The sequence below is a fragment of the Carex rostrata genome, chromosome 9 (assembly GCF_964058835.1).
Source record: "Carex rostrata chromosome 9, lpCarRost1.2, whole genome shotgun sequence".
NCBI lineage: Eukaryota > Viridiplantae > Streptophyta > Magnoliopsida > Poales > Cyperaceae > Carex > Carex rostrata.
In genome coordinates this window covers 13236426-13294416 of record NC_135926.1, presented here as the reverse complement: position 1 = coordinate 13294416, position 57991 = coordinate 13236426, and the positions used below count along the sequence as shown (strand labels likewise).

General features: G+C 34.9%; 5 protein-coding genes across 9 annotated transcripts; 2 read left to right on the top strand and 3 right to left on the bottom strand.

Annotated features, from left to right (window-relative positions):
* Window positions 1-4325: 4325 nt before the first annotated feature.
* Window positions 4326-24028, top strand: LOC144559597 (spatacsin carboxy-terminus protein). Of its 4 annotated transcripts, none has more exons than XR_013513186.1 (26): window positions 4326-4551; window positions 4641-4846; window positions 4969-6558; window positions 7074-7149; window positions 7921-8043; window positions 8350-8420; window positions 8523-8626; window positions 9241-9633; window positions 10292-10477; window positions 11306-12184; window positions 12602-12956; window positions 13045-13187; window positions 13411-13590; window positions 14115-14312; window positions 14689-15168; window positions 15604-15663; window positions 16479-16780; window positions 17128-17524; window positions 17888-18343; window positions 18597-18835; window positions 18928-19600; window positions 20029-20283; window positions 20813-20979; window positions 21356-21697; window positions 22455-22927; window positions 23405-23953. XR_013513186.1 is itself a non-coding variant. In XM_078308664.1 (26 exons), exons 2-26 carry the CDS (start codon window positions 4663-4665, stop codon window positions 23688-23690), a joined length of 8625 nt encoding a protein of 2874 aa, XP_078164790.1. In that variant the 5' UTR covers window positions 4326-4551; window positions 4641-4662; the 3' UTR covers window positions 23691-24028. The 4 variants fall into 4 exon arrangements, 3 of the variants coding, with proteins under 3 accessions (XP_078164790.1, XP_078164791.1, XP_078164792.1); XM_078308664.1 differs by having other exon boundaries at window positions 20800-20979; window positions 23405-24028; XM_078308665.1 differs by having other exon boundaries at window positions 4410-4551; window positions 4981-6558; window positions 20800-20979; window positions 23405-24028.
* A 1965-nt stretch (window positions 24029-25993) lies between these two features.
* LOC144559605 (putative choline kinase 2) lies at window positions 25994-30193 on the top strand. Its single transcript, XM_078308675.1, has 7 exons — window positions 25994-26439; window positions 28127-28248; window positions 28502-28697; window positions 29304-29421; window positions 29577-29624; window positions 29719-29819; window positions 29905-30193. The coding sequence occupies exons 1-7, from the start codon at window positions 26083-26085 to the stop codon at window positions 29998-30000; spliced, it is 1038 nt and encodes a 345-aa protein (XP_078164801.1). The 5' UTR covers window positions 25994-26082; the 3' UTR covers window positions 30001-30193.
* A 3786-nt stretch (window positions 30194-33979) lies between these two features.
* Window positions 33980-38697, bottom strand: LOC144559596 (DNAse I-like superfamily protein). Of its 2 annotated transcripts, none has more exons than XM_078308662.1 (11): window positions 38455-38697; window positions 38251-38356; window positions 38081-38146; window positions 37618-37705; window positions 37436-37540; window positions 36465-37227; window positions 36062-36246; window positions 35666-35774; window positions 35384-35526; window positions 34486-34720; window positions 33980-34242 (listed from the first exon to the last, which is right to left on the bottom strand). In XM_078308662.1, exons 1-11 carry the CDS (start codon window positions 38482-38484, stop codon window positions 34219-34221), a joined length of 1854 nt encoding a protein of 617 aa, XP_078164788.1. In that variant the 5' UTR covers window positions 38485-38697; the 3' UTR covers window positions 33980-34218. The 2 variants fall into 2 exon arrangements, with proteins under 2 accessions (XP_078164788.1, XP_078164789.1); XM_078308663.1 differs by having other exon boundaries at window positions 34165-34258.
* A 5100-nt stretch (window positions 38698-43797) lies between these two features.
* On the bottom strand, window positions 43798-44583 carry LOC144559977 (serine/threonine-protein phosphatase 7 long form homolog). The gene has a single exon (XM_078309142.1). It carries the CDS (start codon window positions 44581-44583, stop codon window positions 43798-43800), a length of 786 nt encoding a protein of 261 aa, XP_078165268.1.
* Window positions 44584-55876: 11293 nt separating this feature from the next.
* NF-YC13 (nuclear factor Y, subunit C13) lies at window positions 55877-56759 on the bottom strand. The gene has a single exon (XM_078308839.1). It carries the CDS (start codon window positions 56500-56502, stop codon window positions 55999-56001), a length of 504 nt encoding a protein of 167 aa, XP_078164965.1. The 5' UTR covers window positions 56503-56759; the 3' UTR covers window positions 55877-55998.
* Window positions 56760-57991: the final 1232 nt, after the last annotated feature.

Here is a 57991-nt window from a genome sequence, read left to right as displayed (position 1 = left end):
ATTAGTATCCCGTTTAAGTTTAAACAACTTGAATTGATTAGGAGCAAGGATCGATGATACCAAATTATGTACATGAATAACCTTAAGGTTGAGATTAGAAATGACCAAATCTAATTCTTAGTCCGAAACCACAAAAAACAAATGTTGAATTGAGGTGAAGAACTTAATCGTGAAGCCTTAATTGGGACTCCTAGAATTGAACTAAATATCGTATGAAGAACTTAATTGTGAAGTATTGGTATTTAGGGATAAACTAGGCTAACCTATGTTTATGGTTTAGATAGCTAGGGTGAAGAACTTAATCATGAAATCCGAATTGTCTAGACACGTCATTAATTCATGAAAGTGATCATTTTTTATATTTAAGACTTAGAAACCTAGTCAAAGCAAATATGAATTTAGAAACCAATTAAGTATGGATTTAACCAAGTGATTGTATGCTAATAGCCCCTAGACTTCTCTCTCTTGAATTACAAAACTCGTTTTATTTGTTTGTTTAAATTGCTTTGTTTACTTTTAGACTCTCAATCGGATATTGAACCTACAAAATCAATTTGAAAACAATTCCCCCATTTACTTTTATTGCACCTTATAAAATTAATTAATTTAGTAAAAAGTAATATTTTCCATTTTCTTTGGATCGATACCTATTTTAATACAATGATAAGCTGTATGCTTACAACCGACCTATCATTGTGTACTAAGGTTTTTATAAATTTAAAAGTGAAAAATGTATCAAATTGATCTAGAATTCTTATACCCAAAATAAACAACACAAGGATCAGTTCCAGTGGTGGTGATATAGGGGTGAAAACGGGTTGGATATTATCCGACCGAATTCGGATTCGTATTTGAATTTTTCGAATTCGGATAGTCAGATATGGATAATTTGCGGATACGAATACGGATACATATATGATTTATCTAGATACGGATATGATTTATCTGGATACGGATACAAATTCGGTTTTAATTTCGGAAGAGAATACGGAGACGGATTTGGATAATTATCCGAATCTGGATACGTTGATTTTTCGGATATCCGAATTTTTCATTTTTCGGATAATCGGATAATTTTTCGGACAATTTTTTGGATATCCGAATTTTTGAATTTTTTGGATAATTTTTCGGATATTCGGATACAGGCGGGGTCTGCCTGTAATAGAAATAGAGAGAGGAGAATTAAGAGGTGGGATTTGTGTGGCCATCCCTGAGTGAGAAGTCCTGTCATGAGACCCCATCGTCATTCAAACAACATCTTGAATTTTTATTTCTCTCATTAAGTTAAATCTTAGGTTTAAAAATCCATAATAAATTTTCAAAAATACTAATAATCATTTTTTTAATTATTTTCTCATTTAATTAATTGAGTTTTGATGTAATTTATTGTTTATGATGGGTAATTTTATTTTTATTAAATAACACATTGGTTAATTAGTTTTGTTCTGATTTCAAATGTGGATACTTGTTGTTTTACAATTAAAAATTTTAATTCACTCCACTGATGTTATACAATCTTGTTGTAATATATATATATCCGAATTAGAAATTCGATTTATATCCGTATTCGTATTTGTATTCGACTAATATTCGATTCGTATTCGTATCCGATTAATATCCGATCCGTATTCGTATCCGTATCCGGAAAATAAAAAAGGATACGAATATGATTTTATACTTTTATCACTATCCGATCCGTATTCGATCCGTTTTCACCCCTGTGGTGATACCACTTTTACTGAAGACTCTGACTTTGATAGTAGCTTCAGCTCCTCTATGCAGGCTTTTGCAATTCCTTAATTTGTAGGGGTTATACTGCTTATATTTCATGTTTTGGGAACGTTATGCTTTTGTTTTAGAACTGTGTTGTTATGCTTGTATGGTTTGTTGGTTGTATCGGTTGTTTTGTTGTTTTTAGTTGTGATTTTAGGTATTGCTCAATACTATATATTAGGTAAACTATGTTTCGATGCTTGGTATATAATGAATAATGTATGGATTTTCATTTTAATGAAAATCGGTGCATTATTCCACTTTTTTAGGAAAAAAACAAAAACGAAAAACGAAAAACAAAAAACAAAAGAGAAATAAATGATGGATGAAAGAGCATGTAAAGTAAAGATTTCTGAAAACACAGGAAAGTAATTAAAAGCACCGCTGAATAATTGAGTTCTGTGATGGTCAGAGAATGTCATTGGTGCTACAGCTACAGCTACAGCTACTTCATAGTCTGATATATATGTATAGTAATTAATTTTCTAATCTGTTTTTTTCTCAGACGTGTCATAAACTTATTACTGAGAAAAACATCCGGTGATCCGGGCGTATGCTGCTCTACTGGTACATATTTATTTAATTATACTTGTCTGTTGTGCTTGTCTGGTCTGGTGTGTAACGTGTGTTATTGTCTTAACATTTAACATTTCTTTTTTGTTAGCTCGGGTAAAAAATAGTAAAGTGAAAGAATTAAATTTGTGTCTCGTTCTCGTAGTGAGAGAATTAGATAAATTGAAAAGGCGTTGGTCAATAAATCTAGGTCCCCTCTCAACTCCCAAGTCCCAACCCATCAACCTATGAACTGATTCGTACGGTTGTACGGCCCAATGCCCACTGTATTTAACAAATAATATCCCATGTTGATGCATGTCCGAGTCCGACTACTGTGATATATATCTAACCCAGTGCTAGGTGCAAAAAAAGAAAAAAGTTCGTAGCTTGTAAATTAATTGAGTTTAATTTGAAAAAAAGTTTGGTTCGAAACGAATCAAATCAGTTCAATTCTGAAACAAATCAAATTCAGTTTGATTTGAAATTATTCCGAATCGAACTCAAATTGAGTCTAACTCGGTTCGAAACTCTTCTTTTTAGTTCTAAATTCTGCTTTAATTTCGAACATGTTTAGTTCAAAACTGGTTCGAATCGCATCGAATTAAACTCAAACTCTTCTTTTTAGTTCGAAAACCTACTTCAATTTCGAATCAGTTCAATTCAAAATTAGTTCGAACTCGAACTCTCAAACTGAATTAAGATGTACGGCCCAATGCCCACTGTAAATTCAGGTAATCAGGCCTATGCTTCAAAATCTACACCATGGTTGGGATTTGGGACTTTGAGAGTTGGCAGTGGTAATTATATATATGAGGAGGGATCGGATGACATCTTTTTTTGGTGATATCGGATGACACTGTATATTTTCAAAGTTCAAACAATCGATTCAAACCGTTCAACTTGATAGATATGTTAAAATGTGCTTGCAGATTAAATTTTACATTTTTCTGAATTTTTTTACTATTTATTAAGATGGGTACAAAAATTCAACGGTCTGAATACAGCGATTTTGTTAAATACTTAATGAATAGTAAAAAAAATTCTAAAATTAGTCTTCAATCATATTCTAGCTATTTCAGAGTGCATCCAAACGTATCATTTACTGAAATACAAATGTGGATACATACCACTTGCTATGAATTATGTACATGCATTAATTATGTCTCATGAAACATAGTTTAGCAACAAGATATTACTAATGTTAAAACTAAATCATAAACATATTAACCTGAAATACACAAGTGCGAATAACTCATAAGATAACGAAAATCACTAATGTTCATTATTAAAGTTAATTTTTATGCAACATCAAACAAAGGTTATGATAGTTTTGTATAAGTATTTCTTCAGTTGTGAATTTTGATAACGAGGAGGGTTCTAATATTCATGTCTTTTATATCTTATCATGTCTTATATATATATATATTTAAAAAAAAATTCAAACCGTAACTGCTCAAGATATCCATACTAAGATTTGCTTGTAGATGAAATGTTATAATTTTTAGATTTTTTTTACTTTTTTTTTAAGATAAGTTATGAAATTATTGTTTGTGGTTGACTGTTCAACTACATTGATTTTGTACATATCTAAAAAAATAGTAAATTTTTTTTAACATCAGCTAATCAGCGCTGTTAAAGACATTTGTTTAGATCGATTAATTAGTCAACGTTGGCAATAACTAAACCATTACATGTTTTTTCAATTAATCAGCCGATTATTTATGGTTATGACCGATTATTTCCGATATATTAATTGACTGTATCCTATCCGTCCGATAACCACATACCGTTATTTATAACACTGCAAGTAATTATTCATTTAGAAATAATATCACAAAACCATAACTCATAATCCATTTAGCAGTAGTCAGGTAGCCAACTCATTTACCATCGGGTCCCACCCGACAGAGTCAGCGTCGTTTTCTTCTTTCCAGTAACGATCAAGGAAACATTTACCCCCAAATCAATCACATCCATTGCCTTTGAAGAATCCGTAAAAAAAAAAAAAAAAAAAAAAAAATCTGAAAAACAGTCGGTGAAAAAACTAGAACCAGCTAGAACGAGAAGGAAGAATTGGCGTAACTCGGCTGGATACGGTGGATCGGAGGAATCAGCCAGCCGGTGCTTCATCCCGCCCCGAGCCCCCCCCATTCAAGCGTTGCAAAATCACCCAATAATTGGATCCTGATACCATCAATGGACTACTGATTTCTTCACTTTAAGGTCCTACTTAGACTTACTAGATTGTACAGTTTCGTTTTATCAACAATTTTCTCTTTGATGTCCCTTAAGTTATATTCTTCTTCTTGTAGGGGTACTGCAGCTTTTGTAAATATGTCTATTTCTTCTGAGGGTGAGGGGGAAGATGGTCCAGTTGTTCTCCAGTTGAAAAAATGGCAGGACTCCACATTTCAGTTCGACCTATCAGAGTTCCATGAAGGGTTTATATCACCCAGTAGACGAATGCTTCTCTTACTTTCTAATAAATATGAAGCCACTTTGCTCTCTTTTAGTTCTGGTAATTCTTTCTGTCATTGTTAATTTGTTCATTTCTTTAATACCCATGCACCCTTCCAAACAATAAACCATATGGCCCCTTTTGCACTGTGATTATAATCTCATCATATTTTTTTAATTTAGGAACTCTATCAGAAAGCATATCAGGATCAGACTCAACAGATTTTTCAGTCACCAAATCAAAATTTGAATCCCATTCTGTTATTTCTTGTGTGAAATCAATATCCTGGGGGTGTTTCTGCGAGTCTTCTGGCCAATTGGAGGACTTCATTTTTAATGAATTGCTCATAATGTCTGGCAAGAGGGGCATCTTTGTCCATCTTTTTCGCGTCCCTGACAAAGTAAAATTGACTGACCCAACACCTATAATTGCTGAGTTGAATGGTAAATGGGTTGAGTGGGGCCCACCTCAAGAGATGGACAGTGATAGCAAGAATCGGTTCAGAACTTATTTTACTGAAGTTGAATCGGGTGTTATAGAAAATGGCAAGTACATGACCAAGTTCCCTCTGAATATAGCAGTCCCAAGTTCAGCAATGGCATTATCTTTTGATCTTTATGGTAACATTTTGGAATATTTAAACTGGCGAGGATTTTCATGCCGCTCCAGTTATGGGTGCTCTAGAGTTTTCTCCAGCTCTTGTAATCAGTTGATTGGTCTGATTCTGGACTTGGAGAAAACTGGAGTTGAAGACAGTGAAGATATGGGTGATCCATGCAAGCTTTTGCTGGTTGTTGTGAGGATTCACCAATGGGGTCTTGAGTGGGTATTTTGTGAAGACTTGAACAAGTCTTTTTTTGAGGAACCCGGTTCCACTACAGAGTGGGTTGACTTCCAATTGTCAGAGAATGTTCTATTTTGCCTTAGTGTGTCAGGTTTAGTCGCTCTATGGGACTTAAATACTGGTAATCTGTTAGTCTGGTCTGATATACTAACAAGTGAGATTATTGCAAAAAGGAGTTTCAAGAGGTTTTTGAGAGCCTCAGGCTCTGTGCTACTTGGAGTTATTGATGAACTTGGGGTTATTTATTTAGCTTCCCTTGATGAAATCATATCTGACAAGGCATTGGTTGGCTCCACTTCAGATCTCTATCTTGACCCACTAATTGCTTGGCGAGTTGCAGGTCATGAGATAGGTGCCCTAGCCTTAGGTTCTATTATGTCCAAAGATCAAGAAATGCGCCCTTTAGAGGCCATGAGACCGTGGAAAAAGAGAAAACAAAATTACAGAAGTGGTGAAATGTACCCCAGTGGTTTTGACACTTGGTCAAATTCTGGATCGAAAATAGTTAAAGGCTTCAACCTGTTACGTAGAGTATTCCTTCCTCCTTACCAAGCAAGAGACGAAATGTTTGCTTGTCTTTCTCCCTTTGGAATTTTGAGGCTAGTTGTAAATCGAGAATCAACTAAGGGAAAAGGTGCAAAAGTTGTTCATACAGAGCTGCATGTGGGTCCATTACAGAATAAAGAAACATACTCTGACAGGGATTCCATTGGGTGTTTCTTCAAGGGTTGTTTATATTTGATTACTAAGGATGGTGTATCTGTTGTACTGCCCTCGATTTCGGTTCCGGACCAATTTGAGAATTCAGTTACGTTAGAAGTTGCATCTGAATCCAGGGGAAATTTGAGGCCGTGGCAGATAGAGGTTTTGGATCGAGTGCATTTGTATGAAGGCTCGGTGGAGGCTGACCGCCTTTGCTTAGAGAACGGTGAATTTCTTTATACTATTTATGGTGTCGTAATATAGGATTGCCATACTGGTAGTACGGCACACAATAACCCTCAATCACCTAAATGATGATCGTCTAACATCAATTATCAAACCAAGACACAAGTAAGGCTCAATATTGTCTTAGTTATCAATTAGTCCTTCAATTATACCATAAACGACCTGTTTTAGCCTTAATAAATGGAAAATCAACATTCCAACTGGTCCAACTGGTATGCTGACATACTGTATTGAAATGATTGGTAGAGTCGAAAATGGTTACCATTCTGATTATTGCCCTCTTAACCCTCATTCATACCAATAAAGAGTAAAATTAGCATTTATTTACCCAATTGAAACCTATACATTGTCTGTAGTTGCATATTCCTTCAGTTAAGCCTCAATAAAATGGGCATGCGGGTAGTTTGAGACCCATTTGTCAGCCCCTACCTGTGATAAAATCCTGTGTTGCATTTATTTTATTAACTATTCTATGGCGTGGATAATGAATGGCAGGATGGGATTTGAGAGTTTCTAGGATGCGACAAATGCAACTTGCATTGCATTACTCCAAGTTTGATGAGATAGAACAGTAAGTAAATTAAGCATATCCAGTAAATTCTATCTCCATTTCTTTATGTTTGTTTTTCTTGTATTTTCTTTTTGGTTTACCTTGGCTTTTTTGTGTTGAAACCATAATCATAAGCAAATATAAATATACTCTTGAAATAATAGCTGATATAAGCTAAAGCATTGTTGTTGACGAAATTGATATTTTTCTAAATAAATAGGAAATTCTTCCATTGAAATGTCTACTTGAATCGGAAGAAATAAGCTTTTCTGGATTTATCAAATGATACACAGTTCAATATGGTTAGAGTCTTATACGGTCCTTTCTGGGTTTATGTTTGCAAACTTTTCAGTATTTCTTCTCTTTCAACTATCACCCAACATTGTTGCCAATTGTTTGCAAATGACATCCAACCACTTGACTAGTGTGATGGAACATCATTTTACTTCAGATGTCAAGAAATTTGCCCACCCAAGTGAGCTTTTTTTCCCCTTAAGCCCAAGATGAACTAAATGAGAGCAAACTTATTTCATGTTGATTTCAAACTTGAAAGAAGTCAATTGCGAAGCGATCCTACTGGGTACATGAATTTTCATAATAATACCAAATGTGTTGAGTGTAAGTTGTCAAACATAACAAATTCTGGATTTTGTTCGTAAATATGGTAAAACGTTTGGTATAGTATGCAAGGTATCTAGTTATTTACTGTTTTATCATGGCAAAGTTGTTATCATGACAAATTTGTAATTCTATGTTTTCTTGTGTCTTCTATGTTTTTCCTGTGCTGAGTAGATCATTAAGTAAGTTGGTGGATGTTGATCTAGCAGAAGAAGGTGTCTTACGACTGCTTTTTGCATCCGTTTATCCGATATTTGTTAGGGTTGCAAGTGAAAATGAGATTGTCTTTGCAACCAGGTATACATTTTCTCTAATAGCCATTTGTGTTCTGTAAATAAGGAAAACATACTTTTATGTTCTACTGTATTCCTCAAAATTTCAAACTGGCCTGCTATGTTCTTTCACCAGGGTGGTTTGCATTTTGTGATGAGTTTTTTTTTTTCATGTTTCCCTGTCAGTGAACACAGACACAAAACATACATATTGGCAGCAATAAGATGGTTAGGCTATAGTACCTGAGGGATACTTTTGTCCATAAATTATCTTGAGACTTCTTGTTTGATAAAAAACTTCTTATTGTTTAATTCCTCAAAATATATGCAGGTTGATAAGTCTGGCTGCTAGCTTTGCTACCAAAATGATTCGCAAATATGCATTACTTGATCAGAACATGAGTAAGATTTAATAACCCTTCATTTGTTTTCACTATATCTTGAAAGCAATATTATAGATGGGTATCTTATTCCTTTTTCCTTTTCTGTACTGTGCATATCCAGATGATAGCTATTCAGGAAGGCTTTGTGAAATGGCATATTTTTTGGAAGTTATTCGAGATCTTCAGAGCCGGGTATCAGCTAAATGCAAAAAGCTTGTGGACAAGGTTTGTTTTTGTTGCAATATGAATAGAAGAATATTTTATCAACAAAGAAGATGATCTTTTACATTATTAAGCTGGCTGGTGGGGCTAGACATGAAAATTGGAGGGGGAAAAGATAGTTGTGTAATCTGGGGCTAAAAATTGAAATCACTTGGATGTAGGAAACAAAGAACTCCAAGTTTAAACAAAAAGAAAAACTAGAATGTTGGAAAGCATCTAAAAGATAATTGGCAAACAAATCTACCATCAATAGCTCACAGAATAATAAATTTATACGCTTCAACATGTACCTCAACCTTGTCTACAATGTTGTAGATCTCATTTAGTATCAATTATAGATTGCCGGTTCCTACAGGCTTTCCAAATATTGTAGGCAACCTGGCTGTTATTAACAGATGCTGGATCCTGATAACTTGTACAACCAATACATTGTCCAAAGTAAATCAGGAAATTACGAACTAATATAATCATAAAGAAAATCAAAGATGATAGTATGCAATCACTTGATGAAAAGTAGTTGGTATTATCAGCTATGTTAATTATTGGCTCCGAATGCAGTGCTATTTGTGATCAAACTTTTTGATACTCACATTTGGTGCTAATATGTGCATATTCAGGAGGTAGATGATACCAATTCGAGAGATCCTGGAACTGAGACTCTACCAGATGCATCGAATGATGATGAATTTTATTCTTCCAATAATAACCTGGCATTGACGCTGGCTGAACCTTCAACTGAATTGGTGGAGCAGGCTGGAATAAGACAACTGTTTATTCCAGAGAATGTCAAGGATATGATAGCAAGATGGGAATTGAGTAACCTTGACCTGAAGAGTGTTGTCAAAGATGCTTTGAAATCTGGCCGGCTTCCTCTGGCAGTGCATCAGCTGAGGCTTCTACATCAGAAGGAGGATGACACAGCTGTGTCTTCTTCAGATGAGAAGTCACATAATGCATTCAATGAAGTTCGTGAAATTGGGATCTCTATTGCATATGATCTGTTTGTGCAGGTAGCAAGTTGATTTCTTCTTTGGTTTCCATCCATACCTTTTGCCATCCTTGGTTTTTAAAACTTTTCAAGGCTTATATAATATTTTTTATTGATGCTATATACAACTATACATGCCTTGAAGGTTAACTGAGATTAAGTTGTTGTTAAGAGAAATCTGTGGGGGTCCATGGGTTAAACGTATCACCTGCTAGTACTGCTAGTTTGGCAGTCACTTGCCCCATGGTTTAACCTGACTGACCAACTTTGTAGTGTTTCACTCAGATGGCTTCTAATATTACTTTCTACCTGAGTTCAAAGTATGTTCATGAAATATGTCCCTGCAATAATTATAAAACTGTTGGGCTAGCTTGTTATGATTAGAACCTCTGCATGAACCTCAATTAAACTAGGGGAAGAAAAGGGAAAAAAAAGAAAGAGAAACCACAATTAAACTAGGAGGAAAAGGGGGAAATAAAGTTTTTAAAGTGGGAAATTGAAAAAGTCATCAAATTGAGATAAACAAAATGATTATCTTCAGATCCCTATACAAGATTCAACTAGACTAGAAAAGCAAGGAAGAGGCAAAAACAACAAAAAAATTGAAATCGTGATGATAGATAATTATTTGACTGAATTTCTTTTAATTGGTTTGTGCATGCTTATGAAATGTTTGATAGGGGGAAACTGACTTAGCTGTGGCAACTCTTGAGAAGTTGGGAGAAGATATTGAGTTGGTATTGAGACAACTATTGTTCGGTACTGTCAGGAGGTCACTTAGGGTACGTATTATAGACCAAATGAAAAGGCGTGGTTTTCTAAGGTTGGATGAAACAAGAATTTTGGAGAGGATATTGCTTATTGAGGTTAGTTTCAATTCTGACATTTCTTTGTTTCTCCTTTCTTGTTTCCTTCTTTCTTTTGTTTTATCTTTTGTGCGCATGTTCACATATATGTGCTTGTGGCGAGGGGAAGATAAGCAGGTGTACATTAGTATGATATCTTTAATGGTATCTACTATGCAGCTTAAAACAAATAAAAGATGCCCACATATGTCAGCCATATAGTTTGCATCAAGTACAAGCTATACCTCAAAAGTGTCTCATAAACAGTAAATCCTAAATGCTGTTAGAATGATAAATGAAATTTTTTTGTGAGCATGAGACGAGGGTCAAAGCCCTTCAACTCACCCCAGTGCAGGCACTGGGTTTCAAACATGCCACCTCAGGCGATGTCTTAGCCATTAGGCTAGACATGGTTTACTAAAAAAAAGCTTGCAACTACCTGCTTGGAATTGTTGTTAAGATAAAAAATGTCATCTGGAGATTCTGCATCAGTTTAACATGCTCTACTTATTGGGTTGGACTTCGAATTTTAGATCAAATAATTGGTTTAATCGGCGGCCTTTTACAATAGTGAGGTCTATGAATGATATATCTCCTTGTATTTAGATTATAATATAGTGTTTTTCAATAGTGAGGGCCCATGGAATTTTACCATTTTCACAACAGTGACTGGAATAACTATCTAACAATAAAATTTGGTAACTTATCAGACATGATATCCCCAAGTACTGAGCATACTACAGATGATGATCTGCATAGTAATACTTGCTACTTGCTAGTATTTAACATTTTTAATTATTACACATTAGTATTTATGACTGATCTCACTTTTTATCTTCTGATTGTAAGAGGTTATATCCAAGAAGCAGCTTCTGGGTCACATATCAGAGAAGTCAGAGAGATTTGTCAGAACATACATCATTGGCGCTTTATGTGAATGATTCCCCGATTTTTTGTGGTGAGGTTGACGGAGCCATCCTTGGTGTTTGGGCAGATATTTCGACTTACACAGAACTTCCTGAACCTTTCGAGAGTACCACTCCTGGTGGTTACTGGGCTTGTGCGGCTGCATGGTCTGATGCGTGGGACCAGAGAACAATTGATCGTGTGGTACTTGACCAACATTATCAGATGGAAATTCAAGTTCCATGGGAGTCCCAATTTGAGTACCATGTAGCCCATAACAACTTACAAGAGATCCTCGATCTCTTGGATACTATACCAATCCATCTACAGTCAGAAGGCATTCTGATGGTGAACCTGAGAAATATATCCGCAACTCAAAATCAAGGTTTATACATATGTGCTGGAGAAGAGATAGAGCCATCTTACATTGATGTCCCTGGCGTTATAATTTTGAGACATCCTTATTTTAAAAATGGTACATTATGGCTAAGAACCCTAATCGAGAAGGAGCTTGCAAAGAGGAACATTTTTCTAAGAGACCACTGGGAGGATACAGGTGAGATCGTAACGGTCTTAGCCCGTGCTGGGTTGATGTTCAATATTTCTGAGGCTTCTGATATGAACAATGCATCTGATGAGAAATCTCTTCAGATACAAGAGGTGGAAGATCCGCCAGACACAAAGCTTTCAGATGAAGGGTTTCATAAGCTTGTTATTCATTTTTGTGTACAAAATGAGTTGCCTTATCTCCTTGACTATTATCTTGACCATCATAATTTGGTCGGAGATCATAATTCCTTGCATGTGCTCTTGGATGCAGCGGTTAGCTTCTTGCTTCCTCTTTGTTTACTGATTCTATATTTGGTGTTTTTTGAATTTATCAATGATTTCTCATCCCACTAGGTACTTGACATAGCTAGTTATTCTTGAATATGCTTTCTGTGCAACTAATTGCTAAGCCTCATTTAATGTACCGAGTTCAACTAAACAATACACAAGCATAAAAAAAATGTTTGAACCGATGTTCAACTGGTACAGAGACATGGAGACCTGGCATGTATCCGATCGAATGGCTTGGTGATATCCACCTGTACCAAATTATCGTTTTCTAGTACAAATGTTAGTGGCATCAATTGGACCAAAATTTGAAAACATTTACCTTGAAAATCCTAAAAGCTTATCTTCAAAATTCTAAATTGTCTCCCTTGAACCATATTTATTTTTCGGTTAATTTATCAGGGGGATTGCCAGTGGGCAAAATGGTTGCTTTTTTCAAGGCTTAGGGGGTATGAGTATGAGGCATCCCTTTCAAATGCATGCTGGAAACTGTCTCGTAATCTGGGCTCTGGTGGAAGTGGTGGTAATTTTCTGGAAATTGAGGAGAAGATTAATATAATAGATGACCTGATAGCTGAAGGTGTAGGAGAAATAGCTGCCTTGGCAACTCTAATGTATGCTACATTTCCAATCGAAAATTGTCTGTCTTTGGAAACTTTGGATAGACCTAGTCTACGAGAATATCCTACAATGTTGAAGAGCCTCATCTCTGCTTGCTCTGATAGAGATTATTCTCGACCTACCGATGCAAATAAGGGTAAGCATTTTATCATTTGGTTCGTTCTTGAGTTGGATTGATTTTATAGGAACTCTGATCATTTTATATTTCTGTTTTATTGGTACAGTGTTAGGAAACAGGGTGTTATCAGAGTACTTTAATTGGAGATATGGTGTATTTTACTCTACTGGGGGTGATGCATCATTGTTGCAAATTCTTCAAGCGGCCTTCCCAAAACCTGTCAGGAGGCTAGTTCAGCTTTTTGTGCAGGTCTGTGTTATCTGTGTGTGTGTTCAAATTTGAAGTACAAGATGTACTTTTTAACTACTTTGATATAAATATGCAAAAGTACTTCAACATGATGCCTCCCTCATCTAAACAAGAATGCTACTGTGCTAAATTGGCAGTATGCGTCTGGTGTTAACCATGTTAAGCTTAACCTTGCATTAATTGAATGTATATTTCTTGCTGATGCATCTGTGACATCCATCAGGGTCCTTTCAGCTTGCAAGTCATGGAATTTGAAAAAGAAACATTGAACATGTCTGATGAATTCCTAGTGCGCTGTCTACGGCACTCTATTCTGAAAATAGCCGGGGATAACAAAACCGATCCCATTGTCTTGGAAGCATCAGTTCAGAAAAGCATTGAAAAGGAATTATTCTCAGCTGAGGTTATTTTTAATTTCTAAAGTAGACAAACACTTGATAGTCGCTTTTGTGCTATTTTTCTGTGAAACAAGCTGAATAAATCCAAAATAATTCTTAAATTCAATTGGGACTAGTTTTTGTCCCATGTCTTGTTCAGAAGTTCTTTGGAACAAAGCAGAGTTTGGTATATGTATTTTATTCTTCTAGGGTGAATTAGCCCTATGCCAGGCATTGAATCAGCTATTTCTAGAAGGATAATGGCAATTTAATTAAGCTTCCTCATGGGTTGATATTTATGTTCCCTATGGTTTAGCTAAATTTATCCCGAGAAATGGTTTAGCTAGAAATAAACTAGTACTCGTTCTCAAAGTTATTTCTGTTCATACTGAAGGGGGAAGTAAGGCCTATGTCAATCCTTAATTTGATGGTAACGTCTATGTCAACCCTTAATTCCCATCAAATTCTCAGACTGAAAACTGCTCAAAATGTCATATCTTATATGTATCACCAAATTTCTGTATGTTTGTTTTCTTTTGATCTTTCTCAGGAAAAAGGATTTAAGGTGGAGCAAGACTTGAATCGGGGCAGAGTTTTAGCCGTTTTCAGTTCACTCATTGGAAAAAGAGCTCTAGAGCTGAGATCAACAGATCAACGCCTAGATCAGTCAGTAAAGCCAAATGTTGTTTTTGACACACAAAAGTTTCTTCGACCTCTGAACCAGAGTGAGAGATCAGTTCTTCAATGGGTATGTACCAGTTCACACCTAATTGAACACATATCATGCCTACAATGTTAAAGTTTGGTTTTTTGGGGATTAACAAGACTGCTGACTTGCTGAGTTAAATAGTTGTCAGCGGAGTCCTTTTAAGTATGGCATGTATCTACAGCTAACTAAAATTGAGTATGGTGACTCAACATATTGGGTTGACCTCATCAGACCTGTTAGGTTAACTGAATCATATCTTATCTTGATTATGTTTTGAAGTGAAAAAGTACTGACTGATCATACCCAACCTGTTTGGATCCATTGCCATCCAGTGAAGAAATACTAGGTGGATTGAATACTGTAAGCTTAAAACTTAAAATTCAATAGTCCATCATCCTTTTCCATTGTATTTCAGGTGGTTCCACTTGCTATTAGAAGTTTTGATGACTCATCAGTGGTCACCTCCTGTGGCTTCTTTTTTGAGCTATGTGGCATATCCTTTGAAATGCTTCGCCTCGATATCAATGCCCTGAGGCGCATCTCTTCAAAATATGGTCGAGCTGACAAAACCCTAGCCCTTAACCTAGCTAAGGAACTAGCTGAAGAATACATCAAGTATGACTACCTTGAAATCAACAGCCAAAACCAAAAGATGCCACCTTCAAAGACTTTGGTTAACATTCTCCACTATCTTGAAGAGGCGAGCTTGCCAGTAATAGAAGAAGAGGATAATTGTGGGACTTGGCTTAAAACCGGAACTGGTGATGCATCTCATCTGAGGTCAAAACAAAGCGAAGCGAGCAGGTATTGGAGTTTGGTAATAGACTTCTGTCAAGTGCATCACCTTCCCATAAGCACTAAGTATCTTGCTTTGCTTGCGAGCAACAATGATTGGGTATGTCTTCTTTTTGTCTTTTTAAGGGTTAATTTGAAAGATTACTTGCTACTAGCACCTTGCAGTTCTCATTTTTCATCCAGTATTACACATTTTAAGTTTTTATACAGATAACACCTATCTTTCAGTTCAATAAAGCATGAAGGATATATAGTTTTATTTTGACAATCATACCCTCATAATGATTTGTCTTTCTGCCTTATTGAAGCACAAAAAAACCACAATAATATCAAATGCTGTATTTTAGTTTTTCTATCTGTTAGGATGGTTTTGTGTTATCTTTAAATATCTATGAAGGTGGGTTGATTGATGAAATACTTAGAATTGTTGGCTGTTGTTAGCAAAATAGTAGATTATTGGGTGTATTGTGCATGCAGTACTCTTACTAGGTTATTAGGGTGGAGGCATGTTATTAATGATTGTACTTTCTTACAGGTTGGTTTTCTTATGGAAGCTCAGCTTGGCGGCTTTTCAGCAGATGTTGTCAGTCAAGTGGTAATGCCTAATTTTTGATTGATAACTAGACATCGTAGTGTGACAGACAATTTATCTCATGGTGCATTTGGATCGTGGAAGGAATAGAGCAAGAATAGAGCTATTTAGACTAGTGCGAGAAAGTGTTAATCTAAATAGTGTGTGGAGAGTGCTCATCTTGTGCTATTGAGAATAGTACAAACATTGTTTGGGCTGCATACTAGAAATAGCGCATTGATCTTGTGACAACAAGACTATTCCAAAGAAAAACCGGGTTAGTGGAATAGCGCTAACCCAGCACTATTCTAAGCTCTCGGTTGAGCATTTGGATTGTAGCTATTTCCAACGAAAGACTGGGTTAGTGGAGTAGCATTAACCCAGCACTATTCTAAGCTCTTGGTTGAGCATTTGGATAGCCTGAAAAAGATTCTCTAAGTTGGAGGATGAACCTGCTTGGTACAAAGGAGCAGGGCTGAACCAGCTGTTTGGTCGTACCCTAGCTTTGATAACCTAAAAGAATTAGCATTGGTAAAATGTCTGGTACTAGCTGGTCTGTAAAAGGGTTGAATTGACTGTAGGTGCATATATGGTATCATTTCACGTCTACAATGCCTGATCCCAAACTGGTGAACGGTCTGTACATTGATGAACTGACTGTAGGTACATGCTTGTAGGTGCATATAGGGCCTACAGTGCCTAGTAACTAGCCAGTCTATACAGGGATGAACTGAACGTACTGTATAGACTGTAGGTAAATGACGTTAGTGTACATGTAGATTTTTATCTTTGATCTCTTTTGTCTCTCTGTTGTATTATTTCTGTTCTTCTACTTTTAGGCTACTAAGGAATTAAAAGATGCAAGGCTAAGGGCCCATGTACTAACAGTCCTTCGTAGCATGAAATCTGCACCAAAAAAATCAGATGATGAAGGATATCTTTCAGCTAACGAAGAGAGCAATACACCGGCAGAACTTTTTATGGTTGTCACACAGTGTGAGAAGCAGAAGTTCCCTGGAGAAGCACTACTAAGAAAGGCAAGGCTGATGCGCTGGCCATTTTTGGCTATAGTTGCCTCGTGCTTCAATGACATATCCACTCTCTCATGCGCAGCTTTCTGGCTCGAGATTACTGGTTCTAGGTAAGAATAATAAATAAATAGTAGAATTTGTTTGTTTTTGCCCCTGAATAGTAAAAAATCCATGCATACCCCTGAATTATCTCTTATACTCATTATAGCCAGGAGTATGTTGTGTATAGTCTTCATTTTAAGTCTATGTTAAGAAATGAGGGAAAATGTGGAGGGCTCAATTGCAAAATGGAAGGGTTTGACTGTAACATCTCCACTATATTCTTTTAATATTCCATTTCATTATCCCCTTTGCCTCAAGAGACTTGAACCACTGTATGTGAGGTTATATTTGGTTATAACTTCCCATTCTGTTGCATATTCAGTTCTCTTGCTAAATCTTAATCCCTCTGTTGCAGGTTATCTCTCATAAAAGCAGACAAGATCATCTTAGAAATAGCCAAAAATGTTGGATTGGCTGTTGAACACACAAATAAACTACCACCTGAGGAATATAATGTCAGAACTACCTTTGACAGACAGAATGCAAAACGGCAGCGGATATCAGAACCTGCACCACAGGATTCATGCCTCACCTCCACTTCTGATAATGCTAATGTGCAAAGCTCTATTCTAATGATTGTCAGTCAAGAAGCTACTGTTAGTGATGAGAGAAAGAAAACTGAAGAAGCACTTGGTTTACTTGCTGAAATGGTGGTTTTATTTTGTGAAAAGCAGATGTTTTTGCCATTATTACGGGCTTTTGAGTTATTTCTTCCCTTGTGCCCTCTCCTCAGTCTTATTCGATCTCTTCAGGTGAAGCCTTTGTTTTCTAGTCTACTCATAAAAAAATTTAGTGCCGTGGAATTGGTAGCTTTATTCACAGAAAATACTTATTTTTATTGCTATCTGCTCAGAATAAAAATACAGTTTTATATGGATGGGGATCATTTTTTTTTCTTTTTCTGGAGTTAGTTCCTTTCTTGACAAATCTACACTTTCTAAAAGCTTTATTCATTCAAATTACATATCTATTTCCAACATCCTTCTCATTAATAAGATGTTACTAGATTAGGGAAGTGGGACAAAGAAAGAACTTGAAGAAGAATTTAGAGGAGAAACTAATTCTATTGGTAACAGAAAAAGAAAATCACTACTAATATTCCATGTACCTCTCAGGCATTCTCCCAAATGCGGTTAGCTGAGGCCTCAGCCCACCTAGCTGCATTCTCGGCCCGAACGAAAGAAGAACAATCTCACACCCAACCGGCCCTACTACATGATGAGCTACTCAACCAATCACCATGGCTCAGCAGCACGGCTGTCAATGCAGCAGATGCAGTACTTTCCACCTGTCCTACCCTTTATGAGAAACGCTCTTTGCTGCAGTTACTTGCCTCAGCCGATTTTGGAGATGATGGCTCTTTGGCAGCATATTTCAAGAGGCTCTATTGGAAGATCAACTTGGCCGAATCTGATTTGAAAACAGATTGGTTTGATAAACTGGATGATGGGGCGCTGTTGACTGAATTGGAAAAGAGAGGGAGGTGGGAGGAGGCCCGAAGCTGGGCCAGGCAGCTCGGTGCAAGCAATGCTTCCTGGAAGTCAGCTGTTCACCATGTTACTGAATCGCAGGTACAAATACAGGGCTGGGCACTGGGATTTTTGATAGACATAGTCTATACTGTAATTTCGGAATGCTTCTTAAGTTGAGTTCAGTGGTATACTGATAAGTTGATGCACCAAAAAATATAGAAAAATCACAAATCAGCAACCAAAAACAACAAAAACGATGAAAGGTCTTTTCATGTGCTGGTAGTAAGTACCAAGACGCTGATTCTACCTGTGACTGTTAGTCACTGATGTTATGTATTCTTGTTGTAATTAGGCGGAAGCTATGGTCTCAGAGTGGAAGGAATTCCTGTGGGATTTCCCTCAGGAGCGTGCTGCTTTGTGGGGCCATTGCCAGGCTCTATTTGTCAGATACTCTTTTCCCCCTCTTCAGGCAGGCTCTTTTTTCCTGAAACATGCAGAGGCCATAGAAAAGGAGATACCCGCAAGGGAACTCCATGAGATGCTCCTTCTATCCCTACAATGGCTTAGTGGAACCATTACTCAAATCCCTCCGTATGTTTATCTGTCTCATTTAATTATCTTTTTGGGTCGTTTAATTAGATAAGAGTAATATAGTTTTTTGGTATCGTTATTTCTTAATGCAGGGTTTATCCACTCCATCTATTAAGGGAGATCGAGACTAGAGTGTGGCTTTTGGCAGTGGAATCAGAAACCCAATCCAACCCTGAAAATGAACCAACATCCCCCAGCTCGGTACAGAACCTCTCTGTGAAAACTAGCTTGAGCTTTATTGAACAAACTGCTAAGGTTGTCTCCAAGATGGATTCACACATAAATGCAACACACACCCAAGTGTCCGAGCGAAGCAGTGGCATTTTCAGAGAGAACAACAACACTTTATCTTCTGCTTCAGCTGGTAGTAGAACCAAGAGAAAGGGCAAGCCGTACCACCCGCTTAGACACACCATTAATGAAAATTTTGAAACTTCTGATGAGATAAATAGTTCTGAAGGAACAAATCTTGGGGTGGCTATTTCAGGATGGGAGGAGAGGGTGGGCCAGGTGGAAATGGAGAGAGCAGTTCTCTCACTGCTGGAGTTCGGGCAGATCACTGCTGCTAAGCAGCTCCAACACAAGCTGTCACCGACACAAGTGCCGGAGGAACTGAATCTAATTGATTCTGTTTTGAAACTTGCAAAATTTGCATCTTCTAATGGAGGTGGAGAGATCAGCTTATCGGTGTTGGACGAGGCAGTGCGCTCTGTTTTGCGTTCACTTGACTTGCCAATTGAACAAAACAGGGTTGACCCATCACAGGTATAGTTGATGCTTGTTGTCACTCTGCTTGGATTCAATTTCAAATACTAGGTCAAGGAAAATCCAACTGGCCAGTTTTGCATTTGTATTTGCTGACTTGTTGCTGTATGGAAAATACCAACAAGTGATACCAAGAAATATAACAACTTGACAAAAAAAATTGAAAGAAAAATCTAAAGAAGATACTAGGCTATCTGACTAAATGAACACTTCATTAGCAATTAATCAGTTGTTATTATTATTTTTTTGAAATGCACTGTCTGATGTTGTGCCAACTCTGAACTTGCTCACATATCTTTTGTCCCTATGATACTTGGACATGTGGCCTTACCATTGTGAGAATTTAGTAACTTAAGCTACAAGTTGTTGGTTCCTGTCAGTTGTATTTATTAGTAGAAATTTTATATGTTTCTCTCTTATGTTTCAAGGCATTGGATGCTCTAAGCCGCAAGTGTGGAGAAGGACGTGGACGCGGCCTCTGCTTGAGAGTTATAGCAGTCGTGAGAGCTGCAATGGTGCTAGGACTCACATTTGCCGAGGCATTCGGCAAGCAGCCTTTGGAGCTGTTGCAGCTGCTCTCTCTGAAGGCGCAAGTTTCCATTGAGGAGGCGACACTTCTTGTGGAAACCTACTCCCCACCCCCGCCTAGCATTGCCCTCATCCTAGCAGAATCATTCTTGAAGGTATACTTTTGCTGCTGCTTTTGTAGTTGCACAATTTGCCACTAATGCAAGGGAAAATGGCTAGTACACTAGGATGATCAAATTGATACCTCTGCTTTTTAAGATTTTTTATTTTTTTTTATTTTTTAAGTTTAACAGTGTCAGCACCCCACATTTCTGGAACATATAATCTTAAACTTGGCAGATTTCGAGTAATCCATTAATATCACCCGAATCATCAAATCAAATGAAGGCTGACTGTCAAGCACAGAATGACTAAGCAGCCCAAATTTCTGGAGCACCCTACTATCAATGCCAAATATGAGGAAATGTTGTGAATTTTTTCCAGATGTTACGTTTTTTGGTTTGTTGCAAGGAACTTTAAGAACAGATCAAACTTTGAATACACTCGCACAAATAAATTAAGTAAATAAAGTTCCAGTGCAGATGAAAATCCTTGCAGATGGTTGAGACTTCAAAAAAGTACTTGTGTGCTTTGTTTTTGTTAACGTTTTTTCGTGGTTGATACCATGATAGGGACTTCTTGCAGCACACCGTGGAGGGTATTTAGAAAATCAAAAAGAGGAGGGCCCTGAACCTCTATTGTGGAGATCAAGTGACTTCTTGAAATGGGCAAAGCTGTGCCCCAGTGAATCCGAAATTGGTCATGCTCTAATGCGTGTGGTCATGACAGGTCAAGTTCCCCGTGCTTGTGAGGTATTCTATGGCTTACATGATACATTAGTTCAGAAGTGTAAATTCAGTAGTAGTCCCCCACCCCCTCCCCCTGTTCTTTTTAGAATATTTTACTTCTGACAATGATAGTTGATTTTTTTCTAGAATTTATAAAGCCACTAAATGTTATATGAAATTCAATATTCTAAACTGAGGTCTTACTTGACTCGTATTGTACTGACCATACTGGTACCTTGAACAATGCTACTGTAATTTAAGGAACAGAAGCACGGGATATATTATAAGTTACTCTGGTACAGTACTGTCCTTTCTTGTTGGCGAGCTCATCTATTGAGATTGCAGTTCTTGGTGCAAAGTGGTTGACTACAAAATTATTCAAATAATATATGTATCTCAGGTTGAGATCCTGATACTGGCACACCACTTCTACATGAGCTCGGCATGCCTTGATGGCGTTGATGTTTTGGTAACCTTTGTGGCTAACCGTGTAGAATCATATGTACTAGAGGATGATTTCTCTTCTTTGGCGCGGCTTGTAACTGGAGTCGCCAATTTCCGCTCTTTCTCCTTCATCCTCGATATTCTGATAGAAAGTGGGCAGCTTGAGTTACTGCTCGAGAAATACTCGGCTGCGGCAGAGACTGCCACTGGCTCAGTTGCAGCTGTTAGAGGGATTCGCATGACTGTGCTCACATCTCTCAAGCGCTATAACCCTCATGACCTTGATGCTTTTGCAATGGTTTGTGCATCTGTGACCTTATATTTTCTTTACTTTGGCTTTAGTTTGTACAAATGTAGAAAATTGGTAGACCCTGCCTTATCGTAGAATTTGCAGACATAAACCGAACCCATTGGTCAAAATTGTGACGCTAAAGTCATTTGGTAAGTTATCTTTAACAATGGTGTTGCCTTAACAGTGACAGAAAAATAGATGATATGATGAAGAAGATAATTTCTCTAAAAACTAATATATCTTTCTGAGCCACATACATCTGTTTATATACACAATTGTAACCCAGCTTTTCTAAATAAGGAACAATATTTACAAAGATAATTTCCAAAGTAGAGCAGAGAGGAGACGCCATAGATAGAAAGAAATCCTTTGATAAGATTCTTGACAGATTTTGGTAGGATTCTTAACAGATTTTGATAGGATTCTTAACAAATAGTACTCAAAAGGTTTTAGTTTGTAATTATGTGGCAAAAATTACTTCAATTGAAGTAGTCTAATCATTCTTATGTTGCTATAATATTTCAACAGCACTAAGATACAGGCTCTCCTTTTCTGTAGTTTGTAACACTACAGAAATTTAGTTATGTGGAGTCCTTAGTTAAGGGCAGTAAATATTATTTCTCAGAATATCCTGTATGCTAGTTTGCAAGCACAAAATGTGGAGGGAAATTCTTCTCTTGATAACCGACAGGCTTCTTTCAAATCTCCTTTTTTCTGACGTGCATAGTGTAGCATACGCTTATCCATATCTGATCGTACACAGGTGTACAACCATTTTGACATGAAGCACGATGCAGCCAAACTTCTTGAGTCCCGATCAACAAACCGCATACATCACTGGCTATCTCTGAAGGACCGTGACCGCCGGGAACGCTCAGGTGAGCTCCTAGACTCAATGTGCCACCTGATCGAAGCTGGTGAGACACTCTCCACAATCGATGCAGGTCAGCGAACTCACCGTGCATGTGCCCGTGCTTCACTGCTGACGCTGCAGATTCGAATCCCTGACATCACATGGGTCCAGCTGTCAGAGACCAATGCAAGACGAATCCTTGTTGAGCAGTCAAGGTTTCAGGAGGCATTGGTTGTGGCCGAGGCATATGGTCTCAACCAGCCTATGGAGTGGGCCCCAGTCTTCTGGACCCTGATGCTGAAGCCTGATCTGTTGGAGCAGTTTGTGGCTGATTTTGTGGCTGTTTTGCCATTGCAGCCATCCATGCTTCACGAGCTGGCCAGGTTTGTTTTTTACAAGGAACTCAAAAATCATTATGCAGTACAGTAAGGTAGGGTTTGTAGTATATCTGTTTTGAAGGTGATTTTCCTGATGATTTTCAAAGCATTTTCAGAAACTTGCTAAATGATTTTTTTTTTTTAAATTAGAGCTGATGTAATATGCTTTACACAGGAGGTTGGGGATTCTCCTGCTTATTTGGCCCAACTTTTCCAACTTCCTCTTTTAGTTTGCTTTGCCAATTTTAGATGTTGAAGCCTAACTGCCTCAATCTATTTATAATTGGCCTTGATGAGTCGGGGTCAACTGGGACACATCCAGGACCAGCCAAAATTTTGAACAGTGTATGTGGCTGTCAAGCTGGACTGTAGTGGGTAGCAAAATCAGAGAGAGATAAAATCCCGTCATCTCTGAATGTTACAATGTATTCGAAGGACCGAAAAACCCAAATTACTAAAGTGCCCTTCTGCCTGTGATGATAGGTTTTATAGGTCAGAGGTGTCAGCTAGGGGTGACCAGAAACACTTTTCAGTGTGGCTTTCACCAGGAGGTTTGCCAGCTGAGTGGGTGAAGCATCTCGATCGGTCTTTCAGGAGTGTTTTGAAAAGGACGAGAGATTTGAGGGTCAAGATGCAACTTGCAGTGTATGCCACTGGATTTGGCGATGTGGTTGAAGCCTGCTTGAAAGCGCTTGATAAGGTTCCTGACAATGCGGGTCCGCTTGTCCTGCGCAGAGGTCATGGTGGGGCCTACCTTCCTCTTATGTGATTGTGCTCTCTCTCTCTCTTTCTCGAGCTTGCAGCAACTGTCAAGGTTGTAAAATGTGCTCTCTCAATTAATTAACAGCGGCTGTCAAGTCTCTCCTTCTGCGCTCTGGTTAGGTAAATTGTATGTGTATAAGAAAGTAGGTATAAGAGCCCAGGTGAACCAAATTTTGTAACATATTTTTGGCTGAGGCATCTTGATTTTCATCTTTCTTGTTTTTCTGTTTAAACTTCAGATAATATGAGGAACATTTTTGTACATGAGGCTTTCTTGTGTAGAGTATGCAGCTAGATGTGCTCTTGAGTTACAAAAGAATGAATTTAGAACTTGCTCGTTTTAAAATTAAAGCACTTTGTATTTGTAGTAAAGTGGATTTGCTTCGTTTTATTGTAAAATAGACAAGAAAAAATAACAAATTAATTTTACAGTTGTAACTGATGAACTTTATCCGACGCCCAAAGAATTTTTGTAGTATTGCAATTGCGAGGCTTAATAAAACACCTAAGAGCATCTACATCGCATCCTTAGTATTATTAGAGTTATTAATATGTGGTAATTTCTAATTTAGTTTTAGAGATGTGTGAGAGTTTATTATTTAGAAATCATACAGTAAAGTTTTTTTATTAAAAAAATATTTATAAACTCTATGTTGGCTAAATAATTGGCTCAATTTGTTTCCTTTTTTTTAATTTGTTGCTGATATGGCTTAATAAAAACTTTAAAATTAATTTTAAAAATGTGAGAATTAGAATCTATAAAGATCTTAATTTCATTTGAGTTGTTGGAACGTAGATGCTCTAAGTTGCACACTAAAATACTAGTTTTCGGTTTAATGACTTGTACGCTAGGACACCCGCATGTCAGTGAGAAAAGTGGTTCGCTCTGAGGCAGCAATTACTTTTTCAGGAGTTTATACGCAGTTATATGTGGAGGTGAAATACGGAGCGGATAGTGATAAAACTATATGAGTTAGGCTGGGTTGCTATGGATAGCATAGTGGCCTCCCGTGCTACGGCTCAATATTCGAGTTTTCAAAATTTAAACGGTCGATCCGAACCGTTTATCTTATTCTCCATATTAATATCTGCTTGGAGACCAAATTTTATAATTTTCTGAATTTTTTTACTATTTATTAAGCCACTTTGAAAATCGCTAATCCAACGGTTTTACTGTTTTGTGCAGCCACCGTTGGATCAACAATTTTGTAAAATACTTAATAAATAGTAAAAAAATTCAGAAAAATGTAAAATTTGGTCTCCAAGCAGATATTAATATGGAGAATAAGATGAACGGTTCGGATCGACCGTTTGGATTTTGAAAACTCGAATATTGAGCCGTAGCATAGAAGCCACTATGCTATCCATAGCACCCCAGCCTAACTCAAACTATATAGATATTTGTTTTATTTTTTGAATATAGATACGGATTGGATATTAGATAGATATAAATTTATTAAAAAAATATATAAATATTATTAAGAAATAGTAAAATTCATAATATTTATTTAATTACAATAAAAAAATAAAATAAAAAAGTTTATGATATATATTTATTATTTTAATATAGATAATTAAAAGTTAATATTATATTCTTATTCGTACAAGATATGGATATCCGTATTTAGTTTTCAGAATAAGGATCTAATATTATCGGCTCTATTTTGAACCCAGTAGGCATTCAGACTTTAAATCACACAAAAAAGAAGAAATTCAGATCCAGTCAGTCAGGTATAATTATATCTGACTTCTGAGTCGTAAGTTTTAACTTAATACGATCTCAAAAACAGACCGAATTTCAATCGTTAGGTTGGAAGCTCTCAGTGACGAATTCGTATCCTCTGCATTAACTCAAAAAAAGAATTTTTTAAGTTAATAAATCCGAACCGTCCGATCCGCTTTTAGATCCACACTATCTAAAGGGTCCTGAATTATAAGGTGTGACCGGATTGATTCTATTTAAAATCAAACGGCCGAGATGGATTAAATCAAAAGATTCGAATGCAGAGGATACGAATTCCAGTGACTTAACTTAACCATGTGGAGAAGGCGCCAGCACGACCGACCCCATTTCCGATCTGACATGTGGCGCTATATACTACCGATTCTCACTGCACGTGGCACTTTCCAATTTTTTTTTTCTTTCTTAATTTCTTGCATCTCTGTCATCTCTGTCGACTTGGGAAGAAAGCGAATTTAAATTTATTTCCACAGGCCGAAAAATTATAAATCTCGCGCGAGATCTTAGAGAAAGTTAGCCATTCTCCCTACTCGAGTCGCCTGATTAAGAAACTGGTGGTTGCTGTTAAGAATTCAGATCAAGATCGCTACTATATGCCTTGTATATTACTCGCTTTCATCCGATTCCCTTCCGTTTTCACCTTTTTGTGCTTTCCATAATGGTAAATACGGAAAATGAAGGGACTCAAACGAAAAAGAGCATCGATCAGTTCCCGGAAGAAGCAAGGAGAATTCTCCTCAATATAGCTTCGGAATGGGGCGACGTGGCAGCATGTGATTCGCCAGAGGTGGTGCAGCTAAAAGGAGCGATGACGAACGAAGTTTACCAGGTCAACTGGCCAGTGGTTGGGCCCTCAAGACGAGTGATTGTGAGGATCTATGGTGAAGGTGTGGATGTGTTTTTCGATCGAGAAATTGAGGTGCGAACCTTTGAGTGCATGTCGAAGCACGGGCAAGGGCCAAGATTGCTTGGCCGATTCGCTAGTGGCAGGGTCGAAGAATTTATCAATGCTAGGGTATGTTCATCTTTTTAAGTAATTTATAATTTTGATGAAAAATATGATTATTGCACCAAATTGATTCACAATGAACTTTATAAATACAATTTGGTTATAATCATGGCATGTATAGTCGGTCAGGTATCAGTACCAGATGAATGCAGGTATTGACAGGGGCGGACCCACATGGTCCCAGAGGGGGCTCTGGATTTTGAGTTTTAGTAGAGATCAGGACGTTCCGATCGACTTTGCCTCTCGTGAAATTTTTTTTTGCCCCTCTCTGTATGTTTGATTTGTAATTTGGGTTAAATTCAGGATTAAAATTAAAATTTTTTTTTTGAATTATAATTGATAATTATAATTATAGGTTAAAAGAATAAGAAATTACAAGTTAGAGTATTGGAAAGTATAAGTTAAAGCATTGTTTTTTATCGAGTACCTAATTAGTTAATGAGTTTAAATCCGATTCGATATTTTTTGCCCCTCCTTGATTAAAAAATCCTGGGTCTGCCCCTGAGAATTGACCCTGCAATTTTGCAATTGTTGTCGTTAGTAGTCCCAGCAAACAAAAACGAATATGCAGAATCTTATTTTAATAAGTATTCAACAAATTATAAACAAGTTATCATATTTGACTGCACGCGAAAGTGCTAGAGTGCCATATGTTAAAAGCTAATATTAAATAATATAAAAAATTGTGAATGGAAAGAAAATAATGCTTTTACCCAACAATCCAACATAAAGAGTTTGGCTAGGAACCAGACAATCTGTACATAAATTTTTAGATCTAATTAAAGATTTTTATGAATATTATGGGGGCATCCAATATTTTATGTTAATTTCAATTGCTAATTTCTCAGCAAAATAAGCAACTTCCAAGATTTAGAAAATAGATGAAAGACAAACCCTGTGGAGAGTTTGTATTTCTGAGCAGTAAATGAGAGAGAGAAAAAAAAAAAAGCAATGTACAGCAAGAGCACAATGTTTTCTCTATAGGCGAAGGGCATGGAAAATGAGTTTAAAAGCATTTAAATATCAGGGATAGTTTCACGACTGGTCTTCTGTCCCTGTCTCTGGATGTGTTTAAATGTAATATAAGGAATACATCTGGTCTTATAGAACCAAATTATCCAATGTTTACTGCTCCTACAATTGAGAAGCATCTCACATGCCTTTAGGCTTTAGCCATGTTAAATTTCACGTATTCCCCAGCATTTCTCTTTTGCATGTCTATGGAGTTTTGAAAAATCCAAACATCTCATAGAGGTAGGAATTTGTGAACGAACCGCACTCCTTCGTATACGTCAGGAGTCCATTGATGAAAAGGGGCTGGGGAAAGCTTGAAGCCAATTCCTACGGTGATGAAAATAAGCGCAATTGAGATTCCTGGGGAGTTATACATTTGTGTATTGATAAGACCATTCACTATCTTCTTCAAAACTACACAAATTCCCTTTCGTTTTCTGTTATTTGTGAATAGATGAATACTGAACAGGAGGGTAATTTGGGTACTTTAATTGGATAGTTTGTCTAGCTGATGTTTCTGTGTTTTGTAGTGGTGCTACATGCATAACATTTTTGTTTTACAATTTGGTGAGATAAATGATATTCCCCATTACTCAGGGTTGCATTATCGCATTCTCTTTTTTAGGAAATCTTTGTAGGCAGAACTCAGAAATGCATGTAACTATCTTTGTTTTTCCAGACTTTGTCAGCAGCTGATCTGAGGGACCCAGAAATATCATCGCTTATAGCAATTAAATTGCAGGAGTTTCATAATCTTCATATGCCTGGTCCAAGAGAAGTTCTTTTATGGCCAAGATTGAGGTTAGTTTTTTCCTCTTTTGTTTTTCGTTTTTCGTTTTTGCTCTATTAATTACTAAAAATATTCGCCATTACAATCTTGGGCACACTTATGTTGTGGCTAGAATCGTCGTTCGTCAATTTATTGTTGTTCTTGTGTTTAAATGAGGCTTAATGTTCATTAAATACAAGTGCCAGTCCTTGGTTGATTCAGATAGTAAAGTACAAAAATCAGGTCTTATACAAGTGCATTCAAATCTAACATTTGATGCATCAGGGGTTGGACCAAGAAGGCGCTTGACCTGTGCTCAGCCGAAGAGGCGAAGGAATTCAGGTTAGATAATATAGGGGAGGAGATAAACATGTTAGAAATGGCTCTTTCACGGGGTGGTGAGAGAATGGGGTTTTGTCATAACGACCTCCAATATGGCAATATCATGATAGATGAAGAGACCCGTCAGGTCACTATCATTGTAAGTTGTGTTTTTTCCTTGTAAATAGTTTCCGTGCACACCTGGATTCTCTTATTGAAAATTGCCTAAATTACCCCCTTTGTTTCCCATGTACGGACAAGCCGACTCTAAGAAAGTAGGGTTTGCATGCACATTTTTGGAGTTAATGAGGGATAATGTGGTTCCTCCTTTCTGTTGGGCCATTAATTAAATTCTTGTTCTGATAGGAGTACACACGACCCTTCCCCTTCTTTGTTCATTTTAATTTTTTCTAAGGTTTTCGTTTTATAAGAACATTTAAGTCATTTTGTCATGTTGAATCATAGAAGTTTGATTTTGTTTAGGGAATTCGAAGCACATAGGAAAGCTAACTGTTTTAGATATTGCTAAGAAATCTACTACTCTGTTTTATAAGAGGGGTTTTAGGCAAATGCATGTGGCCTCTTTGCTTTCTCTAGTGGGGTTTTAATTGAGGCTAAGCTTTGACCTGAAGATCCATCTGAGAAACTTAAGGAGAATCTTTTATGTATATGTCAGTGGTAGTGGTGCAGATTTGTACCCGCCCAGGTATACCTTTTCATTCTGCTGCTCTGTCTGAAATATCTCTTCTAAAAAAATTAATCTCAGGATTATGAGTATGCAAGTTTCAATCCAATTGCATTTGATATTGCTAATCATTTCTGTGAGATGGCTGCTAATTACCACACCGATCAACCTCACATCTTGGATTACTCCCAGTATCCTGGTTTGTCCTCTTTTTTTTTTTTAATTTTTCTTTACTATTAGCTATTATTTTTTTCATATATAGTCTTTTCGTTCTCTAACATATCAACATTTTTAACAAAAAGAAAAGGAGTGATCAATATTTTAGCAGTATATATGTTTCCTTTCATTTATTAGGTGTTGAAGAACGTAGAAGATTTGTGAAGACATATCTCAGTTCCTCAGGTTTCCTTTTTTTAAGAGATCAAGTACTTTCTTTGAGTTTGCAAAAGTTTCCCCTGGTTTTACATTATTTTTATTTTTTATTTTTTTGTTGAAGGTGAAACTCCAAGTGATGTTGAAGTTGAGGAGTTGCTAAAAGAAATAGAGAAGTATGCTCTGGGTAGTCATCTATTTTGGGGACTCTGGGGCATCATATCTGTAAGTTACATATTTTTAAAGATGTCCCCTTTTTTATTTTCTCAAATTCTTTTCAGCTTACTAAATTTTATGTTTTTATTTGTAGGAACATGTGAATGATATAGATTTTGACTACAAGGAGTATGCCAGACAACGGTTCCAGCAATATTGGCTCATGAAACATGTGTTACAACGATCTTAGATTTTGACTCTTCAATTTTCTAGCATAAACTTGTAGTTTTGAGTGATTTTCTTAATTCTTTGGACTGTTGTGTTATTATTTATCATTATATAGAAGTTGGTGTCTACAATAGCTTTTGTGTGAGAACTGAGACCACACCTGACACATGACACCTATCCTTTTTCATTATTAATTAGCATATTTATTGCCTTTAGTTCCTAATTCCTTTCAGTCAGGTGCTTGCTCATTTTTTTCAAGTTCCTTGCACCTTCCTTGTACTATTAAATAAGCGTGTCATAAATCATAATTAATGTTTAATTAGTATCTAATGGTAGATCAATTTCGGCTTTAATAGAAAGAGGGTGAGACTGAGTCACTGAGACAGGCAGACAGCCAGTGGTGGAGTGGTTTGCTGTAAGTGGAATTTTGGTCTTAGGCTGCCAACCCCTTTTATGCAAATTATTATTGCTCACTATTTTGTCCCGCACAAGCAACCCAATAGAGATTCTGATTGTAGAAATCTACGAATATGAATCTCAAATCGAGACAACCATTTAATAATATAGTTAGTTTAAGGTAGATCAGGAAATATTTTGAATAAATAGGAAAGAGAACTCAATAAAAAAAATTCTAGTTTCAGGTTGATATTGGTATCAAGGTTGTGGCAACAAAGCTATACTTCCATGCAAACAAGATACATGAGCTTCCAATTCTGAGTTAACCGCTTGAATAGCAAACTTCAGCTATCCAAATGGTTCAAATTCCTAGACTTGTTCAAAAGGAGAATAGTTTTTTATTTGACAATTTTCATCCGTGTCTTATTTTTGCATGGATAAGTATATTAACTATATATCATTCAGAGAGCAATCACCTAATGCTCATTCAGGCAGTGTGCCGAACATTGATGCGTCTTGTATAATTGTCTAGTAAATGATTTACTCTTTTAGATGCATTAAAAATTTGTATATGGCTAATCTTTTTCGACACATCGATCAAAACTCTGTGTTCGCTGTATAAAAAGTGTTTTGGCAATTTTTGGCAGTGTTCTTGGTCAGATAAGTGTAAATACATATACAAACTTTTAATAAGTCACAAAGATATGAATTTAGTAATGTATAGATTTCACTTTTATCGACACATTAAAATTTGTACGTGCATTTGTATATAGAACTTACTACAATAAGAATTAATTTTTAGTCTAGAATCATGAATTTAAAATTCAAATAAATTTTTTCTTATTACAAAAATTATAATATATAAACTACAAAATTGCACCCTCCTAAATCCGCCGCTGTTCACAGATAATGTTGTTGTAAATTTTATTTCATTGAAATCGAGCAATAGATCAAGCCACCTAACACTCTTTATTTTATCTATGAGTACATGTGAATTGATTAGGGCCTGTTCGGAAATTACTGTTCACGTGGGAAAAAAAAATTCACTCAGACTGAATTTTTTTTTCCCACGTGAACAGTAAAAATCAGTTCAAAATTTTTGCATTCCTATATGCACGCCGAATATGCCCTTAATGTAGCAAGAAAATATATTTGTTTATTTATTTATCTATGAGTTCGGCTAGAAAAGGAAATTAGTCACGTGACTTGTGTGTCGCGTGATGTGACTGCATTCGAGCGATAATTACACGTCACACGAACCAGACGTGTCACGTCACGTCACGATATGAAACATAGAGTATTTATTTTTTTCTAGTTAATTTTCAGTTTTTTTTTATATGCATAGAGTATTCAGGTTTCTCTTTTAGTATAGGTTCAGTGATACTGGTACTCATTTAGTATCGGTTTTTATTTTTTTTAGTTTAGTCCAATGAATATTTGTAATTTGAATTTTTAAAACAATGTCAAATGTCTAACGATCTTATCTAAAAAAAAAGAAGCTTTTTTACAATAATTGCTTATTTAAAAAAAAATAAAAAATTCATATTTTTTAATATATTTTTTTAGAATTTTCAACATTTTAAATTAAAATATAAAAAAAAGTTTAACATGACTAATTTGCATCACGTGATGTAATCGTCTGTCACTATTTTGGTCACGTCATGTCGTCACATGACTAAATCATAGTTTGTTTGTCACGCCACGTCACGTCACGTCACAGCGTGTCACGTATTTGCTTCTCTAAGTTCGGCTATTGTGACATCAATCGTTTTTTTTAACCTAAATACCACCAACCCAAAACTTATCGAATATGCTTAAAACGAGGAATCCAAACTGTACAAACCGATAAATTTCATGAGTAATGCGTTTACAGATAAAATTAATAATTTTTCAAAAATATATAATATCATGTCAAGCGGTTAATGTGAGAGTTTTTAATTTAATTTTAATGCATTCATTTTTCATTATTTTTTTAATTGTTTGATTTTGTATTAAAATAATAATAAAAATTATAAATTTTGCATGTAAACGCATCACTCATAAAGTAGATAGTTTGAACGGTTCGGATTCTCATTTGAAACTTATTCAATAAATTTTAAAGTTAATTGTAAATATTATTGATGTCACAATAGCGAATTTCGTTTTATAAACCATAATTAGGAAATTAATTTTCACTAAACCAACATGATTACTTTTTTTTTACAAAGACCACAAAGACCGAATAGTCAATTCGGTCCCGTATTTTTGGTTTTTTTGGGATCAAATTGGCTATTCGATCCCCACTTTTTGGGATCTGAGAAAAGCCTGGACCGAATAGTTGTGGTTTCGAATTTTTTGTGGTCGCGTGTTGGAAAAATTATGATTTAGGTTTTTGTTTGTAATTTAGGTTTTTATAATGTAATTATTAATTGTAGAATTTTTTAGTTTGCATGTAGAGTAATTTACCGACATTTTTATTAATATCCAAATTGAAATAAAAATTATCAAATTTAAAATGCATATATTGAACAATCATACATAATTCCAATGATCTTTGAATAATAAATGAAATCGTAATCCATTAAAAAAATAAGCCAAAGCACACAATAAATAGTAAATGTATTTTAAAGTTATGACCGTTTAGAGAGTATGGGCGCGTCATTGATATTTTGGCAATGAAATATCGATGCACTTTTGTCGTCGTTAAGCTGGACATAAAGCATCGGTGCGTTATCGGTGTTTTTGCAAGGAAGCATCGTTTCTTTTGAAAAAACTTTTAACAGTCATAATTTTGGCTAAGAAAGTTGGATTTGCATGTATGACACCAATTCGAAAAGGGGGGACGAGATAGATCTGGATTTTGCCTAGGTGAACATCCCCGGACATTCGACGGAATCAGAATTGCAAAAAAACATCGTTTAGTGCTTAAAAATTAAGTTTAAGTTTTCTATCAACGGTAAACATACAACGACCGATATTTTGTTTAGAGTAATTTAGTTTGTTGAATTATTTTTTTAGTGTAGTTTAAATTTTTCTAATGTAATTATTAATTGTAGAATTTTTTAGTTTGCATGTAGTATAAATCAATTGTTGAATGATTTGTTTTTTTTAGTGTAATTTAGATTTCTATAGTTGAATTGTAAAATAATGTAGAGTAATAGAATGAATGTTAATATTTAATTGAGTTTGCATGTCATGCATGTCAATATTTAATTGGATTTGAATGTTAATATTTTTTTGGAGGGAGAAGGATTTAAAAAAAAAAAAAATACATGAGACCAAAATGCCAATTCGGTCCCAGCTGAAAAAACACTAGGGACCAAATTGACATTTAGGTCCCAAAAAAAATCGTATTTACACGAATGGCCACACCAAACGGTGTTAACATGTGTAAAATAAATGGGGACCGAATAGACTATTCGGTCCCAAAAAAAGCAAAAATTCTGGACTGAATAGGGAATAGGGAATTTGGTCTTTATTGTTTTTGTAAAAAAAAAAAGTAATTTGGTAAAAATCAATTTCTTAATTATGGTTTATAAAAAAAAATCCACAATAGCCGGACTTTTTATATATTAATTGCTCTTTTATATTCTAAAAATCATAGGAAATGAGAAGTTTCTGAAGACACATTATTCACAAAACATGTAAAGGCTGTAAAAACACTACTTCTATAGCATTTAGCATTGATAGGATTTTTTTTTGAAAACAACATTGATAGGATTTACATATGCAGACCGATCCGAAAGTACAACATTCGAACCACTACTCTATACGCCAAAACATACGCCAAAACAATGACACCAAGTTTTAACCACCACAAGATCATTTTCAACACGTGAGCTACTGTGTTTAGAATAATTAAGTCTTAACGGTCCCACCTGAAGTTATCCTGCATTAGTTAAAGCCTGATTTTAAGAGATGAAACTATATATAATTAGAAAAATATCATAGCAGTCAGTTTCAAGCCCTATGATTTTAACAATACCATCTTTTCTTGGTACACTTTTGTATGGTGCCAGTCGGTACAAGTTCACCTTTTTGTGCATTTTCTTGTTAGAATTTAACAAGTCCCCTTCATTTCATTAAATATGACAACTAGCTAGGTGTAATTAATGAATTATATGTTTAGTACCTCTGCCGGCATAGCACGGTTCACTCTAAATTCAAAATCAAGATCAGGCATTACTTCTCCATCTTCGACTTCAGCATCTGTTAATGTCAGAGCTTTCTGAAGTTTTCTATGACAGAACACCTCCACCTCTGCCATCAAAACAGCCGACACGGGTCGGTGATCTGACAGCTTTTGTTCGGCCCTTTTGTATTTTAAATGCCTCACACCTTTTCCAAATGTCAAGATACGGTCGCACCTGATAAATTAGGAGAGTGGTTATTAAATATCTGAAAGGTTTTAAGATGAACAGTAATACAGAGTACATAACCACCACTGTTTTCTTTTTTCTTTTTTGAAGGTTGCCACCACTGTTTTTTATAGTTAGAAAAAAAACACTGTTGTTTTTTCTATAGTTGCTAATGACATATTGCCTAACATGGACCCTGGTAGGGTTTAACAGATCTATTCAATTAATATGACATGCAGGGAACAGACAAGATACTTAGCAGGGCATTGATAATGATCACCTGATCACCTGATCACCAGTGGAAGCATTTCCAATAATTATGTTATTTGAAACTTAAATAATATCCAATTAAAATTTTTGTGGTAATGACCTGCTAATGGATAAAGAAGAGCATATATATATATATGAGGAGGGATCGAGTTACAACAAAGTTACCACAACCATTTTTTACATTTTCAAAGTCCAAATCGTCAATCCAAACCGCCGTTCAACATGATCTCCACAATAAAATGTGCTTCCATATCAAATTTTACATTTTTTGAAATTTTTTTACTATTTATTAAGATGGGTACAAAATTCAATGGTTTGAAATTGACTAGTTTTTGTAAAATACGTAATAAATAGTAAAAAAAATTCAAGGTGAATGCTTAACAATCGTAACAAGCTTCATACCAAGCCGGAGATCTTCTCCCACCCTTGTGATCGTCTTCAATATACTTTTCTGAATTGTTCACGTATTTATATGTCGGAGGAAAATGTAGTGTGCCCTCTGACCATCCATCAAAGACACGCCCTTTTCTCAGCTCCTTTTTAAGCTTTCAACCGATTTTAAAAAGTGAATTTTAGCAAAATGAAATAAGGAACATAAAAAATAAAAAAATAAAAACTTAAGCAATTTATAAATTGGAGGTTCAGATAGGTATTTAAAACAAAACGAAATAATGTTATACATACTTGATCTTTCTCTGACAATCCCGACCAGTCTTTTATGGAGACGAGCTCATGTGTCTTCTCATATGGTAAATTTATGCGGTAATTCAAATCTCCAAGCCAAACTATTCTTCTGCAAATTATTTACAAGATAAAATAAACAAAACAGAAATAATTTGAACTACCGTTGTATGTTGCAGAGGCCAGCTTTTATGGGCGCAATATTGAACGGGATTTACCAATTTTATGTAAATTGTATAAATTATCCTCAGTTGTACAGGCATGCATCAATTCCTTTTATATCTGTGTTAGAATGATACAACTAAAAGCAAAACAGATGAAAGGCTATATATCTGTATATTATATATTAATGAAGCTAGTGAAGCGAACACAAAAACCGTCATAGCAAACTTGACTTACTCATGGTCATGGATGGTTTTAGGCAATCCAGGGCCATCGGTCGAGCGAAAGAGTGTCCTACGGTGTATCTCTTGCACATCTGCATTTCGACGTATTGCATCTGCCTCTTTCTCTCCTGATGAGAGGTGCGTGCACACAAAGCAAAACATTGTCTGATATATGGACATGCTTACCGATATTGACCCCTGCACCACAAGTTTTGTTTATTTTATTGTGCATTACATTTGCATTTGAATGTATATCCAACTCTTTCTGAACTCGGGGTGTTTTGGTTCTGTATATTGCCACTGAAAATTGGCAGAACTAATTGCCATTCCATTAAATTTAGAGACTGAAACTAAAATTGATCTGGAAATAATTTGTACCAGTGACGAAATGACATTCTATGAAGAACTAGTCTAACCTTGTTGCCTATATATCCCATTGCACCCACTCCAACTGTAGAAACTTTCAAATTTTGAATGTGTTTTCTCAAGGGCCTTCGGACCCAAATCGAAATAAAAACACCAACCATCTGCTTGCTTATAATCCTTACAAACGACGAGCTCTTCTTTTTTAACTCAATTCCATCTAGCCCAGTATCAGTAATCCAATTTTCTCTCAAAGATGCAAGCCCCTCATCTACTACTTTGAAGGAGCTATAATTCCTAAAAGATTTTACCGACTTGAAAGATTTGGTACTGGTTAAAGTCGCATTGGTTTTTGACAATAAATCTAAAGGTTGCTCTGGCCAGACCAACCCGATTCTTTCTGATCGGGTCAGTGTTTTCAAAAGCTGTTTTTGTTGCACCTTAGGCGATTCCAAATCGGTTTGTTCTTCATTTTCTAAAACAAAATGGTTCAGCCTCTCTAGTCTCTTAAATGAAGGTATCTCCCTTTTTATGATCTTTTCAGGTTTAACTTCCACAGTTGTGCTCAAAGGAATTTCTTCGTCAGAGTCAGAGTCGTTGTCAAGGCCAAGAAGCAACTCATTGACGGCTGATACCGTATCTTCTGATGGGTTGAATCTCGAAGGAGAAGATGGATTGCTGAAGGACTTGTATTTTGGCTTTTTGGGTTGAACTTTGTTCAAGTTTTCTCGAATTATTTCTTCCCATTTTGAAGCAGGTCGGTTGTCTTCAGCACCAAATACATTCCCGGCATTTAATGGAACTATTTCCTGAAACCTGTAACAAACAAATATTTTTGAAGTTACAAGTTTAAATTATATACATTTTCTTATTATGATATGTTTATTTGATCATTGTTTCTGTGTCTTATCACTTTAATTTCTGTACTTTCTGGTCCTTCTATTTTGGAACAGTTTCAAGTTCTAATTCATTCTTTGAAAAAATAAATTATGAAATGATAAAAAAATTATATATTTTTGTTTACCCAACAACATATATATCAGCTGGTTCATTTGTGTGTAGCCAGTCAGAAAGGTCTAAGCTATCTGGTGGAGTTTTGCCTCCTACATTCCATGTGCCTATGCAAACTCTGCAGTACATGAAAATTGTGAACAGAAATTTACTTGAAGAAATATGCACTGTGAAACTTTTTGTTCAGTTTGGTACCTGAGTTCCTTGTTGTTTATATATTGGGCCCTGAATGTTTCTGAGTTTCTTCTTCTCAACTTATATGGCATTCCCTCCAACGGGTCATCTGCACATCAGCACATGCATGCCAAGCCAATATTTTTTTTAGTTAGAAAATACAAAAATAAGCACAAAAGAAAAGTAAATTATAGTCTGTTATGACCTGGTTCTACCTTCTAAGTATAAAATATTAATGGCGGATGAGATATGGCTCTGAATGCCATCACAAAACTTGTTTGTTTCCCATCCCAATTTTTTTTTATTGGATATTAAGACCCATTCACAAACTTACCTTTGAATAATTAAGGTCGGTTGTGTTAATGCATCACCTAAGCTAAGGTTTTTTTTTTTTTTAATTCAACTATTCCTTTATCTAATAGGAGCTCTTTAATTCTGTGGTGAAAAAAGAAAAGAAAAGAAAAGCATTAGAGGAAGACGGTACCTGGGGTCTCTTTCTGTGGCCCCCCATTTCTTCTCTTTTCTTCTTCCTCCTCAAACTCGCAATTTTCTACAAGAAAGAAAATTAAATTGCCAAATTAAATCAGTAACAATCTAAAAGATAGTAAAAAATTTGAAGTAGCAATAAAACAAGTAATTATAAAAGTAACTAACCATCTTCGTCAAATTCGCTGTCGTTGTCTCCTTCATCAGCGCTATAATCAGAATCATGTCCAGTTATGTTAAGCCATTTCTTCAGCACCACCTTGGGCCAGAAAACCTACATCAAATAAAGCACATCACAAAACTCAGACAAACCATTCATGGTGATCGAAGAACTGAAGAAGTGAAGATTGATTGACGTAGTTGGTAGCAAACCTCTCCAGTTTTTCTTGAATCATGCTTCATTTTAATTTCTCCTATCCGATGCCGATGGTGGATGCACACAGATCGAGATCGCGAGAGAGAGAGAGAGAGAGAGAGAGAGAGAGAGAGAGAGCCTATAGCCTATAGCCTATAGCTAGTGTTCTCTGCCACTTATGTTTCGTCAGTCTCCACTCCCAAATCCCAATGATTTATTTGTTCTCTTTTTCACAATCCTCTCCACATCACTGTATAGAGGCAGTTGCAGTCATTAATTTGTGAGCATTGATAGCTACACAGAGCTGAGCAGCAATAGGCCAATAGTCTCCATTATTCACCTAATGCCGCTGTTATAATAAACATTTCATTATTCCAATTGTCTGTTATAATTTCTTAACGGTCCGTATTTACTGTATCTGTCCAGTTATTTTATTAACTGGAGAGGTTAGCTACAGGAGTACCTTCCCTTCTGACGGTCTGACCAAAACCTAGGAAAGTGGGAACGACAACTAGTTCGACACCTGGCATCTCTACCGGTCTACCCGGAATGTTTTATTTAATGCTCACTATCTATCTATTCTTGAATTCAGGTACGTTTGGATCGTGCAAGGAATAGCTCAAGAATAGCGATTTTTGGATTAGTGATTGAAAATAGTGCTAACCCAAGAGATTCAAGAATAGCACTAACTTTGGCTATTCCGGATTTGTAGAAATGTTGTTTGGATTGTATGTTAGGAATAGCAAAGGCCAGCGGGTGCTAAATCGCTATTCTTGCGGGTGCTAAATCGCTAACCTAACGTTTTCACGGAATAGCGGAATAGAGCTAATCCGGAGCTATTCTTAATCTTCGTTTCACGTTTGGATGACCCTCTTCTAAGAATAGCTCCGCTATTCTGAGAATAGCTCCGCTATTCTGAGAATAGCTCTATTCTTTGAGCATCCAAACGCACAATTATATATAAAATAAAGAAAATAATGTTGGAGAATTTTTTATGTAAACAGGTATATTTAAAATTTTATCCTAATTTTAAATTGTTAAATTGGAAAAAAAACCAAAATTTTTCAGAAAATACAAATTATTAATGCATATATATGAGTATGGCTAAATTGCTACATGTAGCACTTTGACCTAAGTGCTTACGAGATCAAATTTTAGTATTCATCATTAAAATGTGCTTGGAAATCAAATTTTTTATTTTCTGAATTTTTTTTTATTATTTATTAAGCTGGTTTGAAAATCGTTGTTTTTATTAAATTTCTGCAGCATTGAAAAACAGCGGTTTTCAAACTAACTTAATAAATAGTAAAAAAATTCCCAAAAATGTAAAATTTGGTCTCCAAGCACATTTTAATATAGATTGAACATCTAACAGTTTAGATTTGTTGTTTGAACATCAAATACTAAAATTTGACCCGCAAGCACTTAGGTCGAAGTGTTACCAGTAGCAATTTAGCCATACTCCATATATATATATACACACACTAGTATAGTGCCCGTGCGTTGCAACGGAGACATATTATAATATTGAATCGAATATGAAGAGACTTTTTATTTGACATTCACACAAAATTAAAAAAATTAAATAAAAATAAAAGACAAATTGAAAAAAACGGAAATCCAAATAATAAATAACAATAAAATAAACAACAACAAATAAAAAAGGGATCAAATATAACATGATTTTTTTTTTAAATATCATTGCGATTTAATATCTAATTTTCTTCACAAGCGAGACAGGTCATTAAACGATTTAGAGGAGATGATATGTGAAGAAACAAATTTAAAAAATATATAATTAAATGATTCAAATAATGATTTTCTCTACATATATATTAATCATGAAAATTATTTTAACAATAGAAATTTTTGTACACGAAAGTTCTAGATATTATTCATTTTCTCTTCAGATCAGAAAGATCTATTATTTTTGTCAGCACAAGATCTGATATTTATCTATTCACAGCAATACAATAGCCCTAAACAAAATATAGAAAAATATGATTGTTTTCATTTTCATTGTTGAAACTATAGATGAAAAGGAGAAATGAAGGAATCAAATCCTCTACCCACCGGTGGGCAGAATTTTCCTGCCATATATAAAAACTAACCAATCCTGATCTGCCACGTTTTGGACCTCTCGATGATGGTTTTCACAATAATTAAAATAGTTGGTCTGTCATTAATATTTCTAAGCATAGAAAAATTGACTCACGTGGTCAACAAAAAAAAATTAAGTTTTTCTTTATGAAATCTCCATTCTTATATTATGATACCACAAGTAAAATAAATTTATAACAAATTACCATAGGATATTTTTTTTATGAAAAAAAAGTAATTTATATAGAAGACATGCATGTGCAATTTGAGTTATAAATTTTCAAATATAAATGAAAAAGTATACTTTGAACAGTTTGTAGCACAAAAATTTTGGGAGAATTTTGAATAAAAAATTATTATTAAATAATATAAGAAAATTGATTAAGTGCGTCGGATTTTTAAAGGTCTATAAGGCTCTGAGTTAGTGATTTTAATTAAAACTTTGAAGCTGAATTAGTGGTTCCGACTTAAACTTTGAACCCAAATTACTAACTCAATTTCAAAATTTAAATCCGCGTTACCCACTCAATGCCTTAGCCATAAATAAATTAATGTACGCAATCTATATTCTTATATTATTTAATAATAATTTCTAAAAATAAAAAATTCTCTATAATGTTACAACATTTTGTAGCAAAATTCACTTTTTGTTTATATTTGATTTTTTTTAACACAAATTGTACATTAAATTTGTTATATTGAAACTCTCCTCTGGATAACTTCACATAAAGAATACCTTGTGATATTCTTATTATTAATTTTTAATATTCATTATAATGATTATTCTCTAGATAAATTGTGGTATTAATAATTATTTCATAAAAGACATTGGATTGTATTTTAAAATATTTGTTCATTATGTGAGTTAATTTTTCGGCATTTTAAAAACTTTCTATATAAGTTAGTCTACACATATTAATGACAATTGATTATTGTAAAAACTTTCATTGAGAGTTAACAAAATGTGGCATACGCAGATTAATTAGTTTTTATAGATGGCAGGAAAATGAAATGGAGAAAATGGAGAAACAAGGAAATAATTTAATTAGAAGAATAAAAGATAATTGTAAGGAAACAAATTGCTAAGAATTTATTCAATTTTAATGTGATAAACCATGTAGTAGTCTGTGTGTTGAGCATGTTTTTAACTAAATTTAAACTACTACACATAAAATAGATGTATATAATCAAAAGATGACGGATTATGTAATTGGAGGGTTGATATTCAATTTAAAAATTAATCTTTCAATCTCAGCCATTGGAGAATCAGAACAACTACATGCATAATATAAGAATTGCATAATATAAGAATTGAGATAGACACACGTGATTAGATGTTGTTTTGTGTGTGTCATGTAAAATGTCATGAAAAATTTACAAAATGATCACACTTTTCGAACTGCTTGTTCTTAAATATAATGGGGAATTTCATATATATCTCTCAAAAACTTTAAAATTACGTATTTCTCTCTCTAATTTTAAAATTACTTATTCCCTCTATAAACTTTCAAAACTCACAAATTTACTTATTTATTGTCTTTTATATTAAAAGTCATTTTAAATTTAATATACCTATTTTATCCATTATTAAAAACATAAAAAAAATGTATCTTGTTCTTATATTGATTGGTTTTGGTAGGAAAAAATGAATATTATATAAAAGATAAAGGGTATAATAGGTATTTAGTTTTCAAGGACAAAATATATATTTTATAAAGGACAAAGGATATAATGGATATCTTATAAAATCGATATTTTTCTTAAACAAATTATAATTTTTTTATATTTTTAATAAAGAAAGTTCAGAGGGGGGATACGCAATTTTGAAATTTAGGGAACAAACTATATAATTTTGAGTTTTTTGAGGGATAGACGTGAAATTCCTCCTAAATATTACATACGTAGGACGTAGCAACGCATCAGCAACTTTGGATGCGACAAGAAACAAGTCATAATACGTCATAATAAAATATATCGCCACCCATGGCCGGTTTTTTTATTAATAGAAATAAAATAAATTAAATATTTAAAAACAACACTACTTTTGATTTTTTTCGAAAACTAAGTAGATCGGGCCCTGTAAACCCGTCCCACCGGACGGGTCCAATTGACCCGTCCCGGTTAATCTGATTATCTTTTAACCATAATCACGAAAAAAAAAAAAAAATTCCCGGACGGGTTTAAGCATCCCGTCCCGGGCCTGAAAAAAAAAAGAAAAAAATTTCCAGGCCGGGTTTAGTAAGTCCGTCCCGTCCCCGTAAAAAAAAAAAAAAAATTCCAGGCCGGGTTTAAGCAGCCCGTCCCGTCCCGAAAAAAAATAAAAAATTAAAATTTCTGGACGGGTCCTCTTAACCCGTCCCGTCCACTTATTAACTTCCTCCGTGTAGAGACTCCCATTTTCAGTCCATTTCAGTCAGAGAGCAATTGTCGCTCATTTTCATTCTCCTCCACGCAACGCAGAAAGCTATAGCAGAAGACGTTCAGACAGAGACAGAAAGAAGTTGTTAATTGCAAAATCAAATTTCAAACAGGTAACTCAATTATATTTTATGCTATATCATTCAGTAATTTTTATAAAATAATTTAATTAATATTAGTTTTTATTAACATAATAATAATAATATGTAATTTATTCATTACTGTGTAGGTTATGTAATTTTTATTTAATTAATATTAGTTACGAATATATTTCAATAGGTAAATTTTGTAATGTTATCAAACTTAATTTGTTTTTACGTAACTATTGAACTTTATATTTGTTCAATTAAATGATTTTGTTATTTTCTGCTATGTCATTCAATAATTTTTGTAAAATAATTTAATTAATATTAGTTTTTATTAATGTAATAATAACATGTAATTTATTCATTATTGTGTAGGTTAATTTATAAAAAAATTAATCATGTTGATGCTGAGAATTTATTTTGGTGGTGAAATACGACACGGTCGTAAAGGAGTAGAGTATAGTATTAGTCCTCGATTCTCATTGAGTGTGACTGATGAATACGGTTGGTATGATGTGAAAGGTGAAATTTATCGCCAACTTGGATATTCTGAGAATGAGTATAACCTAAAAGCACATGCACAGGTTAATGTTGGTATAACAACCCGACATTATTATGAGAAAATTGAAATCGTGTGCGATCAGAGTTGGAGAGGTGTTTATATCCAAAGTATGCGTGCCCAAACCCAGTATACTTTTCTCGATTTATACATTGAGTTGGTTCCAATCATCGGTGAAATACAACCGCAGTTATTCGTTAATAGTATGGTGCCGGAAACAAATCCAGAACCTCGACAGACCCATTATAGTGATAACTATGCGAGTCCCAGTTTCTTCGAACCCTATCAGACACAACAAACACCGAGGCAAGACCCTCGACATACCCATCATTTGGATTGGCCCAATTTGGACTCCAATCATTTAAGGGACGAGGACGGCCGGTCGGTAAACGAGACCAACACCAATGTTGTAGAAGCACATTTGGCCCGAACATAAGCTTTGTTTTACGCTGAACCGCAACACAAAGGCTCCTGTAGAGATAAGCCAGAACAGCCCCATCCCAGTTGTACTGTTTCGGGGAATCAAGATCTTGTAGAAATTGCAAATACATTGCCGGAACCGAATCTCCCGACGAATCAGCAAAAAACATAGACCCGAACAAATCGAGTACATACGCCCTTGTGTACTGGCGTATCTGCTCCTCTGTTGGCATTGCAGCAAATCGAATACGCAACTCCTTCAAACTTATAGCATACCCAGATTGCACACGAACCTCTTGCGTGTCGTTTGGCCCCGATCTCTTTTTCTTTTTAAGCACCGCACTTGCGGTCCCATTTCCAAGAAGTTGATCCACTAAGATAGACCAAGTACGGTCTGAAGCACCTGTCACAGGTAACCCTACGATCGGCAGCGCCCAGAGACAAGAAACATCCTGTAGCGTAATTGTCATCTCTCCCACGGGAAGATGAAAACTGTGAGTCTCTGGTCTCCATCGCTCCACGAGACCAGCGAGGAGTGCTGGATCAATTTTTATGTGAGCCATTTGAGAAACCTGATACAAACCGAGTCTAAGCAAGAATGGTTTGCAAAGGTCGTTGTACTTAATCCCAGTCTAGATACCTCGAGGGTCCACTCCTACATCTCTGTAATCCTGTCAATGTAAAGTAAAATATTTTAATTAAAGTAAAATATTGTAATTCAAATAGTTATATCATTCTATAAAAAAAACAAAATTATATGATTCATGGAGTAACTTACATCATCATGGATTCGTGAGACCTTATGTTGGTCATGCGGCATCCATAATAAATTGCTAAAATTATTTGCTGACCATGCCGATTCAAAACCAAAATCATCATGTGCAGCTGCAGCATGTGAAGGGCCACCCGGATCACGACTACTTGACATTCTGCATGCATGATATTTTAAAAAAAAATTAAGCAATTACCTATGAACTCTAAAACTCACAAGAATAAATAAATTGATAAATAAATAAAATACGAGATGAATAAATTATCTAATTTATCACTTCTTGCCAAATACACTTACCAAACTAATAAAATGAAATCTAATTAATTCAATTCATTTTCAGAATAGATTATGAAAATAAGTACCTACATTACCTAAATTACTTGTATTACCAAAAAATCTAAAATTAATTAACTATGAACTTTAGGCTAGAATATTGTCCAAATAATCCTATGAATTATTTATATCTAATAAATTGCAACTACTGACTGAGAGTAGGTAGTTAATCTCAAGAATAACTAAAATAATGCTATCAATACTAGGGGTGTTCATCGGTTCGGTTCGATTGAAACCGAACTGAACTTGGCAAACCAAAGTTATCATTCAGTTTTAAAAATAGAACCGAACCGACCCAAATTAGCATAGCAACCGAACCGAACCAAAGTTTTATTTCGGTTTGCTCGGTTTGTTCGATTCAAACCGAAATATATTAATTTTTTTAATTAAAACAATTGATTATAAACCTGACTATTAAGAAATAAACTAATATATTTAGAAATAAATCAAGTATTTAAAGCAATTGATTAAGAAATAAACCGGAGTATTAACAAATAAAAGGGTGTGGTTCCGATCAAATTCATATTATATGAAAGTTCGGTCGGTTCAGTTATTTTGGTTTTAAATTTTTTTATACCGAATCGAACTGAACCGAAGTTATAATTCGGTTTTGAAAAACCAACCAAATTGATCCAACAAACCGAAATAACCGAACTAATTCAGTTCGGTCCAAAATCGAACCGTTTGAATACTCCTAATCAATTCTTTTAAAATGCAATTAACAAATTAATTAAATTCACTATAATCAATAGTTTGATAACAAATCAAATTAAAAATTACTACAAATTAATACATTTTTACACTAATTTAATTTAATTATATTTAAAATAAACATGAAATGAAATGATGGATGACAGAGGCGGCTTGAAGGAGGCGAAAATTCATAGATTCGGACGGGTTGCGTTAGTCCGTCCCCTTCGTATTCTTTAAGCCCGCCTGGAGTTTGCGCTGCGGAGCGGAGCGTGGTTTTTTGCTGCGGAGCGGAGACAACGAGAGAGAAAGAATAGGGAGAAGAAAAATAAATTTCAGGACGAGACGGGCTGCTTAAACCCGGCCTGGAATTTTTTTTTTTTTTTTACTGGGACGGGACGGACTTACTAAACCCGGCCCGGAAATTTTTTTCTTTTTTTTTTCCCGGGACGGGATGCTTAAACCCGGCCGGAAATTTTTTTTTTTTTTCCGTGATTATGGTTAAAGGATAATCAGATTAACCGGGACGGGTTTACAGGGCCCGATCTACTTAGTTTTCAAAAAAAATGAAAAGTAGTGTTGTTTTTAAATATTTAATTTATTTTATTTCTATTAATAAAAAAACCGGCAATCTCAGATTGTACGGAAAACAAATTAAATAAAATAAAACGTAATTGGTAAATATATCAACAAATGGTCCAATAACAATTCCTCTCTCTCTCTCTCTCTCTCTGACTTATACACCGCCACCGGTCAATGGAGATAAATAAGTATATCTTACTCTTAGTTAGTAGGATATATATATATTTTTGCCGATGAAATTTCTGGAAAAAGAGATAAGAAAGGATTGTCTTAAAAAGGAGAATTTCTATCCTCTGCATTCATGGAACGTGTGTTAATAGATTTGGACTGTCAATTGAGATCCGCAATAATATTATAAGTGTGGACCGGATTAGTTCTGACTCTGATTAGATGCTCTTTTGAGTTAATGCAGATTGCAGAAGATGCTGACTCTAAAAAAGAGAGGGGGAACCCAAACGAGAAGAGATAAAATGGCAATTTGAAGAAATTTTTTTTTTTCTACACTCTTATTTGGGATTACAAATTTGAATAATTTCTGCACTTCATTATTATTATTATTATTATTATTATTATTTTTCTCTTCTTCTCTTCTCCTTATAATTTAATAATTTGAAACAAGAAAAATGTGATCTTATCAGGTCCAGTCAGCCCTCTCTTCCGAAGCACAATTTCAGATTTGTTTGAATTTACGCAGTTAAAAAATTAAGATATTATAATTTGAGTGGAATCAATGAAGCCGTTGAGATAGTTTAACAAAAACCCAGATGGGACGCCTTGTGGCTTCTGCTTCGGTACATGTTTAAATGTTCTCCACTGGCACTGAGCCACTGACCCAAATTCAATTCAATTCAATTCTATTCAAAATGCCACCATTTTGTGGGGACACTACAGGCCGCTCAATTCGTATTCGAAGAAAAGAAACAAAATGATCCATCTCGATTCTCGACTCAAATTTGTCGCCTTGCCAGGTAAAGGTAAAGGTAAAGGTAATAGAAAAAGAAAAGTTTCCCAAACTAATATGACGCTCATTTCCATTGCTTCATCTGCAATTTGTCTTTATCTGTTTGGACTTTGGATTGTATACAATTGAAAATGAAAAGGAAGATGGGGTAGCCGTAGCCCAGCCCGTAGGTGGGATTAGTTACAGCCTTTTACAGTTTACACTGAGTGGCTGACCGCAAAATCGATATCCTCCATTTTTTTTTTCTTTTTTTTTAAATTTTATAAAACCCTTTTTTAGTGGCAAAAGGTGGTACACACAGAGTTGCATTTTAAAGGCATGGGAATGCAATGCACATGGCCAGATGGCCTATCTGCCAATCGACAAACCACATAAACAAGCTCTTTTCCATTGTTTGGTTGGGTTGGGCTGAGTCAAAATTGCTTAATTTGAGCTCCAAATGTTCATATTTATTAGACAGAGATACTCCCTAAATAAATATGAACATGGATGGATTTTTTTTCTTTAAATCCTGCAATCACGCCTTACACATACCAAGGAAATTAAAAGTAGGTTTGCTGGTATGGTGCTTACATGAGAACATTCCCCCACCCCACATGCTTAGGTTATTTCATCATTAGTGTCATTAATTCTCTATATAGGATTCATTTCACATGAGACATGACCATACTTTCTGTAAAATGGTCAGAGCAAATTCAGTTCTGTCTCCTCTCAAAAAATAATTCTCTTGATTGGGGATTTGGGGGCATGGGGCATCCCTGAAGTAGTCTGTAAAATCTTATTTACTATTAATTAATAGGAAACATGGTTAATATTTAAATTACCAGTGAATAGCAGTGAGCCAGTGAGTTTTCAAATTAAGTCACAATTTAGTTATAAAGAACGGATGCACAGACAACTAAATTATTTTGACCAATTTGACTATAGACGTCAAATCATGTCAAAATCAAATGAAATTGGTTAACAAATGACCAATTTGACTATAGAATATCTTTCAACAACAAATCATCAATGGAGACCGAATGCACCATTCGGTTCGGGTAAAAAAATATGGAGACCGAACGGTGCATTCGGTCTGGGGTAAAAATAGATCTTCTGTGACCACAGTTGTGAAGAAGTGAAAAAACTAAAAAAAAAACTGAAAAAAATAGTGAGGCCGAATGGCCCGTTCGGTCTGGAGAAAAGACAATTCTGGAGACGGAATGGGCAATTCGGTCCTTATAGTTTAAAAAAAAAAAAAAAAAAAAACAATCATTGGTTTCGTAAATTTGATTTAATTATTTATGGTTTATAAAAAAAAAATCAATCTGAAAAGTGAGATGACCAAACAATTTATTCTGTCATCTCTAGGTATTCAATGTACAATTAAATAACATTGCATGGACATATGACATATCAATGCAAAATTAAAGATATGTCATCAGTGTTTTATAAATTAGTCGGGTACCCGCGCGCTTCCGATGAGAAGTTGAAAGATGACTTCACAGTTGACAACTGTTTTTGGTGTTGTGAAATTATTCTTCTTCAATATATCTTCATAAAAAAGGAATAATCCAGCTCAGCTCAGCTCAGCTATTTCCAATTAAGTAGGTAAGTAGCTAATAATTGGTGCTATCTATCGTCAAAGGAAAATTAGTTAATGCTTCTTTAACTACCTCGTTAAAAACTTAAAATAGGCGACCTCAACCTGCATGATGCAAATAGATAGATATCTAATTAAGGTAGGCAGCAGCAGCAGCTGGCAGCATTACAACATTTTTAATGGAATAATAAATCAATCCAATCCAATCCAATCCTGACATCTAATCTATCAACTATTTTATGTATCTTAAAATGCATGTATACCTAATTAATTATTGCATAATATATACTTACTTATTATAAGATTCGCACTTTATAATTATAATTTAAACACAACGGCTGGCAAGTGTCTCGAATATTGACCGAATTTTTTATTTATACCATATTCCAAAAACTAAATAAATCAGAAAACCAAGTTTTTTGAAGAATTTCAAAAATATTCGGGCCGCCAATTCAATACGTGGTCTTATTCTTGAAGGGCTGTAGATTTTGATTGGAGTCTAGACTTTTTTTAGGGGCTCCCAATTCAATCTGCGCTCCTTTAAGAATAATGGAGCCACATATTGAATTGACGGCCCTGATAATTTTAAAATTCTCCCATTTTAAAGTTTTTTTTTTTTAAAGGCTATTAATAAAAAGGGAGATGATATGAGTACCCGCACTCTCATCCCCCCATTATCCCCCCAATTTTATTTGTTCAATCTCGTCCACATTTCTCATGATCTATAAGGAATTTTGCGAATCTAAAATCACGAACGTCTTCTACACAATTTTATCTTTCAAATGAGATCCATGATGACATACTTTCGAGCTCGTAATCACACAAGTATTTATACCTCGTCATTTAAGTATTTATACATAGTATTTTTCACATATGACACTGCTGACATTTAAAAGTATTAATATCAAGTATTACAAGTATTTATATCTATGCACTGAAGTATTTATACCTATGTGGTCAACTATTTTTGTTAGAGAAATGTTGACGCAGGGACGATTAGGGAAATGTCATGCGGAGATGCGGGGTCCACGATTGGGGATAAATACTTACAAGTATAGGTGTAAATACTTGTACGATGCGGTATAAATACTTGCACAATGAGGTATAAATACTTGTGTGACGATGAATCCGAAAGTACGTCATCATGGATCTCATTTGAAAGATAAAATTGTGTAGAATACATTCGTGGTTTTAGATTCGCAAAATTCCTCATAGAACGTGAGAAATGTGGAAGATATTGAAAAAATAAAAAAAACCCACCTCTAAAAACGTGTATGATTCTTCTCCCCATGTAGTTTGAGTGGTATCTCCATATAGTTATACATGCAAGTATTAATATCTTAATTTGCAAGCATTAATTTATTATCTTCCAAGTATTTATACTAGTGTTTTGAATAAATTTAGTTAAATTAGTTAGTTAAGTTAGTTTATGAAAAATTAAAATATGTTTAAGAGATGGGGGTATAATGCGGGTACAGGAGTGTGGGGATTGAAATAATTATTCTAATAAAAAAATGTGGTATATTGACAACTATCACAAGTTGACCTCAACTTCCAAATTCATCTTCCGAACCTTTGAAAAATATGCACTTCCTTTTTTTGGTTCTTGAAAAAGCACATTAAAATACAATTTTTAAAGATTAATTAACTACAAAATTTATACTTGACTATTGTACGTATATAATATATAGGTAACTTCTAAGAGCATCTCCATCCGCTTTTATTTTTATTTCAAAATTCTCGCTGATAAAAAAAATAATTCGCATTGTTATTTTCAATTTCGCTTTAAAGAATGCAATGTAATTGTAAATTTTAAAAGATCTCACTAATCATCAAAGAGAAAAGGCATGATTTTAATTTACAACGATCCTTCAAAATTATTGAAGCAGCTCCGCCAAATAAAAAAAAAAATAAAAAAAAAAGACATAACTCTGACCAATTTTTTTTTTTTTTTTCCATGCATACTCACACAGTCAAAAGAGAAAAGGGTAGCAATTTGGAAATTTAATTGGATAAAATACTCTGATGTCAAACACTTCCAAAGTAAAAATACCAACATGTTACTTTTACCTTAAAAAATCTATGAGAAATCATCTACCGAACAGACCCTTTAAGCGAAAGCTTTCATCTCTGCTTTTAATTTCTCTCTCTGACAAGTCACAACCAATCAAATTCGTTCAATATGAAATCATCCCTGTTGCTCTTAAATGAATCGATGGGGTCATGGGGTACATTTGTTAGCAAATATGAATACAAATTGTTAGGTCATGTTTGAAAGCAATTTGAACCGTCAGACCTAGCTATCTCCCAAATAGGAGTTTATTTAATTAAAGGATAATTTAAGTACATAATTGCTCATGTTCGGCAACAGGGTTTTAGTCTTCTTAAAGACGCTTTAGCTTCCTTGGCTGCTTAAGCTAGCCGAACAATAATTTCTTAGACAAGTTTAGAGCATCTTTCTTAAGCTTCTTTAAAATAAATTCTTAAGCCAATGAAAACCCATGCTTAGAGAAAAGTGTCTTTTTAGAGCTCCTCCTTAGCACCTTTATACATTTTAAGCTTCATTACTCTAAGTTTTTGTCAGCCGAACATCTCCTCCTTAATTAGCGCAGCTTAAACTCTTAAGCTGCAACACAATAAGCTTTGTTGCCAAACATGAATTAATGTTTTCAATATCTTGTTTCATTATTATTTGTATTAAGAAAGGATAAAAATCTCGTAGAACTTACGAGGCACATAATATAATTATGATGATAATATTCTTTTATTATTTGATCCATCTAAATAGCTAGCTAGAGTTGTATTGTTGTTTTCTCAAACCTTAAAAGTTATATACACAATTTAAAAGGACACATATTTTGAATAGAATATAATCATATTTACTTAAATAATATACAAATAACATTTCTGAAAAGATATAAAGAAATACTTAGAAATGAAGACTCACTATCAATTATCAATCAATTTTTTTTTTTTAAATATGACATTTCAAATGAAAAGAAATCATGATCAAACTAAAAATCAAGTATCTGACAGTCAAATAAGTGTGGTGCGTATAAATAAATTTAGACGTCTACAAATACGAAAACATTAAAAAAAGAAGACAAAACTATTTAATCAGAGAGCTGATATTCAATTCAAAAATATATATTTTTATCACATCCGTTGATAGATCAGGACATCTACATACTTAATAATTGAGATATATAATTCGTACAACACAACAGTTACAACATGATTAACAAATTAAATTAACTAGTTAATTACAATAGAAAATAGCGATAGTTAGAGGTGGACGGTGAAGACTGAAGAGGAGGGAACTTAAATTAGACAGAGACTTGAAGAGATTAATAAATTACTGTAATGCCACGGTGATTAGCAAAGCAACGTTACATTAATTTGTTGCCCTTTCCTTTTGTGAAACAGTGCAGTCTGAAAATAACTATTTGAATTTGACATCGATCGTTTTCTCTCACGATTGCTAGCTCTATCTCTGCATATCTTGTCGTGCAAGTAATTAAAACAATATTAATTAATATAATAATAACAAATTAACATTTTAACAACCAAGAAACAAGTGCCTTTTGTGTCCTCTAGCTCTTATGAATTATGATGATTCTTCTACCCCTGGGCCAGTGGGCCTGGGCTTCAGCTGCCACGTCACACAAGGAACATGAAACAGAGGTCTGACAAGGTCACTTTAGTTCTGACCAGGCTCTTTAGGGCTGCATCCTGCATTCAGTTCAGTGGTCCTTTAACCTGCACAAATAATTGTTCAGATTTCAGACGCTGGTATGAACAGTACGACATGCATTGTTCTGCAGTTACTTTGTCTGGAAAATGGAAATATTACAGCTTACAATGATTTACGAGGAGGGTTCAAATGCCTCCATGTTTTTGTGCTTTCATCATGCCTCCATCTCTCTCCATCATTTTCAAAGTTCAAACAGTCGATCCGAACCGTTCAACCTAAACTCCATACTAAAATATGTTTGGAGACCAAATTTTATATTTTTAGGAATTTTTTTACTATTTTTTTAGATAGGTAGAAAAATACTGTTTTTAGATGGTTCAGATTTACTGATTTTGTATCTATCTAAAAAAATAGTAAAAAAATTCCTAAAAATATAAAATTTGGCCTCCAAACATATTTTAGTATGGAGTTTAGGTTGAACGGTTCGGATCGACTGTTTGAACTTTGAAAATGATGGAGGGAGATGGAGGCATGATGGAGACACAAAAACATGGAGGCATTTGAACCCTCATCATGATTTATACTATACTAAATTACTAATGAAGTACATTGAAAGTTGTATATCAATATCAATTACGTCACAGCCCCAAACTTAATTTAGCCTTAAAAATTGTATTGTATTGTATTACCGCGTAAATTGTGTGGAGAAGACAAATACAATAAAATATGAAATATGCTTTCAATTAGAGGAATTGATTGGGGACCATTAAACTAATACATCAGATTAACCAAATTAAAGGAGGTGATAAAATTTTATAAAGCTGGGTGTTGTCGGTTGTCAACAACATGTATTGTTTGTTTGTATCCACAAATTCAACAATCACGAGATATATATAACCATTTAAAACGACATTTCAAAACTGTATAATAATATGTCATGGATAAGACAAGTTCTTCTTTTTTCTTTTTCTTTTTAAAATCTTAATAAAATAGTATTGTCAATTTGTCACAGTCAAATTGATTGAATCGTTTAGAAATGGAGGTAAATACATGACAGGTCCATGTGGCGTGTGATTATCAAAAAAATGTGCAACCAATTAATGTGTTGACCGTTGACCCCTCTTTGGTTTTTTTTGGTTGTTTGCAAGTGAAATTATGACATTGCAAAACACTTGTAAAGTTAAAACATGCCAAATAATTGCTTTTGGTCTCTCTCAAATGATAACGGTGCTGAAAAAAAGGGGAATTTGATGTATACTCCTCAACAATTTCGAAATTACATATTTCCCCTCTGAAATTCACAATATCATATTTACGCTTGTAAATATGAAAAATTTACAAATTTTAACCATTTATTATTATTTTTCTATTAACACTCATTTTAAGTTTATAAAACACTCAATTTATCCTTTATTTACAAAAGAGTAAAATGAGTTTTAATAGAAAAGACAATAAAATAGATAAGTTTGTGAATTTATTATATTTAGAATGGTAAATATGATTTTATGAAATTTAGAGGGGGAATAAATGGCTAATAAAAGGGCTAAATTAAATATGTTAAAGGAAGATAAAAGCTCTTGACTTGTAGATCTAAACGAGGGCCCAAAAAGATAGGGATGAGGGATCACTAAATTAAAAAGTTAATACAGGATGAGGGATGAGGCAAAAATATTCCAGACTCGTCCACCAATTAAGTTTTGCTACATGTTCAAACTATCTTTGTATAAAATTTTAAAAAAGATTTATACTTTTCAACTTGAAACATAATCCTCACATGGGAATATCAATATGGGATAGTTCCTAATAGTAGACCAACCGTTGACTATTTATCCGGGTTTTTATTTTTAAAAAGATTTCCTCTTTTATTTTTATTTTTATTTTTATTTTTGCTCTTTGAAATTACTAATAACCGTTGGTGGGCTAACTGGCCCCACCCATGGTAAATATAATGGCATGGCCTGGCATCTCTACAACTTGCTATATATATCAATCATGATAACTTGTGAATTAAAGATACAAGCCATTATCATCCCAAAAACTTTTGTCCATTCTTATCCCTTCCACCATTGCATTTTTTTTCATAAAAACCATTGATACAACTTTTAATAGCATTTAAAGAGGGTAGTTTGTTTTGTTTGGGGTCTTCATTTGTAACAAGCTTTTTATTTTTTGTTTAAAGGTATATAATATATTCAATCAAACCTTTTTGCAGTGCGTCCGTTTAAATGTCAATATCTTAAAAATTATTATCTTCATAACTTTAGATGTCTTTTGTTGCTTAGTTCAATTGTTTAGTAAATTTAATTATTAAAGGATTGGAAGTATTTACATATAAAATTCAAGAAAAGTGTAGCTCAGATGGACATTGGATGTAATTTTGGGTCCGATGCGCACTAGAGCCTTCTGATGCACTTCAAGACTTGTGCATGTCCCGCTCTAAGATTCGTGCGCACGGATATTAAAGCACATCAGCAGTGCCCATCGTCCATCGAGCCTAAACTGGGCTCATAAATTCAGGAACCTAATTGAATCCAGACAAAAAAAAAAAAAAAATAAAGAAAGAAAATTAATTAAAGGCTCATCTCATGGGCCAGCTCAGAATTACTCGTAATGGGCCGGACTGGGCCTGGTCTTATGAGAAAACTAACATTAAAAGCAAAATTTATTTCAACATCTGCATATTCTTTAGTTCATTCTTTTAGATTTAGTTTGCTAACATCTACAGATATTTATCTGCGTTCTTCCTTGTCTCAGCAAATTTTGTACCAATATAATTAGACAGAAGTAATTCGTCTTTGCTCTCCATTAGATTCAAGTAAATTTCATGGTGCTCACTTACATGTTCCAGGCCAATCCTCTGTGCTACAGCACTTGTCTCTCTGTTTTTCTCTCAATCAATTTTTCTATTACAGCTTTTTTTAAGTTTTATTTTTATGCAATATCCTCAAGTTCTGTTCTTTCTGTTATTTTAATGGAAAAATACCCATAAATTACAAAGTTTCATCAAACAAAAAGAAATGTTAAACAAAGCAATATTATTGTAATTTTGCACTAGGAGGTTAATTGACATCATCAACTGATATTGGTACAACCAGGTACCAGAAGTTGAGCATGTTTTGGCAATCCTAAGTACTCACATCATGGTGTGACAACAGCCAAAAAATCACAAAGGATCAGAACTGATTATTAGCATGTAATCACTTGAGGTTATCTGAGTGAAATTTTAATACAAGAGAAGCCAAAATGGTAATTAAGTTCATAACTCAAGCAGAAGAAAAAAACTACAAACAAATATTCATATTAATTTCTTCAGTTGGAATACACGAAGGGCAAAATTGTCAGAAGAAAAAACACATCACAAATCTCACTGCTCAACTGGATTGGGGTCAGGATCCACAGAGGTTTTGTGAAAGAACTGGTCGATCCGCTGGGTCCCACGCGGCAGAGGCTTCTCCTTCTCTCTTGCTTTGTCCTTCTCTGTCTCAGTATCCTTCTCCTTTCCCTCTGATCCTGTTTCACACGTGGCACCACCACTGCGCCGGGAGGATGGAGGCGGTGGTTGGGAGAGGCAATCAAGAAGGAAATCAGCTGTCGGTTGGTGGGCCCGTACGGCAGATCGGACATGCTCTGGTTTGACAATGCGACGGCCGCGGCGAGAAATTTCAGCATGGGCCCTAGCAGCCAGAGACTGGATGAACAGCTCGGTGGCAAGAGAGATGGCCAGGGTTGCTTCTGCTGTGGCCTTCTTTATGTCTCGATCTAGCTTCATGATTCGCTTGATCTTACCTTGAGGGAAGGATGGGGTGAGAGGTGGAGGCGGAGGCGCTTCTTCTCTGTTTATCGATTGATTTTCTGGCTCTGCTTCCATCGTAGAGGGATTTGATCGGATTCGTTGGGTTGCTCTCTTCCTTGTTTGCTTATGAGATTTTGGAGGGAAATGTTCCCGCCAGATCTGGGGCAAATTGTTAGGTATTGTATACAGCTTGAATCCTTCGAAGTATCACAATATTTGAGTTTAGATCTGGACCATCCGATGAGAATCCGGACCAATCCGGTCCGAGATGAAATGCACAGAGTTCTTTAATATTCGTGCGAAGGAAGATGGAACGGTTCGAATCTAAACTCAAAATTTCTGGTACCTCAGGTCGTATAAATTTATTATTATTATTTTTTTTTGAGAGGCGCCCGTAGGCAAGGTGATATGAATTCGCTTTAACCGGAGGCCTGGAGCAGAATGTTTCTCACTGACAAAATGGGCCCATTTATTATGGGCTGAATCTTATTTGTTGCGACATGTGAAATATTGTTATGGGCTTCCATAGCCCATACCCATGCCATTAATTGGGTAAAATTTGACTGATTTTAAAATAGCATTAAGACATTTGTTGCTTTCATTCTAATTTCAATAAATAATCCAAGAAAGCAAAATAAAAAGTTATACCTTTTCCACTTGACATTAATTACATGATATAATTTAGAAATATTTTTTCCTTTTTAGATCTGCGATATTTGAAATTACTCGTACTGACAAAGAAACTCGTTAGTTTATTCTGTAGATTATAAAATCATAACAATTAACATTGTTAAATGTACACTATGTTATCCCGATACTCCAACTAGAGTCCCGTGTCTCGTATCTGTATCTGATACATGTACCTGACGTATTGGCTTATATAGCGTATCCATTGACTTCTGATACAGATTAATATTGAATTTTATTTGCTCCCGTGATTCGAACCCATGCCATCTACCAAGAGTGACAAAACCCAAAATTTTTATTCATAGGATAACAAAAAAAAATATTAAAAATAAGAACAGTTGTATGAAAATTTTAAAAACATGAAGGCAATAATGGGCCATGGCGTCTTTGCGCGTAAAAAAAACAAAATTTTTTTTTCGAAAGTGGGACGTCATGGGACAGCCCAACCCAAAAAAAAAAAAAAAAAAAAAGGGATACCATGGAATAATCTAATTCAGAAAACGAAAAAAAAGAAACAAGTCCTTTCTGAGTTGAGTTGTCCCATGGTGTCCCAAATTTTTTTTTTATTAGTGGGGACCATAATATATTATTTTTTTAAGTGCAGATACTGTAGCACGATTACTAATATAATTATTCAAATCCAAATTGATGGAGATGTTTTCCTTCGTTACTATTTGGACTCAATTTGATAAAATTGTGTCATAAAATATGTTGTTTATTAATTAAGAACCAGCAGCAGCTTTATTAATATTTTTGGAAAAATATTTACAAAGAATATATATATGATTATATGTTGTCTTATTTTTGTCATCTAGGTCCAGATACTCACATTTTAAATATGAACGAATTCCTCTTAATTACATTTTTGCAAAAATGT

Excerpts from the sequence above, each read along its gene's own strand:
- LOC144559597 (XM_078308664.1), top strand. The coding sequence starts at position 4,663 with ATGTCTATTTCTTCTGAGGGTGAGGGGGAAGATGGTCCAGTTGTTCTC. Across the intron at positions 8,044-8,349 it reads GAGATTGTCTTTGCAACCAG|GTTGATAAGTCTGGCTGCTA; the intron begins GTATACATTTTC and ends AAATATATGCAG. Across the intron at positions 12,957-13,044 it reads ACCTACCGATGCAAATAAGG|TGTTAGGAAACAGGGTGTTA; the intron begins GTAAGCATTTTA and ends TTATTGGTACAG.
- LOC144559605 (XM_078308675.1), top strand. The coding sequence starts at position 26,083 with ATGGTAAATACGGAAAATGAAGGGACTCAAACGAAAAAGAGCATCGAT. Across the intron at positions 29,422-29,576 it reads GGATTACTCCCAGTATCCTG|GTGTTGAAGAACGTAGAAGA; the intron begins GTTTGTCCTCTT and ends TTCATTTATTAG. Across the intron at positions 29,820-29,904 it reads GACTCTGGGGCATCATATCT|GAACATGTGAATGATATAGA; the intron begins GTAAGTTACATA and ends TTTTATTTGTAG.
- LOC144559596 (XM_078308662.1), bottom strand. The coding sequence starts at position 38,484 with ATGAAGCATGATTCAAGAAAAACTGGAGAG. Across the intron at positions 38,357-38,454 it reads ATTCAAGAAAAACTGGAGAG|GTTTTCTGGCCCAAGGTGGT; the intron begins GTTTGCTACCAA and ends TATTTGATGTAG. Across the intron at positions 35,775-36,061 it reads AAAACCATCCATGACCATGA|AAGAATAGTTTGGCTTGGAG; the intron begins GTAAGTCAAGTT and ends AATAATTTGCAG.
- LOC144559977 (XM_078309142.1), bottom strand. The coding sequence starts at position 44,583 with ATGGCTCACATAAAAATTGATCCAGCACTCCTCGCTGGTCTCGTGGAG.
- NF-YC13 (XM_078308839.1), bottom strand. The coding sequence starts at position 56,502 with ATGGAAGCAGAGCCAGAAAATCAATCGATAAACAGAGAAGAAGCGCCT.